Source organism: Wolffia australiana, chromosome 18, assembly GCF_029677425.1.
Source record: "Wolffia australiana isolate 7733 chromosome 18, ASM2967742v1".
NCBI classification, from domain to species: domain Eukaryota; kingdom Viridiplantae; phylum Streptophyta; class Magnoliopsida; order Alismatales; family Araceae; genus Wolffia; species Wolffia australiana.
Window position 1 is genome coordinate 7,802,744 of NC_135852.1, and position 62,308 is coordinate 7,865,051.

Below are 62,308 nucleotides of genomic sequence, written 5' to 3' on the forward strand. Positions count from 1 at the left end.
ATTTTGAAGATGAAGATGAAAATCCTTGTGTCGATACTTGTATTTACAGATGTTATTTTTAGATGATAAAAATGTTATTTCTATTAATGAACTTCATGGTAATAGTAAGTGCTCAAGAAAAGAGTAAATTCATGAAAATGAGGATGCAGAGAATTCATGAAGTGTTGACCATAATTTTAGTATTCAGTTAGGATATATGGAAAACAAAAATGATACTTTGATGTATTAATATTGTGATCATCATTTGAAATGATTGGAATTCATAAAGTTCCTAATAAATATGGTGGTGAACCTCGCTGTAATGAAATTGAACCCTTGATTATGCAAAGAGAAACAATGTTAGAAAATAGGTTTGAATAAATAAATTTGAAGAAAATATGTGTTCTTGATTGGCATGATCATTTATTTGATATTCATTAAAAACTATTTGTTTTCAAATGTTTATTAAATTCAAAAGAGGTTCTGGCTAAATTTAACCTGGATAATGTATGTTTTACATAGTGACATTAAAATTTTATGGATTTTAAAAAATTTTGATAAGTTTGTATTTGTATTTTAATTTTTTGTAGCATTATATAACATATATTAAGTTGTCCCAATCAGTATCAAAGCTTACCTTGAAGTATAAATTTGTGCACATGGGTATTGATAATTTAATAAGAACCATGATTAGGATAATTGTCATGGTTGTCTTTTTTTTTAGTTCTCAATTATTATTTTTCCTAGTTCTTATGTTATTTTTTGAATTTATTATAGTAATCTTAATTAATAATTTCTTTGTAATCCACTTTTTGCTCTCTTTCTTTCGGGTTAAATAACTGCCAATTATGTAGCCAATATGTTCATCTTTCTCTCTAAGTATTTTATTACATGATTACAAAAATGAAGAAAAAGCTGATAGAGCACAAGGATTCAAGGAGAAAGCATTATTATTTAAGCATTTATAAGAACATACAAACCCACAGTTTGGAAATAGTTATCTTCCTTTTGATTCTTGCATTAGGATAATACATGTTTTAAATGGGCAGTCAGACAATTATGTCCTATGATTCAAAATTTTTATGACCCTTGTATCATTTTAATTTGGGGGGAAGCATTCACTTGCATTTAATTAATCATGACCATCTTGGGGAAACATTCACCCCATGCCTAAAAACATAAGTATTGAAGTTAGGTTCATGTAGCAGATCAAGTACGTCTCTTAATGGTATGAGCCATGGACTAGATTCATGTGTTTTCTCCCAAGTGGCTAAGATACCTGGTAGGGACATGAACATACAAGACAATCAAAGAGCTTATTAGGTGGAATCCCGAGTGAGCCACCCGGCATCTACCCTTCCAATTGTAAATCTTGCTTGCTTAGAATAAAAATGGTCATTTTTCATGCATTTGTCATGATAATGATGGTGTTAGATTAAATAGGTTAATTATACAAATAAATAAGATGAAATTTAAAAACCCAGTTAGACATTAAATTTACTAATGAAAATTTGTGGAAGATTATGAACCATTATTGACATCATAGTATGCAAATATAGGAGAACAATAAAGTAATTATCTGAAATATTTTGGCCGTATAAAGTATTCAAATTTAACAGTTGCTTTTACACTACCACATTTGCCGGGAAAACTTGTCTGTCTAATCTTAATATTTATCAACAATCTATGATGTATTTCCCTATGTGTCTTTTAATTGGTGAGTCCTACCTCGATGATTTGACCAGTTCACTTTATGGATAAAGGTCAGCCATCTTCGTAAACAGAAAGATAGTCACTCTAAACTTCTCCTGAATCATATGATAGTTGCAAATTTTAATGTGCACACCAGAATTGTCGTTTAAAGATCAAAACCCTTCAATTAAGAGTTGACTTGGTGCACTCCACTTCAGACATTTACTCTAAAGCACACTTATATCGATGTTTACCATAAGATCGTATTACTAAAACTTATAAAGCAATAAAAGACGACACGCCTTCACTTCTTAATTACAAAATAATTTCAAGTTCTTGGTAAAACTCAAAATGATAGGTAAGTGATAACTTACTAGGAGTTATAACTTGATGTGTTTGCTTCTTTGAAACCTTTATCAGGAAAAATAAAAGCCTCAACACTCAAAAATTTTGGGCACTAGATACCTAAACCTTTGTCATTATTATACCAACAATTGAATGATGGAATTCGATAACATATGATTTAGGACATTTCATATCAAGAACTAAAAGCTAGTTTGTATCATTAGAAATCGGTGCAAACTGATCTGACCAAAGGCCTCTCTAACCCCCTCCTGCTACGTGCTGTCTCCAAGCTCGGCATGGACGACATCCACACCTCGCTTGCGGGGGGCTGTTAGTGAGATATATCTTGTATGGGTAATGGGCCTCTATGTTTAGCCCATTACCCTCTTATTCTCGTTTCTCTCTCCTAGGGTATATATACCCAACTCATGTACCTTCACTATTATGGGATTATTCTTCTTCTCTCAATCTCATCTTCTTCCTCCTAACCTAGGTTAGGGTTTCACATGGTATCAGAGCAAAGCTCTTGATCCAGACCTTCCTCCTTGCTTCGGCTGCCACTGTCTGCCTTGCAGACTCGCCAGCCTTCTCCCTTCTTTCCCCTTTCTGGCGATCCGTCTCGCAGCCGCCGCTGCCCTAGGCCGCCGCCCGCAGCCGCCGCCCGCCCTCCGCAGGCAGCCGCCAGCCGCAGCCCTAGGCCGCCGCCGCAGCCGCCGCCCGCCCTCCGCAGGCAGCAGCCGCCAGCCGCAGCCCTAGGCCGCCGCCCGCAGCCGCCGCCCGCCCTCCGCAGGCAGCAGCCGCCAGCCGCAGCCCTAGGCCGCCGCCCGCAGCCGCCGCCGCTCTCCGCGAGCAGCGCCAGCTGCAGCCCTAGGCCGCCGCCCGCCGCCGCCGCCGCTCCGCGAGCAGCAGCCGCCAGCCGCAGCCCTCGGCCGCCGCCCGCGCCGTCGCCGCTCTTCGCAGGCAGCAGCCAGCCTGCCCCTCATGTCTACCGTCAACTCAGGGTCCTCGTCTGACGAGAACCCCCCGGTGCAGGCTCCCGTCTTCACCGCGGCCGACTTCGGGAGAGACCTCCCTTCTCCGAAGATCGGTCTCCCTCTTCCTCCTGCTCCAGAGTGCTGTCGCTTGAGCGCTCCTCAATTGTTGGCCTGGATCAAGTTCGTGGAGTCGACACTCAAAGGCCAGCTTCTCCACAAACATTTGATATGCCCGCCGCTTGCCCCGACCGACCCGCACTATGGTGCCTTTGATGCTGAGCAAAATTTCATCCACTCCTGGCTGCTAAATCACACGATGTCTACTTCGGTCTACGATAAGTTCCTCCACTTGACTACCCCGAAGGAGATTTGGGATTATGCCCACCAGTACTGTGGCCATGATGCCGACCACTGGCGCATCTTCTCGCTTGTGGAGCGTGCGAATGCTCTCCGCCAAGGGACGCTGTCCATCATGGACTACAGCTTGGCTCACAATGCCCTGTGGCGGGAGGTTGACTACTACATGCCGGTTGGTGACCCGCACGGAGTGGATGAGATTGAGATGAGATTGAAACCTAGGTTAGGGTTTCACAGATGAAGATGAGATTGAGAGAAGAAGAATAATCCCATAATAGTGAAGGTACATGAGTTGGGTATATATACCCTAGGAGAGAGAAACGAGAATAAGAGGGTAATGGGCTAAACATAGAGGCCCATTACCCATACAAGATATATCTCACTAACAGCCCCCCGCAAGCGAGGTGTGGATGTCGTCCATGCCGAGCTTGGAGACAGCACGTAGCAGGAGGGGGTTGGAGAGGCCTTTGGTCAGAACATCTGCAGCCTGGTCGGCGGAAGGAACAACCTGGAGGTCAAAGATGCCCTCATCCATCCGCTCCTTGAAGAAGTAGCGGTCACGCTCCATATGCTTGATCCGACCAGTCTGGCCAGGGTTCTTGGCCAAGGCAATAGCCGACTTGTTGTCGCGATAGAAGTGAATCGGGCGGTATGACGCGAAGTTCGCACAAGATCGCGTAGATCCACTGGCCTTCCGGCCCCATCGGCAAGGGCACGGAATTCTGCCTCGCTTGGAGCGGGACACCTTGTCCTGCTTACTGCTTTTCAGCTGACAAGGCCACCAAACACGGCGCGCAATACCCGGTGGTGGATCGGCATCGACGACGGACCCAGCAAAATCAGCATCCGTATAAACCTTCACGGTCAGGTCATTGCTCCGTGGGAAGAGTAGGCCCTTCCGGGGCAGCCTTTCAGGTATGCAAGGACCCGATTGGCGGCCTGGTGATGAATCTCATGCGGGCGTGCATGAACTGGCTGAGAAGGTTGGCGAAGCTGATGTCCGGCGAGTGTGGGTCAAATAAAGCTTCCCCACCAGCTGCTGGTACTGGTAGGGGTTGACCGGTGGAGAATCGCCTTCGCCCAACTTCACGTTGGGATCAATGGCGTCCGGAGGAGAGCAATCAGTCATGCCCATGAGTGCGGAGATCAACAGCATACTTCTGCTGAGATAGGAAGATGCCGCGAGACGAGTAGGCAACCTCAAGGCCCAAAAAATAGTGGAGAGGGCCGAGTGCCTTAATCTCAAACTCCCGAGCAAGAGCGAGACCGAGGCGAGAGGCTTCAATAGTGTCGGAGCCAGTAATCAGCATGTCGTCGACGAGACCACCAGGATGGCAACGGCCGGCCCGTGGCGGAAGAAGATCGTAGCATCACCGTTACTCTGAGTGTAACCTTCAGCGCGCATGACGGAAGAAAGCGTCCGAACCACATCGCGGAGACTGCTTCAGTCCATACAAGGACTTCCGCAATCTGCAGATGCCCGGAGGACCGAGGATACCCGAGGGTGGCTCATGTAGACCTCCTCCTCAAGATCGCCGTGGAGAAAGGCGTTCTTCACGTCAAACTGCGGATCAACCACCCATGATGAGCGGCGAGTGCCAAAGGAGACGGGCGGATTCCATCTTCGCCACGGAGAGAAGGTCTCAAATAGTCGATACCGTAGGACTGCGTAAAGCCCGGCGACAAGCCGAGACTTGCGGCGCTCAGGAGCCATCCGCGCAAGTGCTTGGTGTGTGAACACCCCACGGCCTTCTTTCGGGGGAGAGGCGCGTCCCAAGTATGGTTTTTCCAGAGCCGCATTTCTTCGTCCATACCGCTTCCAATGAGGACAGGCAAGGGCATCGGCAGGGCGGGGCGGGGGGACGGGTCACGTGTCAAGAAGAGGCGGTATGAGGACTCAAGCGGTCGTAGAGAGGTAATGAGAGAGGTAGAGAGGTGTGCGGGTGCACTGGCGGGCCGCCTTTGCGAAGCTGTCCCAGTCAAGAGAGTCATCGTCATCACTAGAGGGGCCGGAGAGAGAGAACCAACGGGAGTAGGAGCGGAAGCAATGGAAGTGGGAGAGGACGGCCGGGTAGGAAGAAAGGACTCGGGTGGAGTGGGAAGCAAAGGAGAGATTTGGGTCCAAAGTGGAAGACAGCTGAGGAGGAGGAATCACGTCCGTGGGAATGACTGGCTGGGACGCAGGAGGAAAGGGATCTAACAAAGGGGATGAGGAAACCTCGCCAAGCGGGCGGAAGAGAAGGCGGCGAAGAAAGGTTGAAACTCAGCGAAGGTGGCGTTGGCGAACGCGAAAAAAAGCGAGTGGGAGGGTGATAGCATTTGTACCCCTTTTGGAGAGGAGTAGCGGCGAAGACGCACTTGAGGGCACGGGCGTCAAGCCGTCAAAGTGGCGCCGTGCCGTGGGCGTATGCCGTGCACCCGAAGACACGAGGAAGGAGGCCCGTTAAATGTCACAGCTGGAAAGGCGATCGACATACGATCGAGCGGACTACAGAACTGAAGAGTCTGAGGCGGTAGCGGTTGACGAGGTGGGTGGCCGTCAAGACAGCCGCCCGGTATGTCCAAGGGATGGAGTAGTTCACGAGCAGAGTGCGGGCGGTAGATGTCACGTAACCAATCCGACGTTCTGCCATGCCATTCTGCTCCGGGTGGCAACGCGGGGCGTCTCATGGAGAACACCACATGTAGCAAAATGCGAGGTCAGCTCCTGGTTGACGTAGTCGCGGCGTTGTCCGGCGGAAGCGTTGAATTGGGTGGCCAAACTGAGTCTGAACCATTGTGCAGAACTGCTGAGCGGTGGCGGCGACAGCGACTTGGTAGGCAGCAAGTAAGTCCACGTGTAGCGGGTGGCTTCATCAACAAAGAGGAGAAACCAGCGGTGCCCCTTCAGACTAGGCAGCGGGCGGGCCTCACACATCATTGTGAACACGATACGGCACCGTCGTATGGGAAGTAGATGGAGAAAATGACGAACGTCGATGTTTGGCTAACTGACATGCCTCGCAAACAACGGTCTGAAGGTCCAAGCCCATACATAAGGGCGGAAGCAAGCGCTGTAAAAGTAAGCGGCGGGTGGCCGAGGCGCTGATGAGTGAGCTGAAGGCGGTCGCGGCGAGAGTCAGCCGTGGTGTGAAGGCTGCGCTGCACCATGAAACACGATCGGCCCCCATCCTCGAACAGCAGCAATCCCCGATCCCGTCTAATCGGTGTAATCTTCCGCACCTTGTTAGACAAGAAGATCCCATCAGGTTGGATGCGGAAGGAACACTGAACCGCATCAACAAGGCGTTGCGGTGATAGAAGCAAAGCTCGAAGAGACGGAACATGGAGAACGTTGGGGATGAAACCAAGACCATCCACGTGGATAGTCCCGATACCAGCCACTCGAAGACGTCCGCCCCCGGCAGTGAGGACAGCCCGGTTCCCACCATGCCTCTCATAAGATACGAACCGGTGATTGAACGGGGTCATGTGTTCCAAGGCCCCCGTATCAAGCACCCAAGTGGTATCCGACAGGAGAGGAGCGGTGAGAGCCGTATGTCCGCAATACCACGAATCAAAAGTAGAGGCAAGAGGCGCACCGAACGTCCCGAAGGAAGCCATAGGCTGAGTCTGGAGGGCGGTCATCTGCGCAGACAACCGAGCAAGATCCGCCTGTAACTGCTCCATGGTGACGGTGGCACTGCCAGTCGAGGAGAGAGCCGGGGCAGGGACAGCCGCAACATGAGCTTTGGCATCTTTGGCAGCTTGGAGATCAAACTGCTTCTTCCTGCACCGCTTCGCCGTGTGGCGCTTGCCGCGATAAGTACAAACCAGTTTGTCTCGCGGTCGGCAACCGAGTCCGGGAGCAAGAGTGGAAGGCACCGTGGACGCGCAGTAACCAGGCAAGTCCCCAGAGCGGGAGACTAATGCAGTGGAGTCGGCCGGGTTCGCCATGTCGGACGATCACGGCGAAGACTGCTCTCCAGCTCAATCAGGTCCTTGACCACGGCATCAAACTCGGAGAGTGCCCGGGTGTGCAAGGTGCGGCGACGCACCTCGGCATACTCGGGTTGAGGCGTCGAGGAAGGACAAGAAGCGGAGACGAAGAGCATGACGCCGGTCCACTCCGCGGGTCACCAACGGCATGTAGTAGTCAACCTCCTGCCACATGGCATTGTGAGCCAAGCTGTAGTCCATGATGGACAGCGTCCCTTGGCGGAGAGCATTCGACGCTCCACAAGCGAGAAGATGCGCGGTGGTGGCATCATGGCCACAGTACTGGTGGGCATAATCCCAAATCTCCTTCGGGGTAGTCAAGTGGAGGAACTTATCGTAGACCGAAGTAGACATCGTGTGATTTAGCAGCCAGGAGTGGATGAAATTTTGCTCAGCATCAAAGGCACCATAGTGCGGGTCGGTCGGGGCAAGCGGCGGGCATATCAAATGTTTGTGGAGAAGCTGGCCTTTGAGTGTCGACTCACGAACTTGATCCAGGCCAACAATTGAGGAGCGCTCAGCGACAGCACTCTGGAGCAGGAGGAAGAGGAGACCGATCTTCGGAGAAGGGAGGTCTCTCCCGAAGTCGGCCGCGGTGAAGACGGGAGCCTGCACCGGGGGGTTCTCGTCAGACGAGGACCCTGAGTTGACGGTAGACATGAGGGGGCAGGCTGGCGGCTGCTGCCTGCGAAGAGCGGGCGACGGCGGCGGGCGGCCGAGGCTGCGGCGGCTGGCGGCTGCTGCCTGCGGAGGCGGCGCGGCTGCGGGCGGCGGCCTAGGGCTGCGGCGGCTGCTGCCTGCGGAGAGCGGGCGGCGGCTGCGGGCGCGGCCTAGGGCTGCGGCTGGCGGCGGCTGCCCTGCGGAGGCGGGCGGCGGCTGGCGCGGCGGCCTAGGGCTGCGGCTGGCGGCTGCTGCCTGCGGAGAGCGGTCGGCGTCTGTGGGCGGCGGCCTAGGGCAGCGGCGGCTGCGAGACGGATCGCCAGAAAGGGGAAAGAAGGGAGAAGGCTGGCGAGTCTGCAAGGCAGACAGTGGCAGCCGAAGCAAGGAGGAAGGTCTGGATCAAGAGCTTTGCTCTGATACCATGTGAAACCCTAACCTAGGTTAGGAGGAAGAAGATGAGATTGAGAGAAGAAGAATAATCCCATAATAGTGAAGGTACATGAGTTGGGTATATATACCCTAGGAGAGAGAAACGAGAATAAGAGGGTAATGGGCTAAACATAGAGGCCCATTACCCATACAAGATATATCTCACTAACACAAACAACGATCCATTGTTTAAAAAACATGATTAGAATAGTAAGCCAAATCAACCTAAAATGTGATTTACGACCGCTTTACCCACCCTCAATCAACTTGAGCCGTTCCACTTTAAACATTAGAAAATAGAGAAAAGGTGAAAATATATCTACAAACTCTCTCTAACCATGCCTAAAGGAATGCACCAACCATGCATGTATTTACTTACATGAGAACAACATCCCCCATCATAAAAGTCTACTCCTATGATTTCTTAAATAAAATTAAATGTGCCTAAATTAAAGTTATGACTGGTTTCAGATCACATTATTTATGTCTGAGGAGCCAGAGTCATAGACATTGCTAGCTAAGATTCCTCTATGATCAGGAGAGGAACTTAGGCAAGATGATTTCATTTTACCATGTTTTGAGCCAAGTTCTACGGCTTTCTATCAAAAAATAAAGGTTCAACTCTGATGAAAAACAGAAGGCTGATGACACCAGATTCTAAATTGAGTATCTGGCATGGTCACCAGGTAAACCATATCTCTATGCTGGGAAATATTATTATGGCAATATCCTTCTATAAAAGGTGATTCATAAAGCCTCCATAACATCTTCCCATCGCCAAGAAAAGAAAGGTGATTAATGTCTTTTGTACATAACATGTTGACCATGTCACTATCAACTATAAAAGGATCAACAAAGTTGATTACCATGCGAACAATTCAACGTTGTCCCGGTTTCTTCTTATGAACTTGTATTTTTTTGTGCAAGGACTAGCAATGATAGATCAGCCTAAGTAGCTTTCAAGAAAAAGCCCTTTGGAGTTCCTTTGAAATGAAATTACTATTGATCCTACCGAATTCCATGTACATTTTTTATGGTGTTCCTAAGACAAAAAAGGTATAGATCTTCCTACGTGAAAACCCTCCAGGCTTTTTAATCAAGAAAGGGTCGGAATCGGCAATGAAGGACAAATTCATCCAACCGACTTTGAATATCAAAGTCAGTAGGACAAATTTAGCAGACGTCACTGGGAAAATATATAAATAATTCTACGACGACATGAAAATACCCATGGCAACGTGGAGATATAGCAAGATCTCCACAGCGAGAACCACATGCGGGTCTGGTGAGGCTTCCTTCGGTTCTATGTTTTCTAATTTTCTCGTATTAATTTATATTATTAATTTTCATACTTAAAATTTTGATCTAAAGATATGAATGGATAACTGAATATTGCATGTATAATATTTTCCATAACATAGTAGAAACCTTACACAGTGTGACCGGATATTCTCAGGAGGAAAGCGCCGAAAGTGTTGTTGTCTATGGAAACAGGCAATCCGGCCATTTTTCTCATCGTCGGCGTCTTGTTCATTCTGCATCAACGGCAGTAAGAGAAATCACGTGACATCCCCCAGCTTTCAATTAAGACTCATGGATGGAAGACGAATGACAAAATAGGACAGACGGAGCGGGACGCAAAGGTCAGGGGACTGGACTGAATGGATGACTGGATGGACGGAGGACGGTTGTAAATCAAGAGTTAAATCACACGCGCCCAATGATGGAACAAACGGAAAGGAATGGAAGGTACAAAGTCTTTTGTTCCGTTTCGACTGGATGGATGATTGATGATTGTATAGGACTGAACGGATGACAGATCATCATCCTTCCACAAGCGTTAATTTAGATCATGTCAGATGAACATGAAAGCACATGAGCTCACCTGCTGAGAATAGTGTCAAGGTTGTTTTTCGCACGGACGAGAAGCTCCATATTATCCCCAGGCTGAAAAAGAAGAAAAAGAATCATCCCTTGTGAGTAATATTTCAATTCCAGGAACAGAGATAAATCTGGAAGTACAAGTTTTAAAAAAAAAATTACAAAAAAGGTGTCCAGATTGAGTTTGATCTGGTCCAATATTCTGGCGTTCTCCAGTAAGAGATGCTCTGAAGCGTCCCCTATCGTCAGGTCTGCGATTCAAGCCAAAATCAAATCCGGATATGTCAAAAGATGATTAAGATAGAAATATCTCGAGATGATAGGGTTGAATCATGATATTAGTTATCATTTTACAAGAAAACTTCAAGACAAGGATATTCCTTTTGTATGATAGCCTGGTCAAAGGTGCTTTCATTCATTCATGATGGTTCCAATAACCAAGGCCAACAATGCAGAAAAAGTTCCGAAATTCAAGACAAAAATCAGTCCAAGAATGTCAAATGATGAGATAGACGGAAGTATCTCAAGATAATGAGTTGAATCATATCGTGTGGGCATCTGCGGAGGAATTGCTTCTTAAAAAAGTCAGTTGAATCATGTTGTTAGTTATCATTTAAGTAGAAGATTTTGAAAAAAAGATCTTGCATTCATGCAAAAGCCAGGTGAGACCTGATCCCATTTGATTATAATGGTTCTAACCTTCTGTAACAATTACTAAGAAGAAAGGATCCAAAATCCTGACATAAATATTTCCCAAGAAAATAATGTGTCCCTTCTTGGGAAGCTGCCTCTTCATTTATACCAGCCGTTTTGCACCTTCTCCTTATTTGAATCGGCATACGTCATTTCCGACGCTTATGTGTGGCATTCCCCCCCCTCTCTGTTCTCTGCTATGTTCTTGGGAGCTTCTTATCACAAGCCCTAAAACTGGTTTCGAGGAAAGTCGACTTGGCGGCCATGTGTTGGGGTTCCATAAGAGGATCCGGCAGATTTTACACCCGCGCCAGCCATGGAGCCCCACTTGCCAACAACGTGATACAAAACCATCAGGCCCAGCCAATCAACCCCCTGAGAAGTGGTCCATTTCAGGCCCAGAACTGCCGTTCTCCAGGGCAAGCCCACCGTCCCACGATGCTGCCTCCTTCTAGCCCCACTGATGACGACTGTCATCAGCTCTGGGTGTTTTCTTCTTATTCCGAGTGCAAGTTGTTCAAGAGCTTTTGCTACAAAGGTGACCACGTGGGGTTTTGAAGCTGGGAGGAGTTATTGGGGAAGCTTTGCCGGTTGTTTGGTCTAAGGCCACATCAAGCATACGCCTGTCTCTTTCATATGCATCAGACTAGAACTGGGGACAAAGCGTTAGATGAGTTCGTGCGGCTTGCACTGTACATGCCCCACCTGTGCAAGATAACCACAGTCAATACCATTCTAATCGTTCTTTGACCACCAAGTCAAAAGGAGATCCGCCAGCAGTTCCAAAGTAAACAAACAAGCTGCCCAACTATGCTCTTGAAGTGGAAGCTCTGAGGGAGGAAGAAGGCAAGCTGCCAGACCACGGGGGCCCTGTCCATTTCAACCAAGGCAGACCCAATATCAACAAGACTCCACCAGGAATGGTGACCGTACAAGCAGCGTGAGGCCAAGACACTGTGTGCACCTTAAAGAGGAAGAATTGACACAATGCAATTGTTAAGATCCTGTTCTGTATAAGATCAACTTTAGTAGATCCGGACTGGTAAAGGTACCTTAACAGGAGATCTTTTGGAAACTTCAGACATATGTAATGTCAAACGTATTGGAATGTTTCCAGACTTTGGATCCATTCTAGACGAAGACGATCAGGACGAACACACATTTACTGAATGGTAGTAGGGAGTAAGAGCAAACACAATGAACACATAAATGTACCGGATCAGCTTCCCTGTCCAATACCCAATGCAAGAAGGCAGGAATGGACTTCTGGTAGCTCCACGTGGCTGATGATCTCCGTCTTCTCGGGATTGAGAGAGAATAACCACTCCTTGCTAGCTTCAATTGGAAAACATCCCCGTTTATATAGAGGATAGTCCTGCTCTTTTCCAAAAGGCTCACACGTGCGACATCAATTCGCATGTGTGGAGCTTGGCTGCAATTAGTCATTGGAAAACATCCCCGATTATATAGAGGATAGTCCCGCTCTTTTCCAAAAGGCTCACACGTGCGACATCAGTTCGCATGTGCGGAGCTTGGCTGCAATTAGTCATCGGCAGAGGCTTATCATTATTTCCTGGGCCGAAGACCAATTGGTCCCCAGTGGAAAAGCTGGGAAACTGGCGTTCAATAAGGTCGATGTCCTCCCACGTGGCCTCATAATTGGGCAAGTTTTCCACTTGACCAACACTAGCATGCCATCTCCTATAGAATTGGTAAGAAATCATACATTCAGGATACACCCGCCATTCCAAATTTTCAGACAAGTTAGACGGAATCTCCAACATCAAATGATGATCACCTATAGCCTTTTTAAGTAGGGAAATATGAAAAACTGGGTGGAGTCTGCAAGTACAGGTAAATCAATTTTATGTGCGACTGGTCCTATTTTTCGTAAAATTTTATAAGGACCAAAAAATCTGGGTGAAAGATTTTCACGTCTTCTTGGCAAGAGATTTCATACGATATGGTCGAACTCTCAAATAGACGATATCTCCTTCACTGAATTGTATATCACATTTGTGTTTATCAGCTTGATTCTTCATGCTCTGTTGACACTTGGTCAAGTGTGATTTTAGCACCATTAAAACTTGATCTCTCTCTTGAAGAAGAATATCTAGAGAATCTAAGGGAGTGGTTGGGCTGCCATAATGCAGAAGATGAGGGTCTCTTCCATAAACAGCCTTAAAAGTGGCCATTCTTATAGCTGAATGGAAGGAAGTATCATAATTGTACTCTGCCAATGGCAACCATTTAGTCCATTGTTTGGGTTATTCCAACGAGAAGCACCTCAAGTAACATTCAAGACTCCTAGTAACTTCAGTTTGTCCGTGGGTTTCTGGATGTTAAGAAGAGCTGAATATTAAAGATGTGCCTGGGACGTAATTCTTTCCAAAACGAACTAGTGAACACACTTCCCCTGTCAGGAACAATAGTCCTTGGTATTCCACGTAACCTCACAATCTCTTTGATGAACACCATACCAGAGCAACAACTTGAGTTGAAAAGGGGTGTTTGGTTGGAATGAAGTGTGCGTACTTGCTCAGTCTGTCAAATGCAACCAGAATGGAGTTGAATCCTTGAGAATTTGGTAGACCTTCGATAAAATCTAAGGATATGTCTTCCCGTATTTTATCAGGGATGGGTGCTGGAGTAAGCAACCCGGCAGGATTCAATGCGAACGTCTTTTGCATTTGCCAAATGTGGCAAGATATATAAGTTTTGATTCTTTGCTTCATTCCATGCCAATGGAATTGCTGTGATATATTTTTGTATGTCTTTAAGAAGCCCCCATGACCACCTATTTTGGCGTCATGAAATTCCTTTAGTAACTTATTAATCAACGGAGAGTTACAAGGGATGACCAATTTCTTCTTGTAAAATAAAAGATTATGGTGGAGGGCGTAATTCATATACTTCTCACCGTTGGCTTATACTGATCTCTTAATTTCTGATAGTATTGGATCCTGGGAAATTTCATCCTATAACTGAGCCTTGTCCATCCAATAACAGACATACTGTTAGTGGTCATTTCACCCATGGAACGAGATAACGCATCTGCAACAGTGCAAGTCTTACTTATTTGTACCTTATTCCAAATTCGTACCCCATTAGTTTAGATATCCATTTGTGATACAGTTGAGGTATACTTTGTTGGTCATTGAGGAACCTAAGAGAAGTTTGAACTGTTAGGATAAAAAAATTCTGAATAGAAAATAGTGCTTCCACTTATTAATCGCACAGACTACTGCCATCAATTCCCTCCCATAAGTAGAATTGGATGTAAATCGTGTATTAGTACTGGCCCTACTCCATAACCTTATGCGTATGTCTCCACCGTGAAGGACTCGGAAAAATCTGGGAGGCTGAATATTGGTGTTGTAGCCAGTGCATTTTTCAAGGATATAAATGCCAAGTCAGATTCCGGTGACCATTTGAAAGCATTATTTTTATGTAGAAGTTAAAGAGTGAGCTTTAATAAGACTAGTGATGTACAAATCATCTGATATAGCTGGTCAATCCCAAAAATCTTCTTAGCTGTTTGATAGTAGTAGGTGTCGACCAACTCTAGACGGCTTTAATTTTACCAGTGTTGGTACAAACCCCATTTGCAGACACCCAATGCCCCAAGAGTTCACTCTAGTCCATGGGGAAATCAAATTTTTTTTAGTTTACCCATAATTGGTTGTCCCATAAAAATTCCAGAACCAGTTTCCATTGTAATTTGTGCTTGACCAATGATTTGCTGTAGATTGAATGTCATTAAGAAAGACTACACAAATAGGGCCAGAAGATCGCATTCATTAATCCTTGGAATGTAGCTGGCCCGTTGAGAGGCCAAAAGGCATAACAAGAAATTCATAGTGGCCTTGATGAGTTTTGAATGCTGTCTTTTGGATGTCATCTTCAAACATTCTGATCTGAAAGTAGCCTGACATTAAGTCTAATTTGGTAAAAATAGTGGCCCCATGGAGTTCCTCCAATAATTCTTCCACAATAGGTATAGGAAACCGATTGGGTATAGTAATTCTGGAGTCTCCAATCTCTAGATGTTTCTAGAATCTTATGGAATCTTCTAGACTCTTATAGATTATTGTAATAGATCCTACTCGAAGCTTGCGTGCCTCTATAGATGTTCTGGAAAGGAGTAGAAATCTTCCAGAGAGGGTCTCTAGAAGCTTTCATGTAGCTCTATAAAAAGAGGTGTCCACCACAAGCATGGGGCATCCTGGAGAGAATCCTTGCGAGCATCCTTGTGAGCAACCTTTGAGTATAGAATCTAAGGTAATAAGCAAGTTCGAGAAAAGTTGGGGCTGATATAGCATTTGTGAGGAGGCGACACCATGTATGGATCTTCTTGTTGGTGAGTCCCTTTTGATGAACTGGTTCTCTTTTCTCTTTGAATATTGATCATCCCTTTCAAGAAGGTTTTTTTTCTCAAATCAGTGTGTGGGTTTTGTTTAATCTCATCCCTATATTCTTGATCGAATCGTGAGTTTGGTCCAATTAATATTTTAGGCTCCATTAAGTTAAGATCCTTAACATAAACCATGTCTCACTAGCTCAAACGTGGACCACCAGCATCCATTCGTCCACAGAGCTGGAAAAGAGGATGCAGATCAAGTTCCCAGACATTTTCTCTCCATTCAGTGGCCTACCACAACAACCGCTCCGTAGATTGTGACATCCACCTAATCCCAAATGCTCAGCTGGTCACCTGAAGGCCCTTCCAATACCTACATGTTCAAAAGAATGCGCTGGAGATGATTATATGAGAGCTCTGTCAGGAAGGCACAACTTAAGCCTTGCAGAGTCGTTTAACTAGCCCAGTTATTCTGATAAAAAAGGACGATTCTGCATATTTTCGCATTTATTATCATACACTGAACACGCTCATTGTTCCTGACCAGTTCCCCATTCCAATAGTCTATAACCTCTAGAAGAAGCTTCATGGCTCTGCTATATTTTCGGAACTCGACCTGAAATCTGGAGACCATCAATTACAAATCAAGGAATCTGACATCCCAAAGATGGCCTTCCAAACTCGAGAACATCACTATGAATTCCTGGTCATGCTGTTTGGGTTGACTGATGCACCGGCCATCTTCCAAGTCCTCATGAATGGCATCATCCAACCTATATCACAAGTTTTATCCCAGTTTTCTTCGACGACATTTGGTTTTTCAGCACCTATATGCAAGACCACGTTCAACATTTGAAGCTAGTGCTTTTCTTTTGAACCAGCATCAACTTCATGCGAATGGGAAGAAATGCCCATTCTCCCAGCCACAGCAGCAATATGTGGCGCATGTTGACTCGGTTAACGGAAGAGCCACTGATCTAGGAAATTTTTCACCCATCAAAGATTGGCCCACCCCTCAGAATCAGATGTCTCGGAAACATCACCAGGAGACCCAGTGAAATCTCACACTTGCATGGTCAGGCGAGTCTCCTTGAATTCTGTAATCAGTCTTATCAGACCTATCAGAACAATAGGGGAAGAAGAGCCCCGATAGCCCTTTAACATGGACATGCCTGAACTGGAGCAGAAAGAATCCACAACTCCAGGATGCCGAAGTGGACTGTGTGTGGTCCAGAAGCGGAAAGGATCAGAACTGTCCTCTTCTGAATTCACAATATAATGACAGAGTAGTTAAACATTTGGGATTATAATTGAGAGTTAAGATTTGAGTTCATGGAGCTTGAGTAGTTTCCGGTTCTTCTTGGCCAAGGTTTCAGCACTCGGAAACGTGGATATTCAAGCCAGTCCTTCGACTGGATCAAGTTTTTTAGCAACGATCCCCGCCATGCAAGACTGCTATGGGAGCCTACCATTATAATATGTAAAAATCACAAGAAGGTTTTATACACTGAAGTAGATGGAAAACATCACATGGGAATTGCATTAAATCCTTGATAAAGTCATTAATGGTGCTAAAATAAGAAAGTAAGCAAAGGCCGGACCAATTTGTGGCACTTTGAAGGCAGTAGAGGTCAAACTGGGAGATTGCACTGGAAACAAGACTCCGGGCGATGGATAGTCCACTTGCTTATCCTAAAATAAATTAAGGGTTACATTAATTAATATGCTTTATTTTTTTTATAAAGGGCTCAGAAGTCATTTACAAAAAAAAGTAAAGAAGAAATAATCATGGAAACTGCGTCGCTAAGATTAAGATGAGAGATAGCTATTCAACCTTCCTTTCTTTCATCTTCCTCGAATTGTGGAAACTTTCCTGCGTACTTTGTTTCTTCCGCTGTCATGAAAAACATTTCATTTAAGATAATTCAAGAACAGTTTCAATAAAAGTACAAGATAGAAAGGAGTATGGTGTTAACTGGTGCACAGCAACACAAAGGTGCTTTTGCGTGGAATAAACTTTCTTACCAACGTGCACATTTATAAGATACACGACATGGTTGAATAATTTCAGGAAATAGGGAAAGCAATTAGCGCTAAAGCAAGGTTAAAATTCATTTCACTCTTTAAAAAGTTGCAAAAAGATCGAATTCGGCTATAGACTGAAGTTTGAAGGGACTCACCGCCATCCATTGACATCTCAAAGCAACATCCCTTACGGTTTTGTGCCGCAAACTAGCAGCAATCTTGATGTACCTCGTGATGTTGGGCTCTTGTTGGTAACTGAAACTCAATCCTTGCACAAATTAGAACACTGACTAAGATCTTAAAACGTGCATCACTAATAAAACAATCTCTGATTAGAAAATAAATGAAATTCGTAAATGCACTCTCTCAATTCGAGATGGAATCAGTGAAACTTTATCATTTTCTTCAGGACTAGATGATTAAGGAAGATTCAAAAGAAGAAAAGGAGCCTGGACATACATTCGAAGGCCGACCTCCAACAGCTTCTGATCTTCAGAGGACCAATCAGCGGCCAATCCACTATCATATTTGAGCCTTCCCGGCGGATGAAGCCGGAGAGCGCGTTCAGCAGTTCCCTGTGGAATCAACGCCGATCTGTCACTCAAAACTGAAGCATTTCCATCAAAGATCGCGCCGGATTTGGCATGTAATCCGCTAGAACAGGCAAAGCTCATCTCTGCCGCATCCACTCCACTCGGCAGAAACGAAAACTTATCATTGTACTGCGCCGACGCCAATACAGTTCTTTGATAGAGCGGTCGGTTTGAATCACTCGCCGCCGACCACATCCAAGAACCGAAATAACGAACCACAAAAAATTTTCCGACCGATCGATTCTCGCGACCGCTTCACCAAAACCTAGAGGACCACTCGCACCACGTCAAACCTCCAAACACGGTTCCGCACTCCATCTCAACGACGGCAAAGAGATCGAGTTTCAAAACTGAATCATCGGATCAAGAAACTTCGTACCGCCGACAATCGACGAGGAATTTGAGCAGCGCGCGGCGATCCGGCGTCGGCGACATCCGCTCGAAAACGCTTCTCTGGATCTCTGCTGACTGTCTTCTTGCAAAAGTAGTGATCAGAACAGAAAAAAAAAAAGAACAGTAGAAAGTAGAAAAACGTCAAGATTCATCTCTTTTTCTCCACAATTACCGTCGATCTGATCCCCATCTCCGTTCTCTCTCTCTCGTTTTCTGTATTTTCTGGCTTCGATCTGTCATCTGAGGCCGGCAGGTCTGTTTAATGTTAATACCCGGTTAAATAAAAGACCTTGCTTTTATGAAATTACGATTCTGCCATCCTCCCAATCGCCACGTGTTTTGGAAGGAGGCGCGAAGTTTACGAGCGGGAGCGGAGCGCGGCCGTATTCTTTCGACTCGAATGCTGCTAAAGCAACTCTTTATGGATCAGAGATAGGGCCTCGTCTTCTACCGAGAAGAATACAGCTTTAGCTTCTTTAGAAGACGAATGAGATCAGAGACGCGGGCAAACGATGCAATAACTTCGGTTAGAGCAAAGCCCAAAATGGCATCTATTAAAGTGGTAACTCTTCACAGGTTATGCAAGAACAACAAAGAAGTCAAAATAAGGTCCATTCATGCTGAACCAAATGTTCGGCATATAGCTATTAATTCGAATATGGGACACCAATGGAAGGTTAAGAATTTTTAATTGCTTAACTTAATAACCGTTAACGCTCCCCAATACAACAGAGCCGTTATTGTGGGAAGGGCGAGTTTACGAGCGGGTTACGAAGTAAATGCAGTCGAAGATTCAGAAGAAAAGCGACCTTTAAAAACCTTGTATCGTCGTGGCACACCCCCCCCCCGCAAGCACAAGGTTACGAAGTAAATAAACCAATCAATGAGATGTTGTTGGTCGCTTGGCTTCTCATTCAGAGGAATTCTATTTTTTCCCGGTCAATTGTTTTTCTTGCAGAACCTAACTGAACTAATTATAGCAGTCTTCTGTGTGCGCTTGGCGCTCCGTCGCGCCGCTCATAAATTCGCGCCTTGTTCTTGCAGAACGTTTCTTTGACTTCGTAATGTTCTTTGACGCTCCTAAACGCTCCGTCGCGCCCGCTCACTCGCGCCTTTGATAGTTGTTGCCTAAGAACCCGACAATTTCCCCGCCTTTCTTATCGATAATTGACAAGACTTTGTTCTGAATATATTATATTACGCTGGGTCAAATCCCTCTTACTGACAGTATCTGTCGCCTTTTTATTTTATTTTTCCATTTCGCCCGTTGCGGAAATAACCTGAAACATATAACAGCTTGTTTGCATTAATTTAAAATTTGCGCATGTTGGATTTTTTTATCGAATTAAAAACCCTGCTATTGATTAATGACTTAATTGCTTGTAAATACATTTAAAGGAAATTTTATGGCTGGGTTTTAAAATATTGGTAGTGCGTATATTTCTAGGAAATTAAATAGATGTGAATCCAAATAAATTTATTCATATAACGATAATCACTATTTCAATTATGCTAATTTATAAAAAATTTGTGATGTTTTGTGTGGGATTTGAATGAATATTACTTCATGCAATGAAAATATGTTTTCGTGTAATTACTTGTATCGCTGAAACCAAATATTATGGACTATGTGTCCAAAATGAAGTTCCATCTACCATGGATTTGAAGATATATATGAAGAAAGATAAATTAATTATGCGAGTGGGCATAACAGGCTTGATGATAAAATAGGCTTGTACGTTCTCGTCTCTATACATCTCTCTGTATCTAACTTTAAAGTTGTAATTCAAATTACATGAAATATTATTATATGAATAACGCTTTTTAAAATAAAAAAATACTTGTACTGCTTAAATCAATGGTATGGACAGAATTTTCAAAATAAAATTCCTTCTATCACGGGTTCTTCCTGTATGATTTGCTAATCCCTGCGATAAGTGATATAAATACACAGAAGTTGATTATGTGAGCGGATATAACATGCCTAATGTCAAATAGGCATCTCCATTATCATATAAATGCATCTATCTTTCCCATTTAACGACACAAGTTGCACTGAATTGTGAACATTGTCCGATATCCATCATTATTTGAACAATGTTAAATTATAACAAATTTGTGAATTTTTACGTTTTAATTGAATAAATAAGAGCACATGAAATGAAAATATGTTTTAATATAACTGCTTGTATCGGGTAAACCAATAGTATGGACCAAGTGTTGAACATTAAATTCATTCTATCACAAATTTTCGTCCATTATTCACCAAACCCGACAATAAGTAATGTGAACATAGAGAAACTGATTATGTGAGCGTGCCTAACACACCTAATGGTAAATTAGGCACTTACATAATCATCTAGATACAACACAATGTCTCATTTAAACATATATGATTCTTTCGACACATTTTTAATCGGGTTAATAGCACGGTACATCCCAAACCATGTCCAAAGTCTGCGAGTTAACCTTAGCTTTTTTTTTGGCACAGTATATCCCAAACTCACTAAGTCGTCTGCGATATATCCCGGTGATGACGTGGAGTCCATCGTGGCTGCCAGGTAGATCTCCGGCCAGATTTTTACCTAGCGGAACCCACCTGGCCGCCAGGCTGGATTCCACGTCATCACCGTGATATGTCTACCTGCCAAGAGAGCGAGAGAGAGAGTTCTAGGGAGAAGGAGAGAGAGAGAGAGGTTCTGGAGAGAGAAAGAGAGGTGTTCTAGAGAGAGAGGCATTGTTCTCTAGAACACCTCTCTTTATCTCTCTAGAACACCTATATTTCTCTCTCTAAAAAGAGAGAAGGAGAGAGAGGTTCTAGAGAGAACAAGAGGTGTTCTAGAGAGCAATGCCTCCCTCTCTAGAACACCTCTCTTTCTCGCTCTAGAACCTCTCTCTCCTTCTCTCTCTCTAACACGCCTCTCTCTCCCTCTCTCTCTAGAATGCCTCTCTCTCTCTCTTATCAAAAAACCCTTGGCAGGTTCTAGAGAGAGAAAAAGAGGTATTCTAGAGAGAGAACGATAGGTGTTCTAGAGAACAACGCCCCTCTCTCTAGAACACCTCTCTTTCTCTCTCTAGAACCTCTCTCTATTTCTCTCTCTCTCTAGCACGCCTCTCTCTCCCCCTCTCTCTCTAGAATGCCTCTCTCTCTCTTTAAGTTAAACCCTTGGCAGGTAGACATATCACGGCGATGACGTGGAATCCAGCGTGGCGGCCAGGTGGGTTCCGGCAGGTAAAAATCTGGCCGGAGATCCATCTGACAGCCACGATGGACTCCACGTCATCACCGGGATATATCACAGACGACTTAGAGAGTTTGGGATATACCGTGCAAAAAAAAAAGCTAAGGTTAACTCGCAGACTTTGGACATGGTTTGGGATGTACCGTGCTATTAACCCTTTTTAATCTGGCCCATTGGTTTATATTGTTTCAAAACTTATACCATAACATATATTAAAAAAATAAGGTTGAGATGGCATGTGTTGAAAGTAGCGTATGTCCCATTACTATACTTCCCAGCTAAACTGCCAAGTGGACCTATAGTTTGTCCGTCCCTTCAGCAAACCCTAGAGTTGGGTCAACTTAACTGACCTAACCTTAAGGGCATGTTAAGGGTCGGGTAGACCTTGGGTTATATCAATTTAATCTCACCGGTGGTTTTAGACTATGGTTATATAATTAAAAAACCTAAGTCAGATTTCACATCACAACATATTAATTCAAAAATTAATTGCCACGTGTCGGAATGTAACCCTCTAATTAAGAAAAATACTTCAAGATCCAAACTGGTACCAGTGTAATTCTATTTTGTAATAAGGGGTTTACCGAAAAAACGGAGTCAAATGCTGACCGGGTGACGTGGAGAGATTTCAAAACTGTTTACACGTGTCGGGAGATGGCGGGTTCGGTTACGGACGAGGTTAAACTAAACTGTGGACGGGGGCAAGTTACGCAGCCCTTTATAAATGTCGTCTTCATCTTCTACGAAGAACTACCCCAAATTCTCGTCCTGGTTCTTCTCGCCATCGCCATGGCGATCTCGAGGTCGTTCTCAACTGCGATCGTCTTCCTCGCCGTGGTCTCCAGCCTCGCCGTCAGCGCTCTCGGAAGGCCCTGCGGAGCGATCTTCATCTCGTATACATTTCAATCCGATTCTACCGTTCCGATTTCCAGATCGGCGACCGATGGACGCCAGATCTCCGCCGATCGGCCGAGATCGATCACCTATTTCCGCGTGATTCCTCTCCGGTTCTACTACCGTCGATCGCGAGTTGATCCGGTTGAATCCGAGGTTTTCGAAGAGATTCAGCAACCGAGGCGTTTCATCGAATCGGCCGTGGACGTCAGTTCTTTGAGGGAGCGCACTCGAGACATTCTGGTCGTGGTGGCCGCTCTCGTGTTTGGCGTCGGATGCGGCGCTCTGACCTCCGCGATTATCTATCTGGCGTGGTATCTCATCAGTAATCGGAGTGAGGTCTCCGGTTCCAAAGGTTATGGCCGCTTCGACGACGCTGATGAGGAGATCGAGAGTCCGAAGAAGATGGGCTACACCGATCTCCCTGCCGCTCCCGATACGCCGGTCGCGCCTCTCAATGAAGGATTGGGTAGAAATTGAGCCTCAGGTTCTGGAAAATTCCGTGTACATACTTCTTCTGATCGTCCTTGGTTGATCCTGTCGTGTCCTTTCATGCCTACGATCCGGTGGATCTTAGGCATCATCGTTTCTCATACGTGTGGTTTCCGTGAAATTTCTCCCTTTTTATTTATGTATTGAAAAGGAATCTGCTTCGATTTCGTGAATATTTCGCTATAAGATCGGGATCATCGATGGAGTGGAGAGAATTTGAAGATCAATCGTCGACTTTTTAGAATCTGGATTCGAACTTGTTTCTACTTAAAAATCTCTGTTTGATTCGGATTAATCATCGCCCAATTTTGGGAAATTTGTTCGCGGACGATCATCTAATCCGGGAAAAAAGGAATTAACTCTCTCCCTCTCTCTCTCCTCTCTAAACCAATGTATGAGCGTTTTGGGCGGGAAAGTTCGTTACAGTGGCGGGGGTAATAAATAATCGACGAAGCTTCGAATCATTTTCAAAAATTTCCTCCTATGAGATCAGGGAATGGCGACGATCTTCTCGAATCATCGACAGAGATTTCATCGCCGGCTCTCCTGGCTAATATATTGAAAACTGGAGCTGATTCGCGGAAATCTGTCGCGTCTGCTTTTGGAAAGGCATCGTCAATTCCACATCGATCCAAATCTCAAATCGCAAATCGGTAAATTATCGATTCTTGACTTCATATTTCCGTTCTGCGCTTTTCTTCTCCTCACGCACGATTTCGAGATTTGATGAAATCGGAAAATGCCGACGATCGGCGATAGATCTTACGCACGATTTGTACTTTTAGATCTGCAATAGTACAAGATTTGCACGTTCCTTCGATTAAAAAATGTTTGATCGATCTAATCGACATCAATTCTCGTCTCCGAACAATCCGGAAAAGAGGGATCCCGAACACATTCAAAAACTAGATCTTCTACAGTACAAACTTTCCACATTTCTCCGATTGAAAAAGAAGGATCGATCAAACACCGACTTTGTAGAAACCGACATCAATTCTTCCATCTAACAATCCGGAGAAGAGAAATTCCCGAACGCAATCAAAACTAGAATTTCTACGGTACAAACTTTCCGCGTTCCTTCGATTCAAAATAGAAAGATCGATCAAACACGGGCCTAGTTCTCTTCCCCAACCATCAACTTAAGCTAAAACTGACATCAGACCTCTTCTCCGATCACATCCAAAAACTAGATCTGGAAATACACAAACTTTTCACTTTCCTTCGATTAAATTTAGAAAGATCGATGAAACACAGACTTAGTTATCTTCTCCGAACATCAACTTAAACTAAAACTGACATCAGTCCTCCTCTCCGATCACATCCAAAAAACTAGATCTGGAAATACACAAACTTTCCACGATCCTTCGGTTCAAAAAAGTAAGTCGATCAAACACAGACTTAGTTTAAACCGACATCAATTCCCTTCACCGAAAAATCCGGAGAAGAAAAACTCCCGCACACATTCATAAACTATATTCCCGAATCTCGTTCGGGGAATATAGTGATCTTCCACAAAAGTAAGATCGATCAAACACAAACTTAGTTTAAACCGACATCAATTCTCTTCTCCGAGCAATCCGAAGAAGAGAATCTCCCGAACAAATTCAGAGCTGCCAGTCGATCGGGGCCAGACCTTGTCGTTCAAGAATCTCGTTCGTCTTGGAGAAATGCTTGCATCCGAAGAAGCCTCTATTCGCGGACAACCCCGACGGATGGGCCGCCTTCAACACGTAATGCTTCTTCGCATCGATCAACCTGCTTCAAAAAACAAGAATCAAACTCCAATCTTCATCCAAAAGATCAACTCACAACAATTTCATCAGCCACCTGGCTTTATCCTGAGCAGAGTTTCCCCATAAAAGGAACACAACCCCGGACTTCCTCTCCGAGATTGTAGAGATGGCAGCGTCGGTGAACTGCTCCCACCCCTTCTTCGCGTGAGAATTCGCTTGCTGCTTTCTCACTGCATCCAAAAAACTCTCAAAAACAAAAAAAACAAAAAAACAAAAAAAACCAGGATCGGATAGACTACGAACCAGTCAGAACGGTGTTCAGCAGGAGAACTCCCTGCAAACCCGGTTCTAATTAGCAGAACACCAAACAAAGAACAAGATCAAGGAGGGGTTTAAGCTTGCCTGGGCAGCCCAGGGGAGAAGATTTCCGTGGAGGGGAATGGAGCAGCCGAGGTCTTGGTTGAGTTCTTTGAAGATGTTGGATAAGCTGGGGGGGATTTTAACGCCGTGGGGGACGGAGAAGGAGAGGCCCATGGCTTGGCCGGGGCCGTGGTAGGGGTCTTGGCCGATGATGGCGGCCTTGAGATGGTCCAGGGCGGTGGAGTTGAAGGCGTTGAAGAGGAGGGGTTGTGGGGGGAAGATGGGGACGGAGGCTTGGCTGAACTCCGTCTGGAGGAAGGTGGAGAGGGTTTGGGCGTAGGGCTTTTGGAACTCTTGGTGGAGCGCCTCGGCCCATGTTTCTTCTATTAGAAGGTCGCTGAGTTTGAAGGGGGGATTGGCGACAATCTCGGCGCAGAGCCGGAGATTGCGCTTTGATTTGGCGAGCAGCTTGTTGAGCTCGCACCGCTTCTTCTGCTCCGGGGTTGGGGAGGAGCTTCTCAGGCGCTTGCTCGGTTGAAGCATGTCTAGGACGGTTTTGGAAGCCATGGCCTACTCTCCCACTTTCCCTTTTGCCAATACTCTGGTCTTGATACTTGTTAGTGGTTTTTTTTCTGGGGGAGTTCTTTTTTTGGCGGGAAGAATCTTCCACTTACCGAGACGTGTCTTTTATTATTAGATTTTTCTTCTTTAATAAGTCTTATCATATTTACTTGTCAACCTCTTGTTTATGGGGTTTAGTGTGTTTCCGTTTTAGTTGGACAATACCAGTGAAAATGTCTAGGAGAGCTTTGGAGGCCATAGCTTCTTCTCCTCCTTTCCCTTTTGCCAATACTCTGGTCTTGTTAGTGGTTTTTTTTCTGGGGGGGTCTTTTTTTGGCGGGAAGAATCTTCCACTTACCCAGACGTCTATTAGATTTTCCTCTTTGGTAAGTCTAAACATATTTACTAGTCACCCTCTTATTTATTTATGGGATTTAGTGTGTTTCCGTTTAAGTTGGACAGTACCAATGAAAATGTTTAGGAGAGTTTTGGAAGCCATGGCTTCTTCTCCCCTTTCCCTTTTTGCCTTTTGGAAGCCATGGTTTTGTGGGGGGGGCTCCACTTCCCGAGATGTGTCTTTAGCAGCCGAATCTATATAATTAGATTTTTCTTTTTTGGTAAGTCTAATCACATTGCCCGTCTCATTTAACTGCTACGATCTCATTTTTGTTTGTGGGGTTGTGTGTTTCCGTTTTAGTTGGACAGTACCAAAACACATGTCTATGAGGGTTTTGGAAGCCATGGGAAGAAACCTCCACTTCCCCAGACGTATCTTTATCAGCCGAATCTCTACCATTAGATTTTCTTCTTTGATAAGTCTAATCATATTGACCCTCTCATTCAGCTGCTACGATCTCATTTTTGTTTATGGGGTTTAGTGTGTTTATGTTTTAGTTGAACAGTACTAATGAACACCCAACGCCTTTTTGAAAGGTTTTTTGGGAGATACCAACTGTTCCTTCAGCAAACTGCTAATACTCCGGCGAATTCACTCCTTAGTGATTCAAGGAAATTTAGGGAGCTTAATCTCTTGCCTTGGATGGGGTGTGCTCAATTCATGCAATTGTTGGCCTCTTGCCATGTGAGTTTGAGTAGTGTTTAATAGGCTTTTGATTCCGGATAGTGATTCTTGGCTAAAACTCCTGCTTTGGACTGGCAAAGAATTACAGTCTCTCTGAATCAAAGGGTGATTGAATAACTTCTATAGATACAAATAGGTAAAATTACAGATACTCATACACACGAATGTGGGGAATGACCAAAACTGAATGGTTAAGCCTACTGAAAACAAAAGGAGCGCCTCTTATTAAAAAAATTTTGTTTTTTGTAATAACTGTGTTTCATGCCCCTAGGAATCATCAAGAAATATCTTTAGAGGTCAAATACTCACATGGTAGTGAGGAAAATACATGCTCACATTTTGAATTAAAGATGACAAGATCGGGAGCCTAGTTGTGGGCCAATTGTGGGTTATCATTCTAGAATTGAAAACTTTACCCTGGCATGATCTAGAAGACAGACTGGTGTTAAGTAGACAAGTCTACAAAGTCTACAAATTCTACTTGATTAAAAGACCAAATCAAATTTATGATAGGAGTCATATGCCCAAGGTCACTGGGCCCCACTTAGGTAACCTGATTTAGTCAGCCCACTAGGCGTAATTGGTTAAGCACATTAGGCAATTGACTTAGAAGTCATATACCGGAGGGTGGTGGAGAGATAGGCATAGAGAAAGAGTGAAATAAGAACATGGAGAGAGCGATCGAGAGCAAGAAATAGCAATATGGTGGAGAAATAGGCGTGGGAAAGGGTGAGTTGGAGAGAGGGTTTGTGCACTTGATGTACGCATAGAGAGAGAAATGGAAAAACGACAGATGAATATAGACAACTAGGGTTTGACGGGTCCAGTATGGTCCGAGTTTTTAGCAAACACCTAAACTTTACCTAAACTTCGGTTCGGTTCTGGTTCGTTCTTGTTCATTCACGATTGGAAACTGGACCAGTCCCGGTCTGGTCAGGTTGACTAGTCAATATCAAAATCAAATTAGAAAATTTATGTTCATAGTAATGTTAAGTATCCTCGACAGATGGACAAATATATGGCTTCTACGCTGAGCTCAATAGAAACCTCTCCGTCGAGTTGGATTTGATATTTATAGAATTTAATAAAAAATATAAAATAAATATTAAATAGTATACTTCTGGTTTTGGTTCGGTTTAACCCTTGGACCTAAAATTGTTTGAAAACCGGTCTACGCTCAAATGGAGGACCGATCGGTCTTGGTTAGGTCCAGTCAAACGAGTCCCCAGTGCTAAATGTCTAACCCTAGAGACAATAAAAGAAAGGGAGAGAGAGAGAGAGAATTATATATGTTGGAATATTTTATAACTTGATGATTATTCAATTGAGTCTTCTTTGATGTAGCATTTCCTGAGTTGATGAATTTAGATATACACCTACGTTTGTAGGTAGTGAAAAAATATGCATTGAGCTGTCTCTATGCATTGAGTTATCGTAATGACACTTTCATACATCAGGTAGTAAGGCCCCAAAGTATGCAGCATTTGAGCAGAAAGTCGTGCATGCTAACTGTGGGGACATGTCTGTGTGCTAGACTCATGATTTGGAGACGAAGTCCTTAAGTGTGACACTACAACACGCGCTACGGGTTGCAACGCCCAACCCTGATCTTTTAGCCCAGTACCCTTATGGTGTGTGTGCCCGTCGGTACTCAAGCGCGGTGGATTAGGGGATTGGACATTTAGCACATGCATTGAGGCCCGTGTGCCCTGGAATTCGTCGGCGCTTAAGCACGGCGGATCAGGGGATTGGACATTTAGCACGAGCATTGAGGCCCGCACACTTGGATCCGTTGGCGCTCAGGCGCGGCGGATCAGGGGATTGGACATTTAGCACGTGCATCGAGGCCTGCGCGTGCTGGGTGCGTGGGCGCTAAGTGTCACGCGTGTGTGCGGGATGTGTAGGCTCAGATGTAACACGGATGTTGTGTGTGGGGTTGTGTAGGCATACCGCGCAGCTGCGCGCGCAATACGCACATTGCGCATGCGGGGCGCGAGGTGGGAGATATTATGCTAGGAAACTGAGGCATTGGCGCACAGTGTGCGCCGAGATGGTGTGGGCGCCCAGATTGAGGCACTGAGCACGGCAGCTCTTGGGCGAACTACGCGCAATAGGTGTTAGCGTGGGTGTTGGTGGCGCGTAGAGTGTCAAGACTGGGATGAGTCGACAGATGGTCGAGCACCATGCCTACGAGCACGCGGCGACTGGCCTGGGGGCACACGTGTAGTGACGAGGCCAACATGCATGCAGAGTGGCGAGCCTCAAGGTGCAGGAGTGACACTATGTATCTTCCCTCGTCTTCCCCGACGTAATGTCCATGACTATGATCTAACCTCTTTATAATATGAATGCAATGACCCTATTCATGTACGGGGCTACGTCCCCACCTTGTCCTCTAACCACTTATATGCAATCTTAAGCTATTGCAAAGACTTTTGTTACAACAAAACAAGGCTTCTAAGTGTTCTACTCCAAGCACGCGTCAAATTCAAGAATTGTTCCTAGCTCGGGATTTGACCGCCTGACAATTGGTATCAAAGCCAGGTTGGGCTTCTTTATCTTGTGTTCTTGAACCTGTTGCCGAGGAGAGATGGAGTTCGGCAGAGACTCCAAGTACTTCAAGAAAGACGCCTAAAGGCGCAGCGGAGAAAGAAAAAATTGTGCCTATTGTACAGGAATTTATTGGGCTTGAAGGTCCAAGTAGGCAAAAACCATGACGTATTAATCTTGAGGCTTGAAGACCAGAATGAAGAATTCAGGCAAGAGAACAGCTACCTGCAAGACACTGTCTAAGAACTCACGAACACGGTGATGTCCTTAAATGGAAGTGGTAGATTTGTGACGAGCTGAATCTTCTAGGTCCCAACACAGTGGAGGAGAAGAAAGACTCCTGATGCCACCCCCGAAGTTCAACGACACCCTCAAGGAGGAGGTTGTGGCCAACTCCTTGTATGATTCTGAAAGACATTTCGAGATGAATGACACCTTGTAGGGAAGGAAGGTCTTATAGGCTAGCTACTTCCTCGCGAGGGATGCTAAACTTTGGCGGCACCGACGTTCGAGGGATAGAGCCTTGCCACCGACAACCTATGGGAGTTTGTTCAGGAGGTCAAAGACATATTCATGTCGTACTACACCTCCTGGATGGCGAGGGAAGAGCTCGACAACCTCCGGATGATCGGGACTCCAAGAGAGTATGTGAAGAAGTTTTTTTCCATAGTCTTTAGGATCACTGATATGTCTGAGGACAAGCTCTACCGCTTTGCCAAAGGACTCCCCTAATGGGCTCAAACAGAATTGGAGAGGAAGCATTGTCAAGATGTTAACGCGACATACCAAGTAATTGAGGGACTTGTGGACCTTCGTAGTAACATAATCGGAAAACTGGAAGAGAAGTCCAGGAAGTGGAACAGAAACCGCCCGGACCGCACCAAAGTGCATTCAGCCCTGACCAATCAAGGTCTGAAGGGGAAGTTTAAATTGGGCTACGGCAAGGGTTGTGACAAGGGCAAGAGCCCAAGACTATCGACAATTGCACCTAGTGGTGGGGGTGGCAAACTGGGGTGTTTTGCATGTGGAGGACCCTATTTCATGTGGGATTGCCAGTGGGGCATGGGGACGGCCACCAATGTTAATGTGATGGTCATGCCTCCAGCCTAGCCGCACATTCCCGGGGTAGTCGTGCAATAACGCTAAACCCTCTTCAATGGCTGACACCATTGTAGGAGTGTGCCCCATTCCAATATGAGGGTCTCGGCCTCCTACAATTAATGGTACTCGTCAGCATCAAACCCGCTACGGCCGTGGTCGACACGGGGGCAATGCACAACATCCTCACAGAAAGAGAAACAAAAGGCTCGGCTGAGTCTCTCTCCAAGCACATGAAAGATCAAGGCTATCAATTCAGAAGAGCAAGCCTCACATGAAATTTCCTTCTCTATTTTCCTTCAAATAAGATTTTCTGGAACACATGCTTAAAGACTAGAGAACTCTAAAATAAAATCTCATCATAATTCATTGAGTTTGATAATGTATTCATGTGGAATATGTGATTGGCTTACCACACACATATTCTTCCATTACGTATATGTATAATCCTTTGTTCGCGCAAGAATCGTTAATAAGTTGAGTTATGGTGAATTTTCAAACCCTAATATGTTATATTATTGTTAGTATTGACACATAATATGGACCATTGGAGAATGTATTCTACAATATCCACATTACCTTGGTCGAGGATTTAATGCATCTTCTTCCTTGAGTTAATATCATCATATAATGATAGTGGACAATACCAACTTAACCACTTAATCACCTTTGTTTCCTTCTTGCTACATCAAAGCTAAGACATATTCTAGTCCCACAGTTTGAGACAACATGTATGTGTAAAAAATGTATCTATCCACAACATGTTCTTAGTGTCTCATTTCAATGAACAACATTTACGATAATGACTTAAATCAACTGACATATGTTTAGGTATACTACTATTTAGGAATTCATATTGATCAATTTAGTGATGTCTTTCAAGAGAACCCTCCTTTTGACCTTATTGTATATCCACTAGACATGGTTGTTCTGTTCTGTTTTTTTGAAACAAACAAAAAATTCGCACAAAAAAACCACACAGGTTCTTGTTCTTTGTTCTTTTTTGTGCGAAAATTAGAAAAACTTTTCGCACAATTAGAACAATTTGATCAGAATTCACATACTTCGAATAAAATTCACACAATTTGTAAAATTCACACAAATTGCTACAAATTCACACAAATTACAGTGACGGTAATGAAAAAGTAGAAAAGAAGAAAACATGAATATTATTTTATTTTTAATTTTGAAAAATAAATTAAAGAATATTCATATCTTACCGTGATTCTTGAAGGAATTCGGTTGGATGATTCTTGAAAAATGAAGAGAGGAAATCGCCGAGCCTTCGGGGGAGAGAGGAAATTGCCGAGGAGCTGAGGAATAGAGGAAATTGTTGAGCCATCGAGGGAGCGAGGAAATCACCAAGGAACTGGGGAAGAGAGAAAATCACCAAGGATGGAGGAAGTGAGGAGGAAAAGAAACGGCCGAGCCATCAAGGGAGAGAGCAAATCGCCTCGCCTCCGAGGGAGAGAGGAAATTGCTGAGGTCGCTGAGTAAACATATTTTAAAATTTTTTTTTAAAGAATAAACATATGTATAATAATAAACATATGCTTATTCTTTAAAAATAGATTAAAAATTTTGCACAAAACAAACAGTTCGAACCACACACAGGTGTGTGCGATGATCTGTGCAAATTTGTTACTCTTATGTTCTGAAAACCAAAGAGAATGAACAAATCACACAGATTCGCACAAAGCAAACCAAACAACCATGTCTAATATCCACTAATGGCCACAAGATTAACCATACTTATGATTTAAGAAGGATGAGATAGTTCAATTATTTTTGGATGGTTTGATCTCTTTCTCAAGTATCCATCAAATAATAATATTTAGAATACATGTTTAAAAACATGTGAATATTTATGTTAATGAAATTAAAAGAAAACATGGAGGTTTGATTGGCTTGATGGCCACATAATATCCATCACAACTTTATCCTTAGTTTGCGATTGTCTTTAACTGATGTAACACGACTTGCCGGGATCGAGCGGCTCGTGTTTACACCACAAGGAGTGGAGGGCAGTGCAACAAAACGGCCGCACGGGGCGGACGCTTCGATAGTGGTGGCGGAGTGGACCCGTCTTCAATCTGCTATCGAGCGACAAAGAGAGGCGTTGGTGGTGCGGAGCGGAGGCTGTATATCCTACTGCAGCATGTACTTCGCAGCAGTAAACTAGCGACGGCATGTCATCCAGCAATCGTCTCCCCTGAAGCTTCTCTAGGAGGCCGGAGTGGCGAGTACGTGATGGCGGACGGCGCAGCAGCGTAAGGGGCGGTAAGGCGACGGCGGCGGGCGTCCTGGCTAGGGTGCCGGCAGTGGTAGTTGGGCGCCGGAGTCGGCAGCAGCAGAGGTAGGGCGTCTCGACGACGGGCATCCTGGCTAGGGTGCCAGTAGCGGCCGCTGGGCGTCGGAGTCAGCGGCGACAGAGGTAGGTCGTCTCGGCGGCGACGGCGGCGGCGTACTCCGGCGGTCTCTCCTCTGAGAGACGTAAGTAGGGGCGGCGGCGAAACGATCCGGCGTTGCTGATGCGAGTTCCGATCGACGGCAGTGCGACGGTGGCGGCAAGGCGGCGGTAGCTTCCTCTTCTCCCTCAAGGGACTCCTCCCTTCTCTTGGAGGTTTCCTCCTCTTCCAAGTAATCTGTCGAAACAAAGATAATTTCTGTAGTATCAAGGACGGTTGTAGCGCAGCTAGGTGCGGCGTTGGGCTTGGATGCGAGCGTAGTGACGAGGACGGTAGCGGTGCAGCTTTGCGCATTGACGGAGTCGGAGGCGAGCGCAGTATCGAGGACGGTGGTCGGTGGCACAACTGGACGCGGCAACGGGCTCGAAGGTGAGCGTAGTATCGAGGACAGTAGCGGCACAGCTTTGCGCATTGACGGACTCAGAGGCGAGCGAGTATCGAGGACGGTGGCACAACTGGGCGCGGTAACGGGCTCAGAGGCGAGCGTAGTATTGAGGACGATAGCGGCGCATCTTTGCGGGTTGATGGACTCAGTGGCGAGCGCAGTATCGAGGACAGTGGCACAACTGGGCGCGGTAACGGGCTGGAGGCGAGCGTAGTATCGAGGATGATCGTTGAGGTTGGCGAGAGTCGGCTGAGGCGGGGGGCGTTGTCGGGCGGTCCCGCGAGGCGGGCGGCGGCCCGCGCGATAGCGGTGACCCCGCGCAGTGGCAGCGGCCTTGGGCGAGGGCGGCTGCCCCGTGCGAGGGCGGCTGCCCTGTGCACGGGCGGCGGCCCTGTGCAAGGGTGGCTGCCTCATGCGACGACAACGGCCCTGTGCGAGGGCAGCGGCCTTGTGCGAGAGCGGCTACCCTGTGCGAGGGCGGCTGCCCCATGCGAGGGCGGCGGCCCTGTGCGGGGGCAGCTGCCCCGTGTGAGGGCGGCGGCCCTGTGCGAGGGCGGCTGCCCCGGGCGATGGCGGTGGCCCTGTGCAAGGGCGGCTACGCCGTGCGAGGGTGGCTGCCCCATGCGACGATGGCGGCCCTGTGCGAGGGCGGCGGCCCTATGCTAGGGCGGCGGCCCTGTGCATGGGCAGCGGCCCTGTGCGAGGGCGGCTGCCCCGTGTGAGGGCAGTTGCCCCGTGTGAGGGCGATGGCCCTGTGTGAGGGTGGCAGTCGCGTAGGGTTCCGTCGGCATGCCCGACGGAACAGGAGGGGGGGGGCCGGAACGGGACGGGCGGCCAAAGCCGGCCCCGTCCCGTCCGCCCTTCTCTCTCCCCCCTCTCTTCTTTCTTTCCTCTCACAAGGACGGAACGGGTTCTTCTTTTCCAAAAATTCAACAAGACTCTTCTTACGATGGACAACCCTCCCCCCTTATAGGGGAAACATGGGCCTTCTTACTTAGAAAAAAGAAAAGAAGGCCCAAAAGTTTAAAGGGATGGCCCAATTAGGGAAAAAGGAAAACGCATACATGGGCACGTGAAGGAAAACATAGACGAGACGCTTGTAAGGCTGGATGGTCCCCCATCATTAACCTTGCATGTTCACATATATTCATATATTTGCCAAGGATTATAGGTGACTTCCTTGTCGTGTTGATTAATAATCTAATGGATATCACTTTCACTTATGACAATAACTTAATAGCCATCTTCATTGATGGTTAACATGCAAATGCCATGGTATTTTGGTCCCTCTTGGACATATAAATTCAAGACAAGAAGTTCGTTGCATGTGGTGTTATGTGCTAAACATACTAGTTTTATCCTTAAACTCATACTTTGAAAAATGCAGAATTGCTCCAGTTTTGGAACATTTTTTGGCCATTAAGACATGTGCATGTGGACTATAAATTATAATATTAATACATGTAATAAATATAATAAATGCACACCGAATTCAAAGTAATAGATCATACATTTTTTCTAGGCCAAAGTCATGCAAACTTTACCAAAATATTTTCCATCTTTATTCCATGTCAATAAAATATTCTAAGCTTAAAACACACTTTGACATGTTCCCTTTCGTATAAATCTTATAAACTATAAGATCAAAAGGGAACTTTATTTTTAGATGCTTGAATATCAATAAAAGGAGATGAGTCATGTGGTCCATAAATTATTTTTGGAGTTTTTCTCTCTCATTAGTGAACATGTATTCAAAGGTCTCCCAAATTATTTGTTTACATGGAAGACACCGATTATGCACATAATAAGTGATAATCACAAATAACATGCTATTTTTATAATACTTTTATGTCTTTCAAGTACTTGTTTCCATTAAAATTATCATAAGTACATGATATTAAAGTTTCAAATTAGTTATTATATTATTGTAATGACGATTTGAATTTTAGTGATTTATCATATTTTAACAAAAAATCAGACATTAACTTCATAAAGAAAATAATTTTACTAGTCAGAATTTATAAATAGAATTATTTGAATATTTTCAAGAATTTATTACATGTATATAATTATAATCTGATTTCCCAATTTTTTGATGTTTGGCATAATTTTATGACATTAAATCATAAATAAAATAATTTTATGAATTAGAATTTACATTATCAAATTAATTAATGGTTTAAATTTTACTTGACTTATTCAGCCCTGCCTAGTGTCACACAATCTGATTTGTTCTGATTGTAGCATATGATTAGTTGCGTAAAATGATTGACCTCAGCCAATAATTGATCACAGCCAATGATTATGTCGCATATTCCTGCTTCAATTTGTACCTAATCCAAAAAATTGCAGCCAACAGAAAAGATGGCCTTTTGCAACAAATATGAATATTCTACCAGGTGTCAAAAATGACATTGACACATTGTGGTAGGACAAAGATAATGGCAAAAAGGTGCATTTAATGTACATTACTTTTTCTCCTTTATCCTTTTTGTAGGTACACGCGGTGGTCTCTAATTGGACACATTAATTTAAACAGGGAAAATTATGCCAATAAATGGCATTTTTGGAAGGAATATTTAAATTTTGGACTGTGACGCAGAATCTTTGAGAAATATGATTCACACCACGTTGTTGACCCGAGATGAGGAGAGAGCTGAAATGGAGGGCGGAGATTGCTCTAAATTAAAATTATGATATATTAGGAGCTAGGAGTTTTAGGCTGAAACTTTAAGGCTTGCTTAATCTTTCACCCCTTTATACATCCACCATTTTCTATAAATAGAAACCCATCCTTAAAAACTAGGCACCCGCATTTTTTTCCTAATTACAATAACTGGAATGATTTTCTTATTCATTTGGTATGTGCTTGCATTCCGAGAGAAAAGGATTGAAGGAGCGATGTTCAGATCAAGACATATGAAGAAAAAATGCCACTTAGCTCATTCGGGATGTGATGATGAGATTAGGGCGAGCTTTGTTTTTTTTGACTCATGTATTTTTACTTTTGCCTAGGTTATCACCACTAGTAGCTTAGGTTTTCACCATCATACATTTGCACCTATAACTCTGCCACTTGTTGGTGCATATGTGTCTCCATTTACGTTTCCCCAACGACGGTAAAATTGTCATCATTTGGCCCTCTATTGATCTTTAGCTTGTATTTGCCATCATCCATCACAATCAACAGTGGTATCTCATTCATCCGCTCCACCCACTCATGTCCAACACCTTTCACCATCACCCAACACTGCAAAAGAGCCGACTAAGATAATTTAATTAGAACTAAGTAGCACTTCCAATATAAATTTCCATTAACATTCTCTATATGATTTACGTTAATGACTCTATTAACTTAGTAACCTTTATCCACCTTCCAAATTAATTAACTATATCATCATACATATTAATTGATGATGTATTGATTTAATGTGATCGATAAGTTGAGTCTCTAGCCCATGGGTTCCCAAGCTGCAACTTGTGCAATAAAAAGTAAAAAGACACGTGTATCAGTTCACTCATGGAACATCTATGTTGTTGGCTACTGTGTATGTATAGTCCCTCGTCCATTTGATGCTTTTAACATTGGTTGTGGTCAACTATCAAACCCTAATGGTTCATTTGAGTTAGTACATATTAGTTCATACTCATCGGAGAGCTCCACTATGATATTTCACTACGTTGGATAAGGACTTTATTTCATCCTCTTCCTTAATATTTCTCCTCTTATATCTGATGGAAATCTATGTGGTCGGCAAGACAATCACACATTCCACATCTCGTTCCATATTCATTAATATAACATATTCATTATAGTGCACGTGTGATGCTTATAATGAAGTCCATGAATACACGATCGGACTTGGTGAATTATGATGAGATCGTAATACGGAGATCACTAGTCTTTAAGCATGTGTTTTAAACATTCCTATTGGAAGGATACCCGAGAAGGACATCTAATTATCCGTATAGAATAGCACTATCTAGCCTCACTCATATGATGAGTATGGCCGGTTCTGTAGCTATTAGTCTGCAGACACTAAGGATAGATAGTGGGTGCTCTTTAGTGGAAAGAGTGCACTGAATTAATATGTATGAATCCCTGAATGGTATTATACCGAACTGTCAATCAAGTTGATTCATGTCATAATTGTGTAAGTGGTCCTTAGACCTGAGACACCAAAGATGTCTTGTGGACGGAAGGTTGTACTTTGACTATGCCCAACGAGTCTCTAATCATGGGATTCTAAACAATCTTAGTTCGGGTACATCTATAAGTTCACGAAGACGATTGAGTGGTCAAGAAGGGATTGTCCACCCTTGGTATATCGAGTGACAACTCAAAGAAGACGATGCGATGAAGTCTTGAAGTTGGGCAATTCATGACCATTTTTTGAGTTTAGACATATCTTTGTTCTCATCTCCATCATCATCAGATCGGAGCCAGGGCTTTATTCATTATCTTTTGATGCATGGATTGGATGTGATGTAAATACATAATTCTTGAACAACAGCTCACAATGTGCCATGTTTCCCGATGCAGGAAAAGACGAGAATATACTTATGTAAATATAGCTTGTCATCGTGCACCATGTCCACGCTTTAATTGTCGTATGAAAAATAAATGTTGACACATGGGAACCACATATACATCTGCACCATGTATACGTGGATTGCTTGTGTGTTTACATGTGGTAGGCACATGACTAAAATGCCGATATAGCATCATGATTTGTAATGCAATATTGTCACTTTTTGTAATGATTAGCTGCGTTAATCATTGAAATAAGCGACACAATTCTGAGTGAGTTCATTAAACCCGTCAACATTAATGAATTCATAAAAAGTATTAATCATCTTAATAAATAAAATAAATATACTATATTTTATTACTTCAAAAATAATACCTTTAACATTTTCATGTCATAAATTTAAGAAAATATTATTATGACTCAAATTTATTTTCTTTCAAAACGTGATGTCAGAAAATCATTAAAAATCCACAAGATTCAGTTTGGACATTATTACATAGACATATAACTGTTCTAATGCAATTGAATGCACAAATGTGATAATATTAATCAAATAAATAGTGTATTATGAGGTTCTTTAATCTATGTCACCCATTGTAGACCTCTTTTTCTCCACAATGAAGGTCTTCATCTTTCAAGTCCCCCATTTATTAAGAATTTGGTTTGCAATGAATGGGTGAGAATCCTAGACAAGTTAAGATACACACGCTGGATTGGTTGGGGATAGTGCGTGAGCGTCACTCCAAGCAAAGCTGTTGTACCATGTAGAGTTTTAGACACCCCAAGGTCCACATGTTTAAAACCTTGCTTCAAGACGGGAAACAACCAAAAAGACTTCTTGTTTATTTATTTACATTGTTACAGATCGTAAGGACCTAATATGATATTGGAAGTGCTAACTTACAGGGGTGTAACAAAAACAAATGAAAAATATAAGTTTCATAGAGCATGTATCTCTGAACACCAGTTTTAAGGTTGATGGTGTTGCCAGTGGTTGAATTCTGTCATAAAAAAGACCATTATCTTTTGGCTTTTCTTTATCTGATATTGGAAAAATTAGTAGGTACACATTATTTTTGTTTCTATATGGATATCTAAGATATGGATATAACATTTGGGGTCAGTTAGAAAAATTGCCGTTTCTGATTAAAGAAGGGTGGTTCTAGGTCATTCTGTCAGAAGATGAGTATTAGGTCATCTTGTTTGACAATGATTCCGGCGGTAACGACAAGGAAACGACATATGGACACAATGGTGGTGGCAGCCACATCAGTGGCAGGGCATGCACTGGCGGAATGGCGACGACGTCCTCACTCATGCTTACCCTTCTTTCTCTACAACCTCTGCATGCCATTGTGCACCACCTCGTGCTCCTACGTCGCCTGCACCCTTACCCCTCTGTGGCGTCGCACAACAATAGCCACTCCACTAGCTCACCACATCTACATCGAGCCGCAGGCTGCCGTTGCCATAGTACTGCTGCATGCCCTGCCAGTAACGTGGCCCCCGCACTCATTGTGTCTCATATGTGCGTAGCACGTCATTAATGTCGGTGCCATGTTGTCGACCCTAACACGATCCTGATCACGCTGCTAGTGTTGCCACTATTGCCCACCGCCTCCGCGATTGCCATGGCCTCTATCCACCGCACAACACCACCCGCTGCCCAGTCTGTGGAAACACAACTGTCTTGACTACGACTTGCCCGTACTCTACATACCATCGGTCACTACCGCCATGCCCCATGCTCTGTTGCCACCGTCGCGCACACTCTTCCACACCATGACTGCCATAGTCACCATCTCTCCTTGCCTCCTGTGTCGTTGTCCCTGTTGTCTCTATCGACACAAATGGGTACCACACAGGATCCTGATCGCTACGGTCACGATTAATTGGGTTTTGGCTCGGCAGGTGCGCTCATTGTCACTCTTTCTACACTCTTTACTTCTTTTAGTACCTGTCGACTGCGACTCTGTCGCCACAGATACAATAGTGTTAGATAGGACTGTTATCTTGAGGGGTAGGATTTTTCATTTTACGCGACCGGTTGGACCCTCGAGGGTGTGAACACTAGCGGCCATAGTGGTGCTCATACCATTGGCCTTCAACCAAACGTTTGGGTTATTGGGAGCATCGTGGCATACCCAGGACCCCATCATCGTGATTTATTGGCCGTTGGTATCCTTTGACTCAGAATCTATACTTCTAGTTGATTTTAGCATCACTTCAACATCGGTTCCCATTTGCATTTTACTTGTCCAATTAACTCGAAGACGGACCTTTGATCCCGTCCTATCATCCTTACTTATGGTCACGATCTACCGTAAGTAATTCCCTTAACTTTTTCGTGGATTTTATGTTGACCTTGGAAATTTTAAAGATGCATCATTAGGCCCCATTATGAATCTATTGTGTTATTATGTAATATTCATTCCATCACGAATGCTGTGGAGCAAAGGTCATAAGGGAGGAGAAGTGGAAGATCCCTAAAGAATTCTTGCTTGTGTAAGTGTTGTTTAGGACATCCTTGTCTTTACACTATGGGACTTTTTAAAAATAAATTCATTAATTTTATTATAACTTTCAGCATTTAAAACACCATTTGCATGTGACCCTCGATATGGATATGTAACTATTTTATTAATTAAAAATTGATTAATTTAACACATTTAATAGGTTGAGTTTCCTACTTGTAGGGTGCCAATCAACGCCCCGTGTTCTAGAAGATATAGAGGAGTGTTTCAACTTACTCATGAAACCTTTCTACAATCTCTTACCGCTTATGTATAGTCCTTCATCTGCTCGACACTCTCATGAAAACCTAGGGTATGGAGAACTATCAAACCCTACTCGATCATCTAATTTATTACTGATGCACTATGAAATCACCAGTGAACTTTCATATGATATTCCTCTACCTTGGACACGGAATTATTCGCATCATTTTCTTTGAGTTTTCACCTAATATATCAAGAGTGGATAAACCCATCTTGACCACACAATCATCTTCTTGCACTTGAGCCAGAAAAAATTGGAATTCCATGAATTGGAACTCATATGTCATCTTGAAAGTACAGTCACGATCCATAAGACATCTTCAATGTCTTAAGTCTAAGGATCACTAACAAAATTGTGATATGAGTAAACCTGATTGACATTTGGGTATAATAACATTGAAGTAGTTATATTGTAAACTCAATAAATTATTTCCACTAAAAAACACTAACTATTATCCTAAGTTTCTACACAATATGGCTAGAGGGTTAGCCATACTCCTCACATGGGTGGCACTCGATAGTGTTATCCTATTCAGATACTTTGACGTTGTTCTTTACCCCTTTGAATAGTTCTTTCAAAAAGAAACTATCCTTTGAATATGAATATTTATAATATATGCTTAAAAACAAATTATGATCTCATCATGATTAACTAAGTCAAAACATTTATTTATGAGCTTCATTATGAATGTATATCATATGAATGGATTGTACTAATGAATGTGTAACAAAATATGTAACATGAAATTGGCTTTTGGACATTTATATTTCCATCATAACCTTTCATTATTTTTAAGAACAAAATACCAGAAGTCTATCTATGTTATGAGGGTGATGAGGCTCCAATATAATTATGGGTACATATAAAAGAGAATTGCGCCTATCTGAAAAGAATTCATCTGATTTATAATCTATGAAGGGTAGATAAATAACTCTAAGATGGGTGACTCCCAAGAATAGAAAAATGAGCAGGATACACTCGAAGGGTAGATGCAAAGGAGGATGTAAGATCTTATTTCAAACTTTCAGGCCACGTTGGTGGGTTTCAACCATAGAAAGGGGTGATAAAGCAACTAATACAAAATTCCTGAAAAACTTGAAAAATCTGCACGCATGTCGCACTCAGCCTCCACGCATGTTCTGCACGCAACCTCCATACGCATCCTGTGTGCAACCTCTGCGTGCCCTTGGGCACCACCTAGCGCTACCATGCCACCTGTGCCCTTACACCCCATGTGCTGCACAAAATTTTTCGCTCCACCAGCTCACCGCGTTTATGTCGAGCCGCCGCCGCCGCCTTGCCAGCACCGCTCTGCCACGCTACGCACATGTCGGTGCCACGTGTGGGTGGCCGACGTGCAGTGATGTGTGGTGGTCGCATGCAAGCAGCACGCACAAGCACTCAGTGCCAACTGAACTCAGTGAATATGGAGCCCAGGCGAGGAGATGAACACCGATAGAAAAGGAGAAGAGGCACGCGAGGGTGAGGAGGTGGCCTGAGCAGTGAGGGCCAAGCTCTCGGCAATGAGGGCTTGGAGGAAAATGACGGCGTCCACCACAGAGTTCTCAGAATCAATGGTGGGGTTGCGACGAGAAGCGTAGTCAGCGGCAGAAGAGGTAGAGGCAATGGCTGCTATAGGCTGGGGAGTAGCAGCAACACTAACAGTGACCATAGACAGTGGCGGTGGTGGCAACCACTGCCGTGGTTGCGGTAGTTGGATAGCATTTCCAATAATTCCAATTTTTTGTGGCAGTTTTGTGAATAATCAAAAGATAAAAATGGTAATAAAATAACAGAAATAAGTCTTTTTTATTCATTTTTTCTCTTCTTTTCTAAATTCAACGGGGGATACCCCCCCCCCCCCCCAAAAAAAAAAAAAGGGGGGGGATATGGCTCTCCCGGCAGGGAAAGGTCCTCACATGGGCCCAAACATGTTGGCCTAAATACACAAATACATGGACCAGAATACATAGGCCAGACACACAAACTAAAAGAGGACATAAAAGCATGATGAACATAACAGCAACCTTCTAGGGCTGATTGACATGGCCGAATACTTGACGGCCGGGTCTCTGCCAACCCATGCTCCCGAGGCTAACTAAGGCAGGCCTTTGATGCTAAATGGTTGCCATTAGAGGACTTTATAACATGCTATTATACCATTAATATCATGAATTTCATGTGCGTTGAACTAAAATTGCCAAATATTTATGTCATACTCTTAAAATAATGAAATCTATTTATATAATAGTAATATATTTTCTAGATTTTAAACTTATTTTTTGAATTAAATGAATCATATTAGACACCAAAAACATTTTCTAGGCCAGAATGCATTACTTTTCCATTTTTTTGACATCATATTCATAAAGAAAATAATTATAATTTAGAAATGAATATTTGTGAATTTTATCACATCAATTCGTAATTAATACAATCTTAAGTCACTCACTAATTATAATTAAGTTTTAGGTATTATTTTGAAGTATTTGGCTTTATTTTTTGTGTGCCATGCGTTGCTCATATGCAATTAATTCATATCTTAGACAATCATTGATCATGGCCAATCGACTGCTTTGACATATGATTTTAATTTTAATAATTTTGTAAAATTCCATCATGTCATCACGATTTGTGATACTACCATTAAAATAATATAAAAAACACATTTTAATTTTTCATAAACATGTTGTTAGAAAGTAGGAAGTATGGCCTATTAGGCCCACTAGCCCCTTAGCCCAACAAGTGTTACCTCTCTTACTCTTAGTCCCACATGGGATAAATCACCCATCCTCTCTCTCTCATCTCTATATAATGGCATTTATCCCTTCCTTTCTAATCAACCAAATCAATTCCTCTTCTCCTATCCACACGTGTTGCACTAAAGGTCTGTTTTATTTGCAATAAGTGGCATGTGTTATCAGTGTTAATTTTGATTGTGATTAATGCTCTACAAAATTTGAAAAAATCTTTGATACATTTTAGTATGTTCTTCCTTGAGTCAATCTCCTCTTATATTAAGGACATAACATCCCACCTGGACATTCCAAAGATCTTCATGGACTCCATCCCGTATCAAACCTAATAATAATTCAAATAAAGTGATTGATTTGTATATATTGTAATCAAAACATAGTCACATATCTGAAAGATTTCTTTGGCGTCTTAGGTCAAGTAACTGCTTAATCGACCTTGAGATGAACTAAATTGATTAATGTTAGGGGAAATACCATTCAGACATTCATATGCACCGATCGATGAACACAACTTTAGGGTGTTAATTTTTCATTGACATTTGAATTAAATAATAATAAATTATAAACATTTGCATTTTCTGACATCATACTCTTTGTGACACTTAGTGATGATCAAGGATCATCTCTACATGGAGAAAACATTAGGGTTTAAATACTCTTTAAATGATGAATCAAGAGGGATGATTGGAGATACATAAACAATAGGAGATTTTGATGTGATGAATATGAGGTGGTGAGAGGTTTATAATAATTATTTAATAAGGATGATATGAATAATAATATGAGGAATAGGTAGGAAGATGTGGATAGACTAAATAGAAATGAAACAGTGATATAGAAGAGGTGAAGTGATGATGAATGTAGAAGATGAATAAGAAGATAGGATGATAAAATGAGTAAACGGATGTGAGTGGAGATGGATTGATGATACTGAAATGAAATAGTGGAGGAATAAATGTTAATTAGGAAAGTAGACAGTTGGGTCACGGTCTGGTTTGAACAAAAACTGAAATATATGCCTAAAGTGTTGCCTGGCCTCTGTCCGTTTTGTGTCCCATCCAGTTTACGTTTGGTCAGGTTTACTAGTCAATATGAAAGTCAACGCCAGTATTAAGAAATAGATTTAAGAAAAAGAGAGAAGGAGAGGGAGAAAGTGAAATAATGAGAGTGTGTGAGAGAGATAACGAGAGAGGAAAGAAGGTGAGAGGGGGAGAGGGGGAGAGGGGGAGAGAGGAAGACTGTGAGAGGGAGGGAATGAGAATGGGATAGAGAGTGAGAGTGAAAGAGGGAGAGGGGAGAGCAAGACTGCAAGATGGAGAGAGGTCAACAGAGCGAGGAAGGGACTGCGAAAGAGTGGGAATGGGAATGAGAGAGAGTGGAAGAGCACAGAAGAGACTACCAGATGGAGAGAGGGAGAGCGTACAGCAGAGTGAGCGCAAGAAGGAGGGTGAAAGAGGGAGAAAAAAATGGTAATCCTGAGTGAGGTTTACCAAGTTGGCCATAGAAGACAACAATGGCGAACAGTGGTAGTGGCATTTTCAGAAGAGAAATGATCAGGGGGAAGGAATGGATCAATGGAGGGGAGAGTAATGGGAGAGAGGAACGATGTGCAAACCTGCTGACCCATTCCTCTCCCACCATAGTCCATAATAAAAATATTTTAACATTAATAAATTAAATTTACGAGCGGTCCTCAGTCTGGTTTGACGTGCCAACCAGACCCAAACCAAACAGTTCAATCAGCCCAAAAAAAGGTAACCGATGGTCCAGTTTGGTCCAATATGGCCGAAGTTTGGTCAGACCATGTCCTTCCCTAATGATAATGATCACACTAATGTATGTGATGGAATACGATGATATACTAGAGGATTTGGGTTTTCATATGAGATGAAGGTCATTAGATCAAGATTGGAGACCACTGTACTAGGGCGAGATGATGAAAGATGGTGATGAGAATGAGACAGTGAAAATAATAATATAGATCTATATAAAGGGATGTGAAGGAGAGAAAACAATGTAGCGCAAGAGACTAACATTAGATCCCTATGTTCGGCCAATAGAAAGGCATTTTCCTGATCCAGATTAACTTCTCCCCTTCTCTACTTATCTTCCCTTATCACTCAAAACACAAGCAAAACCTTGATGTACAGAGAAAACCATCTCAAAATTCCAAGGATCTATTTATAGATCCAACTGTGTCACTGGAAGGAGGTGGGAAAGGGAAATCTACGCTGAAAATTTGAGCCCAAAATCCTTCTGGATTGTCAGAAATCAAGATTTGAATTTTCACCATTCTCATTCCTCTTATTTTCTCTCTCCTCTGATTTTGGAAGGCTAGGAAAATTCAAACATTAAGTCATAAAACTATTATAAATATATTTTTTGAATTAAATAATAATATATTCAAATATAAAACTAAAAAAATTGGAAACTCATATTTGGACACAAAATCATGTTATTTCGGAATATGATGTAATAAAAACATTACAAATGCTTAAAATTCATAAAATTCAAGATATCATGCTAAAAATAAACGTAATCATTTTAGGCTTGATAAAAAGCATATATAATTAATTTAATGGAAATAAAAATGTATATTTGATCATATTAACTTACTAAATTTGTTATCAATCAATTCCATAAAATATTTCCCTAAAGAGCACACCATAGGTCCTTAGTGTCTCTACACTAGCGACCACACGAGTAGATACATTTATTATAGAATCAGATAGTTATATTCTATGTTGGTTATACTTTGAATAAGATTATTTGGAATACATTAAAATTTTCATAATAATGGCATTATGATCTCATCATAATTCACTTAGTCATGACAAATTTTCGAAATAGTTCATTATACACATCACATGAGATTAATAATGACCTTGAATTGTTTCAATGAACTTACGTATGGAAAAGAAGAATAATTGATTATCGACAACATAATATGTACAAGATTGTATGAAATCATTGGGATTGAGAGAAATATCATTGGGGACTTTCTTGGAGGCTTCAGAGCGCATCTGTATGTAACTTCACTTAAGAATGAAAGCCCCATAAATTAGAGAACTATGTTTTAGAATGGTGAATGTTCATGTGAAAGCTTTATGTATTGTTTTCTTCATCCCATGTGTAAATATTATGGAAATTTTTATAAAATCAAAGAACCCAAAGGTTTGTTTGATCCCTTTATGCCTAAAAACTGATGGGGGACCATCTGCAACCGGAAGCGCCAAGTCAACCCACGCCAGCACGCCAACATCCACGTCGTGAGTCTCGAGCTGACGAGAAGAACCCAGAGTTCAGGTACACGGCGTGACGAGAAGGCGTCTCCAATTGTGCGTTTTCAGAACTTTTCGTTATGTTTCTCTTGGGGAGGGCATCCGTGTTTTGGCCCTTCCGTCGTACTTTGAACCGTCGTTTACGGCCCGATTAGGGGGGGGTTTGTCCCTAATTACAGGCCTCCCCTAGGGCTCCCTCTCTCCCACTATAAAGGGAGAAGAGAAACCCTAGGGTAAAGGAGGAAGATTTTGAAAAAAGGAATGAATTGTGTGTTTGAATGTTGGAGCAATGTGTCCTAAGCTCGCCTACGTAACGCGGTAGAGTAGATCCCGCCCGGGAGGAACGGAGACCTACGAAGGAGAGAAGGAGGAGGAGTCGGGTCCACGTGAAGACATTCCCCTCCGTCGCCGCCGTCGGATTCGCCGCCCGGCAATCGGCGGTTCACGCCGAATGCCACTGCTGTTCGTCTCTGCTCGCGCACCCTGCCGGCGCCCTTCGGTCACCTCGCCCCGCCCCTGGTCGCCCCGGTCCCTACAGACGCCCACTGGTCGCCCCTGGTCGCCGACTTTCACCGGAAGCGCCGCCAGCGCCGCTCGGGCGCCGCCGCCAAGCGTCCACGCCTGGGAGAGGGGCTCTTCCCGTGACCGAGTCGACTCTCCGCACCGCCTTGACTCGGTTCGCCTGAGTCACGGCCGTAACTCGGGCCCCCTTCCCCTGAATCGGTCGACGCTGAGTCAACCCGGAATCCTGAAAGGGCAACCGTGGTAATTTTTCGTCTCGACAGGGGCAAAGTCGTCCATTGCATTGATGATGCGAGCTAGGGTTTCCCGACGCCTCGCCGCCGCCGCCGCCGCCGCTCGCCGCACTCGCCGCCACCGACCTCGCCCTCTCGCCGCGCCGCCGCGCCGCCACGCCTTGTCCCGCGCCGCCACACCGCGCCCCGCGTCACCTCGCCGCGCCCACGCGCCGTCTCGCCGCGCCCGGCGCCGCCTTTCCGCGCCCTGCGCCGCCACGCCGAGCCCCGCACCACCCACCGCTCTCGTGCTGCCTCGCCGCGCCCGCGCGTCGTCTCGCCGCGCCTGGTGCCGCCTTCCCGCGCCCCGAGCCGCCTCGCCGTGCCCGGCACCGCTCCGCCGCGCCCGCGTTGCCTCGCCGCGCTCGGCGCCGCCACGCCGCGTCCCGCACCGCCGACCGCGCCCGCGCAGCCCCGCCGCGCCCGTGCCACAACGCCGCTCCTCCTACCCAGCCGCCGGACGAGCCCGCCCGGCCCCGGCCTCAGCGCCGCCGGGAGCCCGCTTGCCGTCGCCCGTCGAGGGCCGACCCCAGCGCGTCCGCCCGCCCCCGCACCGACAATCGCGCCCGTTCGGTGCCGCGTCAGTGCCATCGGACGCCACGGCTACAGTCACGGTTGCTGGGCTCGCGCTCGCCGCCGCTCCAGGTCGACCGTGCCCGCCCGGCGCCGCCGCCTGCCAGTGGTTCGTCGCTCGGACGGCGCCGACTACACTGCCGACTTCCGTCCCTCGCTACGGCCTGTCTTCCTCCCGCCGCATCGGCCCGCCTCACAAATCCGGACTCGGCTGCGACCACCGCGACGTCGGGACTCTGTCCGCAGGTCACACCGCTAACCCGCTCGCGTTATTATTTCTGGCAATATTCTCTCGCGTGCTCCGTCCCTGGATCTTACCCCTCTGCCGTTTCCACTTTGCTTGGGGATTTGGGTAGTTATTTTCCGTTCGTCCCTCTTGCGTAGTAACTTGTCTCCGTTATAGATAGTTGGATCGAGGACTCCCGCCCCTGCGGCGTTCTTCGATTGATCTGTCAGGTCATTGGGAGTCGGATTGTACGAGGCTCGTACGGGAATACCTCCAGGGCGCCGCCCCTTCTCGGCTATCGCTGTACTTCTCATTATTTCCTGCATTACGTGCATCCTGCATTCCCGTTATTCGCGTGTGTTGTTCTTCGCCGTCCTGTGTTGCAACGCGCGCCGTCGATCCCGGCCGTCCGAGTTGCATCAAAAACTTCACACTATTTCTTTCATGCTTTATTTTACTATATTTTCCCATAAATTTTAGCCTATGAAATCAGATCTGTGATATTAATAATAATGTTGACATGGTTAATATCACAGATCTGATTTCATAGGAAAAAAAATTAATATTGAAATTAATCTCAAGACTTCACGAGAATATTCTATCCTGTAGCATCTACCTCATTACTTAATATTTAAATTCGAGAATAAGTCGTCCACACTATTAAAACTCCAAATAAGTCGTCCATAATAAATCGAATGATTGGCTATTAAGACAATTGAGTTTAGCAAAAAACTAATAAATTGGGATAATGCATGAACAAATGGTCCAAACCTAGGATAACATACACATGGGATCAGAATTTCCAGAAAATATGTTATACATATGGTTTATACACCACAACTTTTTTTAACAACCATTTCATAAAATTCAATTATAGATAAAAATGATATCATATAGCAATTGAGAAAAATATCTAAAACTTTAAAAATTTTATTATTTTCTTTCGGAGTTTATTTAAATCAATATGTTTTTAAAGTATTTAATATTTACTTCTATCCTAAATTTTTGCTTGAATCATTGTGATCCTCAGTGATTTAGTAACATCCTATATTATAATACTTATTAATAATTATCTTCCCTGGAGTGAGAAGTCTTGCAATTTAAAAAATGCCTGGAGGTGTCACAGTCAAGTTTTTTGCCCAATAAAGCATATGCATGTAAATTCCATGTCCATTAGAATGACGGAAGTTTGTTATGTGGGTCTTTAGTTGAGTATAGGGATGGTCTGATCACCTGGTTCACCTCATATTTAAAACTATTATTTATGAACTTCAGATAATCCACCCTCCACCTTGTACAAACCATCAAGTAGAATAGTTGTGTGATTCTTGGTGATTCCAAGCAGACCCACAAGCACCTTTAACTCCGCCCTCAGGATGTTAGCTGTGTTCAAAAGAACCTATGTTTCATATCTTCATTAGAGACTCCTTCCTATGTCTTCCCAACCTCAGTGCTTCAACCTCATACATTATTGCAATAATGTTGTGTCATTAATTTTATTTTCAATCCAATAATATCTCAAGTAAAATAAATCTAAATAGTTAAATTTCGCTGACATCAATGAAAAAAATAAAAATTTTATTTAAATTAAAATTCTATCATAAATTGGATGGTGTGATTCAGTAATTAATACTACAGATAATTCTAAAATGATAGATGAAAGGTATCTACTTTCAAATTTTTTACTTCAAGAGATATAATGTACTTTTTGTCAAAAATTACAGAGAGATCCAATGTACACTTCTTTGCTGTTCCCTGCCATCAATTTTTTTACAGTAGCAAATTTCAAAAAAATATTATTCACATTTACAGAAAGCTACACAAAGATATTGGTTGTTTACTACATAATAAATTTTCATAAGAGGATCTTAAACTTTTCAGTGATATATTAGTTTTTAAAGACAATTGGAAGTTCCAGAAAAATTAGATTTTCAATGAAGTAAAAATTTTATAATTCTTAAATCTCAAAGGCAATTCAGATTTTCATACATTAAATCTTAAGTTCAGTCAAAGATATTAACTCTTCGATTTTGAATGATGGCCAACATGAATCAAGGATCACAGAGTATATATATAATGCGACATACACAATGAACAGTCAAATGAAATCTTTCAAAAAATGACCTCAAGGATCTCTATAAAATGAAATTAATATTCACAGAGATATTATTTTTTAGAAATGAAAATTTAGTGATTATACCATGATCTAACCGATGATACTTGAATCTTTCAAACCAATTTCATAACTGTATAATAAAGACTTTGGAGAGAGAACCAATCAATTATTTGTGACCAGAAGAATTAATCTTGAATTATCAACAACCCAGAGATCTATAATTTCTTGAAGAAATGAGAGAGCACCAAACTGCGAGAATGATATAGAGACAAAGATTGCCCAAGAGACAGATATAGTAAGAGAGAGTGAGACAAGAGAAAGAATCTATGAGGGTGAGAGAGAGGGTTCTAAAGGGTAGTGATTACATCAATTGTAGGTTAAAATTAGGTTTTAATTTATTTTGAGTTTAATCAATAAGTTTTATAAAAATTTAAATGAAATATTTCCAACTACTGGATGAATAACAGTCATTACCACCTGGAATGGATCTTATGGAGCTCACTATCTCTAGAAAGTGATTAGTACGGGATGAGGATGATTCTGTATAGGGTGAGCGGTAGTGATGTGGGTAAAATAGTGAAATGAGAGGGTGGTATTATTTTCTTAATGAAGATGTGAGGGTAGATAAGACAAGTTGTTAGGATAATGTGAATAAGATAAACGTAGATGCAGGACTGAGATAGACGAAGACTTAAGAGAAGATGACTAATGTGTAAAATGAGGAAGAAAGAAATGTGATGTCATTATTTATTTAGGCTTTATGAGTTTTATGGAGAATGGAGAAAGGGAAACAGATAAGGATGAGGTACAAGATGTATGATGATGATCAACGATGATAATAGATTAAAATGGGGGTGATGAAATGATAAAGATCCGGCTAGTAAATGTGTTGAATATTCTCCCACGTAAGGAAGAAGACTAACATCAAATCCCTATGTTCCATTTGATCAAGGCAATTTACTGATGCAGATCAGCCTCCATACTTCTCATCTGATGTTCTTCAAACACTCAGGACACCAATAAGCTTTGTTGGATCCTAAAAAACATGACTCTTTTTCAACCAACATCTCGAGGAGTAAGTGAGTTCAAAGACATTTCAACTAATTTTATACATCCAACTGTATGGATGGATTGAGGATAAAAAGATGACGATGTCCTCAAAATTTCAGCTTCATCAATCTCATAAATCATGAGACATCAATTGCTGAAGTTGGAAAATTTCTAGCAGTTGATTTATTTCAATAATTTCTCTATCCTCATCCTCATCATCGTCTCATGTTCTATAGAGTTTATGCCTTGAACTTTTAGAAAGAAGCTTGAATGATTGCCCAAATTTTAACATGTGATTATCTATGGATGGCATGTGTCAAGCCATATGTCTTTCGCAAATAGGACAAAAAAAGAAAAATAAATAGTATTTAGTTATAATAAGCAAATGAAGCGACCTCACATAAGTGACCGCCATGTAGATGTGCATTTTGGCAATCATCAATATGTAAGGTATGTTAGCGCCTTGTGTACATGTAGCTCCATGTCTCTCATGCACGTGTCCAGAGCCACAATTGTTGACCTGCCAAACTAACATAATAAGGAAAAATAATTATGAAATGTGCCACCATCTGTCTGTGCAAAAAATTTGATGCAAACAAAAGTTCTTTTCTATCGGGTCACAAGACCGCCTGAAATAAAATAATAGTAAAATGTGTTATTAATGAATGTTGATTATGGCATCGGTAATGGCAATGTCATAATGTCATATTCGATGATTCTTGATCATTAATGAGGATAATGATTTGTCACCATGCGAGGAATTGAATGGCTACACATTGCGCAGCAAAAAGCCACAAAATGCATTAACAAATTCACATAAAATTAAACATATGGCCAAAAACTATAACACAAGACCAATGCATGACTTTCCAAATTAGAAAAGTCACATATTGGTGAATATAATGTTGAATAATACATGAAAAAATCATATTCAACTAAAAATAAAATTCTTTCTTAATATATAATATCAGAAAATTACCTAAAACCACTTAAAAATCACATATTCAAAATGTCATTCTAAAGACCTACACAAAGAATTCAATGCAAGTATGCAAGTAAATGGCATGATATTTACCTATTTTAAATGTATGTTATAAGGCAAGAGAGAGAGAGAAATTTCTAGAGAGAGCACTTCTATAATACTTTTAGGAACATTTTAGAACGTCCAGCTAATTGAAAAATAATGGTTTCTCACTTCATAAATGAACATTTGAATTATAAATTCTATTTTTGAAACAACCTGAAAAACTAGTAATCTCTTTCCTGAAAATGTGTCATATTTTCATGATGCATATTCCAATTGTTTATTTTGTTCATACTGCTCAAGCTCAAAATGGCGGTTTCTCACTTTGTAAATTTAAACCCTAACAAGAGCATGAGGTGTGTGTTTAATTGCTTAAAGTCTACAATTAATGACTGCCATGTTACTTGTCGGTTTTTTGGACTGACAATGTATTTGGGTGGGTGGGAATGGAGTGAACAACATTGATTCATGATATTCACATGCGCCTAATAAAATATTGGTGCCATCATCATTGACTAGGTGATAACATGCATTTTTAATACCTTATATGATCATATTTACAAGTTATCTGCATTAAATTACTCATATCTGCAAGTTAATAAGCTTAAAATGATTAAATATATTTTTAGAATGAATTTTAGAAATTTCTACAATTTGTATGTATTTTTTTGGAATTTAATGACAAAAGATTCTAAAATAATATACTTTTTGGGACAGGATATGATTTTTTTGGCATTTTGCGATATTAAATTTGGAAGATATGATTTTTATGAGTCAAAACATGTACATATTTCTTGGGATTCTATTTTATTTGATATGAATATTTAAAGTATTTTTGGCTTCTTTTTTGCGCAGGGTGACGTGGCATGCTCACATCCGTTCATTTCAAACAAAGAAAAGAGAATAAAAAAGAGGGTGATGTGGCATGCTGACGCACCACCACTTTAGCCTCAAGAAAGAGGTTTTTTATGTTTTTTCATTATTTTTCTTTGTCCTCTTTTCAGGTAAACATGGCGCGAAATATGAAAAGTGCATGTGTGGAATACTAGAGGATGAGGAATCTAATGGATTTGACAGTTTAGCAGAAAACTTAAAAATGATGAAGCGTTAGAGACGATGATGAGGAGAGATAAAAATCAAGGGCTAAGATTCCTTCAACTTCAAACGGCCATAAATTTTGATCTTCAAGTCCGATTGAGCTGAAATGTTTAGCGTTGCTTTGCCTTCCCCCTCCTCTTTCTATCCATACCTCTGATCTATAAATAGAGGCATGTGTTATTGTAAAATTCATCTTGAAATTGCTTCCTATTTGTGTGTGCTGATTTAAAGATAGTGACTTTTGAGATCCATCAAGTGTGTCTTCGGTGTCTTCGGTGTGTGTGAAGAAGCATAAAAGAATAGGGTTAGCATACTGGAACTCGCCAATTGTCGTGATCCTGTGGAATGTAAAGATGTAAGGTAAGTGTGTTCACTTTACGTTGTTTCTCTCTCAACATCATCATTATCATAACTATAGTTTATTTATCAACTTTTCATTTATCATTTCACTTACTTATGTCGCCATTATCTTGTCTCTCAATCATCTCCATCCAACCATTACCCACTTGTATACTGTCAACCATCCTCGTATCTGTCACGTTTGCTTACTATTTCTTTAAGTTAAATTAACATATAACTTACACCTTTTTACTCAATATCACTATCTGGCCTATTCTATTCTCATATTTATCTCTTCTTACAACGATAATCACTTTAGTGAGAAAATTAAATCCTTAATTATCTTTCCATGTGGAGACGATCCGTACTCATCACTAACTAAGTATTCTTAAGTATGGTCAATTACCAACGAAAAAATTTAAAACCCTAAATCTGATATTATCAATAGGACAGGTGTAGTCCTCATTTACAACATTCATCATCACATCAATAGGCGTAGTCATCATCAAGAAAAGTCTAGATCCTTCTTAATGGTATGTGTTGATAGACCCAAAATGTGTCATGTAGTTATACATATTTTAAATTCATTTTGGGGTCATATCATGTGTATTCTCTCCAATTTTATAAGAATTTTTCTTTTCATGCATTATATAGAGCAAGTAAAGAAATTATGCATTATTATGCATTTTGATGTCATTTTTATGCATCCACAATAATTTATATGTAAAAATATATTAAAATACTTTTAATTTTCTAATGTTCTATTTAGTGTGTATTTATTTTATTTCAGGGAAGAATTCTAAGTTTGAGAGTGAAATAGACAGAAAGAAAGAGAGGGAATGAAATAAAGAAGAAAATAATAATAATAATATTAATAAATATGTCTATTGGGCCAGCTAGTGGCTGACCAGGCGTATAGCGCCCAAGCCAGTCGCATTCCAGCGAGCGCATGGATCAAGCCAACCCACAGCTGGCAAGGGGCACCGCCCCGACAGGCAAGCCCAACTGGCTGCATATGAAACTCAAAAGCCCATGCCCACACCGAACCCAAAGAGAGGTGTGACGTTCGTGGTACTCAAGGGAGGTATGAGTTTTAATTCAGTGTATACTATTCGTCAACATTTATATAGTGGTTCACATTTTATAAAAAACTAATTCCGTTGCAGGTCGGGCCATCAAGTGGCAAAGCGATCGCAGCCCAACGGGCTGTGATCACATTTTAAAGGAAAAACGCAATGACCAGGCTTCGAGTCGACCAGCAAGGGGTATGTCATTTTGGGCTCATTTTAAATAGGCAGATATAATTTCTTCCGTCCAATCTCCTTCTAGAAGATCGGACAGATGAGATCTATCCGATCATATCTAATCAATTTTTATATATTTTTCAGGCCATTCTATTGGCTGGCAAGGTTGTAGTAGATCGCGGGACCATCACTAGATGAATCAGAACAAAGAAATGTGATGAGGAAGGCTGGCGGTGCTTGGTGACATGGTGATGCAAGGGGTAGACCAATTCGGATGGGTCCACGGCTGTGATTTAATCGCAGCCGTCGACCCAAATTAAGGGAGGATCAGACGGCCAGGGGCAATTCCATCCAGTCTTGCCCCTTGTCGTTGACGCCATTGTCGGAGGTTGTTTTTGGCCAGCGAGGGGGACCATTGGGCAATCCAACGGCCCAGGAGGACCCTCAGGGACGGCCCCCCCCATCAGAAAGCCTAGGAGGTCCCTCTCAGGCTTTCTGATTTTTTTACTATTAAAAATCTATATAAAATATATAAAACTCATACAAAGATTAAATACTATATATCTACCTTATTCAACCCCCTAACGGGTATTTGGTCAAACACCTCTCGGGTGTTCGGCTAAATCACCCTTTTATTCCCTTAAATGGACCCTTAAAAACTATAATACATATAAACATTATTCACATAGTTCAATTATCTATAGAACAAATATTTTAGCTATATAAGTCATACTCTGCTATTAAATGTGATACTGTATAAATATAAATATTTCTTAATTACTATAACTATCCCCTTTCTCCTCTCCATATACATCTATATCTATCTACACTTTTTCTACTTCTTATTATTTACTCTTATTAAACTACTTAGTCTTATTAAATACTTTTCTACTCTTTCACAAATTATTTAAATACAATCTTTAACTATAAGGTCTCATCTTCAGTATTCCTAGTATCTATAACTAAGTAAGTGGGAATAATATAGGATACTCTCCCTTCTCTATATCTCTTAGTATACTTATTATCCTCTTTGCCTACCAAATATTTATCTCTTTTTATACTAACTATCTTTAGCATTATTATTATATCTGAATAACAAGCAACTCACTTTGGGAATCATCCCTAAAGGCATATCCCTATGGAGACGACCTTACTCTACCCTATATATATCTGAGTAAGATTATACATAAAAATTTTATTTGATTGAAGCAAAAATAATAATGACGACACAAAATTAACACCAGTTTTTGCTTCCTTATTTTTCATCCTCGTCAATGACATGGATCATCCTCATCAGCGATGATTCCATCAAGATTCTCCATCGAGGTCAGAAAAATAGTCATCATAGTTGTCATTCTCAACTCAGTTCCCATCCTCATTATTGACAGTCAGCTTCATTGACAACAATCATGGCCCCGGCATTAATGGTAGACGTAATCACCATCAATGATAGTTTACACCCTCAACAAGGATGTGTCAGTCGACATTGTGTACGTTCATCCTAAAACTATCTTTTGTAGTCATCAATGGAAGAAAATTTTCTATGAAGACAGTTTATGTCCTTGTCAATGATAGTCATCATGTTTGCTGATGATGTTTTTTCCAGTAGCGTCATCATTTATAAAAATAAACAACAGTTGTCATCCTCCTCAATGATGCTTCTATCAATGATGTAGTAATTGATGATTCATTTGATATTCAGTCATCCTTATCGTGATCAACATTATAATTGTAAGATGTATTAACAGTTGAGTAGAATTTTAGATTTCCACTCATTCAATAAAATAAAATGTATAATATAATTAATTCTACTTAATTTTTTCCCCACTTTTCCTCCCTACCATCATTCATTGTCATTTGTCATCATATTTTTTTCCATCCTTTGTCATTTCCGCCAGCAGTCATATGTCATCACAAACTGATGACTGATGACAGAAATGATTCCATGCAATCAGCCCACCACCAGTATGAACGATGATGTATGACATATTAAGAGGGAATTGATGGTGATCCATCATCCATCCAACAAGCCAACTCATATGCCTCATTTAGCATCCCTCTTTTGTCTCTCATTTCTCATCTTTCTCAGCCAGATTTGTGCAGTAAACTTCTCATATTTATGCCCTAGAATCCCCTGCTGATCAGACTAGGGGGTTTTGAGCATGGGTTGAATTTGTGCTCCAAACAGAAAGGCCATCCCTCATTGAGTGGACTCGTACAAAATAAATAATAAATAAATGAGAAATCACGAAAGTAATGGGAACAAGACATAAACATAACTTTTTTTGTATTGGGAATGTCAAAGTTTGACCAACACTTGGTTGAACCAAACCAACCTAATGTCTTTGGTCTTATTTTTTACATTTTTTTAACTATGATTTTGATTGAATTCATATATTATATTATTAATCCTATCAGCATATTCTTTATCATTCATTTTTCTAATTTAACACAAATTTCATTTTTATGATTGCTTAATTCAATTAAGAAGTGAAATGAAACCACCATTGATGGTGTTATTGGAAGTAATGTAAATTCTGTGGTTAATCTTTATTTATAATGTACTTAATTTTTTAGTGATTATTTTGCACAATATATGGTGCTATTAAATTTCAGGGTCTAAATTTCCTTGAACTTTTGGCCTCTAAGTGTCCTGCAAATGAATTTCCTAGGAGGTCAATATCAATATTCATATGGAACTTAAATCTGACTATTCATAAAGATGTCTGAAATTACTTTTCAATGTGAATTCAACATGATAAAGAATGGTCAGGCCTCTTTATCAGTACAATATATGCCCTTCGCGTTTTTAATGAATCTGACATTTTCAAAAATGATAATTAAATAACACAAACAACTTTGTATCTTCCAGATACAAAGACTCTAATTTTAAGGAGAAGCTTAGCTAGATATAAAAGTGTCACACAAAATGGACACTTGGGTCGACCAATCATACGGAATGATAGCACACTAAGTTCCCGAATAATGGATGCTTTGTAAACTTCTTAGTGTTATTAAATTATTGGATCAAATGTAGACCCATACTTGGTAAATGTATCAAACTAAGAGTTTTTGGATTTCAATTTGAGTTCAAGATCACTAATCATTCATTTTTTGTCCTAATTCCCAACTGATCAACTTGATTATCCTCTTTTACAAGTATTTGCAATCATATGGTTCAGGAACGATTCTAGTAACAAAGAATCAAAGAATTAGAAAGACTATTCAAGGATTTTGAATCTAGGTTCAAGAAGTATCAGTCACTGGACATTGCCCTTCTTCTAATCTAAGGAATATGCGGCTTAGAGGAACTACGTATTTGAGTATATCTTATTTCTTTATAATTAATTTTTTGCTCAGTTAGAATCTATAACATACTAATTTTGGTTGAATCACATGGGCTAGTTTTAATTGAGTCAAAATGATATGGACAATGAGAATCAATTGATGTTTCACAATAGGCCAATCATAAGCATCAATTGATGCTTTAGATAACAATCTACCAAGTGTAATAAGGGTAGTTAAGAGCAATGAAAAAGAGTTTAACACGAAGACAAAGGAAATGGTCATTGTTACTACAACATAAGACCCCAAATCTAAGTTTCTTTTTTTGTATGAGAAAAGTGTGATTATTATATATGTATTACAACTGCTTGAAAGAGTGCCCACATTGTTGAATTTAAAAGCACATTCAGTTGTTGAAGATTGGCCAGTTGAAAGTGTCAAAAAATTAGAATAACGATGTCATGTGTGTCAAACAATTCTTGCCCTCAAGACAGCCGAAACAGCTACGCGTGCCAAGAAAACTTCAAATTATCATTCATCAAAATTGTATTTAATGACTTTACAACAGAGAATTTATAACCCGAAGATCGTTAAAGAATCAGTTATTCTTCTCACCTAAGGCTCAGTCATTGATTGCGCTTCTCGTTGGCTGGGATCTCCCCTGTTGAGTTCGTCAAGAAAATTCAAAAACATTTTCCTGAAGCTTTTCACAAGGATAACGCCACGAAATTATCTACAAACCAAGAGTAGAAATTTCAGATTTCCTCTTTTACAGTTATTTGCATATACCTGACAGTAAAGTATTTATAGCAAGCGGAAGACAAATGCATGTTGACTAATGGATGTTAACTTTTTAGGGAAAAGAAGATTTCACTTTTCAAGCTGCGAGGCGACCCAACAACGTTCCACTGAAGACTAAAGCTCCAAACCACTTGTTTGATACAAATCTGAAGGGGAATGACAAGGATATAATAAGTTCATAATAAAGTTTGGTGCAGAGGTCAGAACGTAGAAATCATATGATTCAAAAATTAGTCTGAATTTTTTTCGATGAACTAATATGCCAAAAAAATGCTGCGTAATGAATTCATGAAAAAGTTTATGAAATCATTATACGCCAGAGTTCAGATCGCACAAATAAGGATCCCAAAAAATCATTGAATGAAAGAATTTCATTAAAACATTCAATTCTAATGAATTTATACACCTACCAAATGCCGCATCGATTAATTCAATGAAAGAAACTCATCAAAAAAGTTCAGATTCAATTATCAAATGAATTTTAAATCCTAAAAAATATCGCATATATTACTTAAATAAAAGTAGTTCATAAATAAGTTCCGATTTCTCCTGCGGAATTTCATCAAAAAGTCCAGATCCATTTCTTAATGATTGGATATTCCTAAAAATGTATCGTAGATCAATTGAATGAAAGGATTTCATTCAAAAGTCCCAAATCTTATCTTCATGAATTCCTGAAAAATGTCAGATACATTGATTGAATAAAATGATTTGAATAAAAATCCCAATGATATTCTTAATGAATTTCTATTCCTAAAACATGACGCATAGATGAATTGAATAAACAGTGTCAGCCGAGATAGCCTATCTTTATTTTACCTCTTTCTATTTCTTGTTATTTCCTCTTTTTACTATTTCCTATTTCCAGACTAATGGGCCTTGCTGTTAGCCCAAATTCGTGTACCCATGACCCGGTATTTAAACCAGGAATGTCAATGTAATCAAGCGTGGTTGTTCAATCCCGCTACCTGGGGATAGCTGTTCCATTGGTGTTCAACAAACAGTTTCATTAAAAAAGTCTCAAATATTTTCTTAATGAATCTAAGTTTAAAAAAATGATTCATAAATTAATTCATTGAAAGAATATATTGAGAAATCATACTTTCTGTTGCAATCTGCCCGATCAGATAAGTCAACAGTCCATATCTGCCATCCAAGCTGACCAGTTGCAAAAGCCAGGAAAACGTAATATGGCCACTCTGTTCCACAAAGGACAGGACCCAGTAAGTGATTTCGCAATGGAGGTTGAATCCAAAGCCTCCTTATAAGCAAGAAAATCTCTTACCAATTTATGTTACTTCTCTTCAATAATAATAAGAATGAAATAATAATAAGAAAAAGTAAGAAACGCGAACCAAGGTCAGCATTATATCCAGAGAGGGCGAGGCTGGTAATGCAGGCAGCCCCAAACCCAGTAATCCAGTTCTTGGTCAAATCACCAAACCTCAGAGCCGTTGACTTGACCCCCACTTTCAAATCATCTTCTTTATCCTGAGAAAGTCCTTAAGCATTACTAAAAAGAACAATATTGAGTGAAAAATTGAGATAATTTTTAAAAGATGAGATAAATTACCTGATGGGCATAGATTGTATCGTACACAAGGGTCCAGAATACCCCAGCAGTGTATAGTGGAAGAACAATGGCAGGATCAAGGGTTCCTTTGATAGCAACCCAGCCAAGTAAAGCTCCCCAATTGAAGGTCAAACCCAAGAACGCTTGCGGCTGCAGAATCATTGGGAGGATTTCGATCATGTGTTTCATTTAAAACCTGAAAATGTGATTTGTTGGGGTGATAAAATCAGTATTTTTACTGACCCAAAATGTGAATCTCTTCATCAAGGGGTAAGAGAAGACCAGCAGCAGAGATGACGCACCTAAGATACGGCTTTTCAAGAGAATGAACTTAGATTAATTATTTATCCTTAACTGAAAAGTCATTTTTGAACCTATAAATTGATAAACTTCTGAGGAATCAGAGAAGAGTGGTTCCTGCATTTGGTTTCATTGTCTGCTGTTTTTGATACCATTAGCGATTTTTCCAATCAGATTGTGAGAAAAACTATGCTATAGCATGATCTGATGTCTCAAATCGTTGGAAAAAATCCGACTTCTGAACAGGAACCACTTTTGAAGCTCAACAAAATCTGGAGTTACCTGAAGTCGTTCAACTGAAGAAGAATTCCCAGCCCAAGGAGAAGCTGAAACCCAAGAAATGAAATCCCTTGAAAAGGCGTTAAAAGCCCAGATGCAATTGGCCGTGACCTAGTTCGTTCCACCTAAAGCAACCCAAGAAAAAAAATGAACCAAAAAATCAGTTGAGTATTGCCAATGATCAGTGGCCAGCACTAATATCAGCCATCAAATTATTTCCTGGATATTGACACCGCACGAAATTTATTAAACATTTCCTGATCGAACAAATAAGAAAACTTTAAACAGGAAAAATATTCATAGCAACACTGGTATAAACTACTAAATTTCACCTCACATTAACAACGTTTAACCAATGATGACCTTATCACCCAAATTAACAATGAAGTATCGAGAATGATTAGTGGCCAGCACTAATATCAACCACTATACTATTTCTTCCCATTTATACGGCAATAAATGGATTAGAGACAATCCCTGATCGAAGAAACAGAAAAACTTTTGAATGAACATCATTTTCACAAGTTGCAACACCAGTGTACTGAAATTATCAGAAGTTGACGTTGTTCAATCGACAAGAACCTTATTGTCAATATCCCTGTCCAGGAGATCATTAACCGTGCAACCAGCTCCTCTTAGAAGCATGGCGCCGCATCCAAAAAGAGCCAACGTTTTGAAATCGGGAAAATTTCCAGGGGTAGCTGCAATCGTGATTGACCTATATATACAAATATGAGAATCAGAAACCAATTGATAATGTAAAATTGTACAATATCACAGAAACGATGGTCCTGTCACACTACTACTACCGCTCTTAATTGATCAAGTAAAACAACACAAGATCACAGAAAAGACGGTCCTATCTTCTGAATTTTGCGACAAGAACATAAAAAGTGGAAAAAAAGTGACTCCACCACAACCATCCTCAGTTGATCAAGTAAAATTGCATAATACCACGTTAACGATGATCCTGTATTCTGCATTTCATGCCACACATTGGAGGAAAAAAAAGGAAGTATCGCTCTAATATTTGTAT

General features: G+C 42.0%; 4 protein-coding genes and 1 long non-coding RNA gene across 10 annotated transcripts in view; 2 read left to right on the plus strand and 3 right to left on the minus strand.

Moving 5' to 3' along the window:
- Positions 1-9,788: 9,788 nt before the first annotated feature.
- LOC144715057 (uncharacterized) lies at positions 9,789-18,687 on the minus strand. 3 transcript variants are annotated; one of them, XM_078589914.1, is made up of 9 exons: positions 18,532-18,687; positions 18,346-18,438; positions 17,833-17,948; positions 17,529-17,628; positions 17,183-17,242; positions 16,950-17,040; positions 10,458-10,546; positions 10,300-10,361; positions 9,789-9,949 (listed from the first exon to the last, which is right to left on the minus strand). In XM_078589914.1, the coding sequence occupies exons 1-9, from the start codon at positions 18,547-18,549 to the stop codon at positions 9,844-9,846; spliced, it is 735 nt and encodes a 244-aa protein (XP_078446040.1). In that variant the 5' UTR covers positions 18,550-18,687; the 3' UTR covers positions 9,789-9,843. The 3 variants fall into 3 exon arrangements, with proteins under 3 accessions (XP_078446040.1, XP_078446039.1, XP_078446038.1); XM_078589913.1 differs by having other exon boundaries at positions 17,833-18,231; positions 18,346-18,434; positions 18,532-18,638; XM_078589912.1 differs by having other exon boundaries at positions 17,833-18,231; positions 18,346-18,603.
- Positions 18,688-22,255: 3,568 nt separating this feature from the next.
- Positions 22,256-23,160, plus strand: LOC144714830 (uncharacterized). The gene has a single exon (XM_078589621.1). It carries the CDS (start codon positions 22,256-22,258, stop codon positions 22,973-22,975), a length of 720 nt encoding a protein of 239 aa, XP_078445747.1. The 3' UTR covers positions 22,976-23,160.
- Positions 23,161-24,329: 1,169 nt separating this feature from the next.
- UNG (uracil dna glycosylase) lies at positions 24,330-25,703 on the minus strand. The gene is made up of 4 exons (XM_078589812.1): positions 25,123-25,703; positions 25,024-25,054; positions 24,815-24,950; positions 24,330-24,742 (listed from the first exon to the last, which is right to left on the minus strand). Exons 1-4 carry the CDS (start codon positions 25,645-25,647, stop codon positions 24,592-24,594), a joined length of 843 nt encoding a protein of 280 aa, XP_078445938.1. The 5' UTR covers positions 25,648-25,703; the 3' UTR covers positions 24,330-24,591.
- Positions 25,704-47,820: 22,117 nt separating this feature from the next.
- LOC144715235 (uncharacterized) lies at positions 47,821-48,516 on the plus strand. Its single transcript, XR_013584558.1, has 2 exons — positions 47,821-48,183; positions 48,341-48,516. It is a non-coding gene; the product is annotated as an uncharacterized LOC144715235 (long non-coding RNA).
- A 10,313-nt stretch (positions 48,517-58,829) lies between these two features.
- The window catches only part of PPT1 (polyprenyltransferase 1), a 4,346-nt gene continuing 867 nt past the window's right edge, over positions 58,830-62,308 (minus strand). For 2 of the 4 annotated variants that reach the window (XM_078589948.1, XM_078589949.1), the window contains exons 2-10: positions 62,227-62,308; positions 61,855-61,990; positions 61,276-61,397; positions 60,937-61,006; positions 60,694-60,843; positions 60,476-60,611; positions 60,223-60,319; positions 59,194-59,266; positions 58,830-59,052 (exon numbers count right to left, since the gene is read on the minus strand). The exon at positions 62,227-62,308 is cut by the window's right edge and continues 131 nt beyond it. In XM_078589948.1, coding sequence (XP_078446074.1) covers positions 59,197-59,266; positions 60,223-60,319; positions 60,476-60,611; positions 60,694-60,843; positions 60,937-61,006; positions 61,276-61,397; positions 61,855-61,990; positions 62,227-62,255 — 810 coding nt within the window. In that variant the 5' untranslated portion in view covers positions 62,256-62,308 and the 3' untranslated portion in view covers positions 58,830-59,052; positions 59,194-59,196. The remainder of the gene's footprint in view (positions 59,053-59,193; positions 59,267-60,222; positions 60,320-60,475; positions 60,612-60,693; positions 60,844-60,936; positions 61,007-61,275; positions 61,398-61,854; positions 61,991-62,226) is intronic. The other 2 variants (XM_078589946.1, XM_078589945.1) reach the window with 2 other exon arrangements.

What these genes read in the sequence shown, in the direction of transcription:
- LOC144715057 (XM_078589913.1), bottom strand. Translation starts at nt 18,161, where the DNA reads ATGTGGTCGGCGGCGAGTGATTCAAACCGACCGCTCTATCAAAGAACT. An exon ending in TCAATCTGGACACCTTTTTT is followed by an intron (nt 10,362 to 10,457) that starts GTAATTTTTTTT and finishes CTTCTTTTTCAG; the next exon opens with CCTGGGGATAATATGGAGCT. An exon ending in CTTGACACTATTCTCAGCAG is followed by an intron (nt 9,950 to 10,299) that starts GTGAGCTCATGT and finishes CCGTTGATGCAG; the next exon opens with AATGAACAAGACGCCGACGA.
- LOC144714830 (XM_078589621.1), top strand. Translation starts at nt 22,256, where the DNA reads ATGGCGGGTTCGGTTACGGACGAGGTTAAACTAAACTGTGGACGGGGG.
- UNG (XM_078589812.1), bottom strand. Translation starts at nt 25,647, where the DNA reads ATGGCTTCCAAAACCGTCCTAGACATGCTTCAACCGAGCAAGCGCCTG. An exon ending in GCTGAACACCGTTCTGACTG is followed by an intron (nt 24,951 to 25,023) that starts GTTCGTAGTCTA and finishes TTTTGGATGCAG; the next exon opens with TGAGAAAGCAGCAAGCGAAT. An exon ending in TCTGCTCAGGATAAAGCCAG is followed by an intron (nt 24,743 to 24,814) that starts GTGGCTGATGAA and finishes TTTTTGAAGCAG; the next exon opens with GTTGATCGATGCGAAGAAGC.